The 72,089-nt window shown below is 38.6% G+C and overlaps 3 protein-coding genes across 4 annotated transcripts in view; 2 read left to right on the forward strand and 1 right to left on the reverse strand.

The window, feature by feature from the left end:
• Nucleotides 1-2,286, forward strand: part of Ucn3 (urocortin 3) — an 8,068-nt gene extending 5,782 nt beyond the window's left edge. The window contains exon 2 of the mRNA XM_015495294.2: nt 1,364-2,286. Coding sequence (XP_015350780.1) covers nt 1,370-1,873 — 504 coding nt within the window. The 5' untranslated portion in view covers nt 1,364-1,369 and the 3' untranslated portion in view covers nt 1,874-2,286. The remainder of the gene's footprint in view (nt 1-1,363) is intronic.
• A 7,968-nt stretch (nt 2,287-10,254) lies between these two features.
• Tubal3 (tubulin alpha like 3) lies at nt 10,255-21,114 on the reverse strand. The gene is made up of 4 exons (XM_048812620.1): nt 21,072-21,114; nt 17,308-17,551; nt 12,790-12,942; nt 10,255-11,652 (listed from the first exon to the last, which is right to left on the reverse strand). The coding sequence occupies exons 1-4, from the start codon at nt 21,072-21,074 to the stop codon at nt 10,712-10,714; spliced, it is 1,341 nt and encodes a 446-aa protein (XP_048668577.1). The 5' UTR covers nt 21,075-21,114; the 3' UTR covers nt 10,255-10,711.
• Nucleotides 21,115-26,297: 5,183 nt separating this feature from the next.
• Net1 (neuroepithelial cell transforming 1) lies at nt 26,298-57,370 on the forward strand. Of its 2 annotated transcripts, XM_015495159.2 has the most exons (12): nt 26,298-26,572; nt 32,753-32,819; nt 36,113-36,172; nt 50,269-50,376; nt 50,776-50,943; nt 51,656-51,718; nt 52,041-52,137; nt 52,267-52,343; nt 53,067-53,324; nt 53,756-53,926; nt 55,032-55,218; nt 55,481-57,370. In XM_015495159.2, exons 1-12 carry the CDS (start codon nt 26,445-26,447, stop codon nt 55,882-55,884), a joined length of 1,788 nt encoding a protein of 595 aa, XP_015350645.1. In that variant the 5' UTR covers nt 26,298-26,444; the 3' UTR covers nt 55,885-57,370. The 2 variants fall into 2 exon arrangements, with proteins under 2 accessions (XP_015350645.1, XP_015350646.1); XM_015495160.2 differs by lacking the exons at nt 26,298-26,572; nt 32,753-32,819; nt 36,113-36,172 and adding an exon at nt 44,989-45,263.
• Nucleotides 57,371-72,089: the final 14,719 nt, after the last annotated feature.

Genomic DNA, 72,089 nt, shown 5'->3' on the forward strand with positions numbered 1-72,089 from the left:
TCTGATGACCTGGTACAGCCCTGTGCTGTTATCGTAAACAAGACTGGAAAGAGGAGCGTGGATAGCTTAACACAGGGCCTCTTCCTGGGTGAAAAGGAAAGCTGAAGTCCTATCTGATGTGGTGGGGGTGGGCCAACAGCAATGTATGGTGATTTAAAGCCCAAACAGTGTGAACTCTGGAGGGGTATTGATCTGGAGGGGTATTCACCAGCCCTGGGCTTCTTATTAAAATCAATAAGTAAATAGATGCAAATGGTCACTGTAAGCAATGATCTTCCCGTGCCTCTCAGCACCTCCTTCTCACTCTGGACAACAAGTTCCTTGAATAAGCACCTGAAGAAGGTGTGCGGCCTCACCCAGAAGGACACATCCTCAGACAGAAGCTGCTCTGATTGACTCTGGACCATCACCCTCACTCAGTCGGAATAATAACCAGGCACACGGGTATCTATTCAGACAGAGGCCTTGGAATTGGAGAACTTAGGAGCCCTTTGGGAGGCATGTGGTCTCACATAGATACAAAACTGACTTTGCTTCCTGAAAACTATAATAAACCCAACCAAGTTCACAAAGATTATGGTTCTGAAGAAACTAGGAGAGTGTAGGAGGGGACCCATCTTGAAGATCTGCCTCAGAAACAGTAACTAGATGCTCAGCCTAGACATGAAGCAGTAAGAATGTACTCCATCGGCCTTGCCAATGAGGAGGGAACTAAAAGTGTCCTTGCCAGGTGTACACCTGTAATGCACACCTGTAGCCCCAGCTCTGTGGGAAGCTGAGGCAGGAGTTCAAAGCCAGCCTCAGCAACTTAGCAAGTCCCTAAGCAACTTAGTGAAATCACCCTGTCTCTAAATAAAATATTAAAAAAAGTTGGGGGACAGGGATGTGGCTCAGTGGTTAGGCACCCCTAGGTTCAGTCACCAGTACCCAAAAAAAAAAAAAATCTCTTCACCATATTCACCATACCAATCAACCCAGTTAGGCTACTAAGTGCTCATTAACATATTTCTTATTCCCTTTCAGGGCCACTGATTATCCACAAATCTGAGTTAAACAAAATACCTAGATACTAGTAAAGTGATGGTTTTCAAATTTTAGGGATCATCAGAACCATCTGCAGGGGTTGTTAAAACAGGTCACTATGCCCAAGAGGTTTTGATTTGCTAGTTTGGGGGAAAGACCTGACAATTGTTTGCATTTCTAACAAATGAGACCAGGCAATGCTGCTCTTACCAGTCTAAGGACCATGCTTTGGGGATCTTTGAGTAGAACACTGACAACACACCACTGGATGTTGCTCGTTGTCTTTCTGAGGTCTCAGCTCTTCTCACGCCCCTCCCCACATCCCTCTTTTCTACTGCAGGGAGAGATGTTGGTGCCAGCTCACTTCCTGCTTCTCCTGCTGCTGCTCCTGGGGGACCCGGGGGCCAGCCTCTCCTATAAGTTCTACAGAGCCAGGCCCGTCTTCAACTGCCTCAGTACAGCGCGAGCTGAGGTCAAGCAGAGCCAGTGGGAGGACATGGCCCCGCTGAGCAAGAGGAGCTTCCACTACCTGCCCAGTCAAGACCCGTCTTCAGGAGAAGAGAAGGAGGAGGAGGAGGAAAAGCAGAACAAGGACAAAAGGACTTTCCCAGGCTCTGGGGGTGGGGGTGGAGCTGGAAACACCCGATACAAATACCTGTCCCAAACCCAGCACAAGGGGAAGCTGTACCAGGACAAGACCAAGAGCGACCGGCGCACCAAGTTCACCCTGTCCCTGGATGTTCCCACCAACATCATGAACATCCTCTTCGACATCGCCAAGGCCAAAAACTTGCGGGCCAAGGCAGCTGCCAATGCCCACCTGATGGCGCAGATTGGGCGGAAAAAGTAGCAGAAGAGGCTGGACAGGACGGCAGCACACCAGGCACAGAGGTGGGGGACAGGGACACTGGAGGCTTGTATTTCACAGGCTGCTTCATTGCTGAGCCCCTCTGATCCTTCCTGCTGCCAACCCAGTCTCCCTTCTCCTCTGTACATAAGCACAGAAGTGCAGTATTGTCTAACCTTCTCAGATGTCGGAGGTTAAAGTCTCCCCTGTACTCTGTCTCCTTTCTCCTTCCCCATGGCAAGAGGCACAGCTCTCCCACTCCTCTCCAAGCTCCTCCCTGTTGACCCCAGGCCTGAGGAGAGAGCATCCCAGGCTCCTCTCCCGCCCCCACATCAACCCTGCCACAGCAGAGACCAGGAGATGCACTGTCCACCTTCCTTACTTTCTCACCCCATTAAAACCAGTGGCTTCTTGAACTCCTGGCTTGTTTTCAGTTCCTCTTCCTCCAAAGACTGAGCTTGGAACAAAAAAGGCTAGCGAGGGAGGGTCCTGCTGAGTCAGTCCTTCATTGCTCCCAGGACAGGCGGTTGTGGTTCTGAGAGGCCATAAAAGAAGTAAAGGAAAGTTTGAGAGTCAATCAGCTTTTGTCATTTTATCCAGAGCCATCTCCTTGGCCAGATCCTATTCAAGGGACACAGCCTGGGATTTCCATTACACCCCCGGGGCTGAAAGAGGGAGGGAGTTTGTAACATCCCAAACTCCTGCTAGGGTGCAGGCCACTGCTTCTTTACTGAATTCTCATTGAACCCACAGTACCCACCCAGTGCTGTGCTGGGTACTAGGGCCAATACTGATGTCTGAGCCACAGCTTTGCCATCCACAAATCAACCAAATACCACAAAGATCACCAGGGAATATGCAAACAATGAATTGCAAACTGGTAACAATTAATGTGAACAGATATATATATATATGGAATTCAGAAGAGAACAGTTGATACGAGCAAAACTCCAATAAAAATGGTTATTAGCAAGTGTGCTAACCCACCCACCCCCACCCGGCGGCAGCAAAGCCTAGGGGCCAGATTCCCAGAGGAGAGACTATGGTCCCTCTCACTTCTGCACAGTGACAAATCATTAAGAAATAAAATGATAAACAGGCAGCACACATCAGCAACTAATATCACCACCACCACCAGAGGCAAAGTCAAAAGAGAAATAAACAATAAACTTGCAAAAATGTTTGCCACTAGTGTAAAAGAAAAATGGGTTTTTGAACAAATATATAATTACTAAAAAACAAGAACAAACCCAAAAGAAAAATAAAAAAAAGACACAAATAGGTCACACAAGCACACATACATACACACAAATAATAATGACTTTCAAATATATGAAAAGATGCTCAATTTCATTCTTAATAACTACACTGATAAACAATTTCTTGGGTTGAGGGTGTAGCTCAGTGGTAGAGTGCTTACCCAGCATGCACAAGGTCCTAGGTTTGATCCCCAGCAACACACACACAAAAAAAATAGCAAGACAATTTCTCACCTGCAGTGCTAGCAAAAGTCCCTAAGTTTGACAATATTCCCCATTGGTGAAATTAATGGCCACCTCCTCTCCTGCTGGCTGGTAGGGGTAAAACCATAGAGACACAATTTGGCAGTACTTATCAAAACCACAAATTTGTCTTTCCTATAACCCAATAATCATGTTTCTGTCAGGCATTGCTAAAATCTTTAAATTTCATTTTTTAAAAAAAGTTAAAATTGAAATTTAAAATACCCCATCTCTTAACAGGACCAACATAACTATTGTGTCCAACCATGGAAAAAAACACACACAGTAGAGCAGAAAGAATCATGTTCTGAGACTCAGAACACCTATTCTTTGAGTCTCTGTTCATCTACACTTTAAGTGTCTATGAACAAGTCCTATAACTTCCCTGAATATCTGTGTGCCAAGAACACTGATAGGTATTTTATGAGCATTATCTCACTTAATTCTCTCAAGTTTATTTCAATGTAGCCATAATATTTTTCCACTTTAAAGGTAGAGATTGAAGCCCAGAGAATTTAGGAAATGTAACCAAGGTAACCCAGCTATTAAATGGCAGTCAGATCTGCCCAGCCACAAACCCTTTCTCATTCCTCCATGAAAAACTGACCCTTAATTTGTACAAAAAGCATTGAGAATAACAATCACCCCACCTCCCAGTGCTATCAGCAGACCCAAGTGAACTAGATAGTAGAACCAGCTGGAAGAGCACCACACAGACACTAGGATTCAAGACTATGAACCCAGCAGGTGAGGCTGGTATTTGATTGGCTTTCAGCATCTTACAGATGACTTAGTGTGCAGATGGTTGATGAACAAGAAAAGTGGGCCAAAACTGAAACCTACCAAGTAGTCAGGAAAGCTCAAGAATTCCTGTTGGACAGCGCCCATTCCACAGTTCTGCCCACCACACTGGGCTCTAATTGAGAGCAAGTGACACCTCTCAGCATGTGTTCATAAAAATATCATATATACCTAATTAAAATAAAAAATAATTTTTTAAAAAAATATCAACAATGCTGGAAGGTGGGATGGCCACATCCAAAGACCACCGCTACTTTTATCTGCTACCCCTGACTTCACTGTGTAACACTTTGGGGAGGGGCAGGGAGAGAGAGCAATCTTCATAGTTCTAAAAGGATTTAAAAAAAAAAAAAAACTCTGGTCATCCCCTCCCTTCTCCTCAGTCAGGGAAGGACAGATACACCAACAGGAACAGCCTCTCCAGTAGCAAGAACTCAACACTTCAGTGTAATGGCAAGTTGCTGGGACCAGGGAGCATTTTACTATAGCAAGTCCTGAAACCCAGCAAGTGATAGAATAAGCTCTTGGTACACAGAATTTAACATTGTGATTGGGACTTTCACGAACTCTTGGTGTATAATAACCTGCCATTTTTCTAAGTCACAATTTTGAATTACTCCTCAAAGCAGATGTGCATGAACAATTTAATTATCTACTTACTGATCAAGCCTAGCCAATTACCCAATGTCTGTGTCCCCAAATCAACGGCATTGCTTTCTACTAATGAACACATACACCCTGTGTCACTAAAGGTCTGAAGGGGGTTACTTAGGGTCTTTTTCAGTTAAACATGACTGAATTCTGCAAAAGAAATTATTGACCAATGTGGCAACACACAAAGGCCCCAGATTTTTTGTGTGGGGATTTATTCTGTTTTAGAAATAGAGAACCACACACTACGTCCTGCAACTTTCCAATATGAAATATTGGAAAATGTGTAAGAGAGGACACCCATCAAGGACAGCCAATGGAATTGGGTGTGTTCATACACTTCATGTTTATTTCTTCCATTCCCACCTCCACTAGCATCAATTCCACAAGGTAGGGATGGGTTTTGCTTTGTTCATTGTTGTATCTGGAGTGTCTAGAATAGCAATGAGCATGTGGCAGGTGCTCATTGAATAGTTGGTAAATTAGATACAGATGTATTGATGTCCTTGTGATAGGGAAGCTCTTCGTATTTGGCATTTAAAGTGCAGTATTTTAATATTTAAGAGGTTTTGACAATAGAATCATATTCAGTCTTGTGATTTCAATTTTAAAATAAATAAATTTCATAAATAAATTTACACTTTGATCTTAAAAATATATGGCTAGTTTACAGACAGTTTTGGAATACTTAAATGTACTCATTCACCATATTTATATTTTAAACTATTAGATTTAGAAAGGATTACTTAGGATATTTGGGAAAGTTTGTCAAACTCCTTAAAAGAGAATATATTAAATTTATATTCAATCTTAAATAGTTAAGAGTACTTAACCTAAGATTGTAAAAGGGTCCAAACATTTGTGTATATTCCCTTTGAAAGTTATTATACAAGTTTACTAGACATAAATAGTAAGATTCACGAGTGGACTTTAAAAGCTTAAGGAGTAATTAGGTTTTTCATCTTAAGCTGAGTAAGTTAGTAATTTTGAAAAACAAAAGTTGTCAGTCTCTTTCTGGAGGTATATGAATGCACGTGTACACACGCATACACAGAACACACACACACAGCCCCCCCACCCAAGGGCCCACCGCTGTGCCTGCTGAGCAGAGTTACTTAAGTGTCTCACTAGTGCCCTCCGGTGGCTAAATCCAGAAACAACATGTAAGTTAAACAAAGTTTGAAGTAAAATTTCATGTTTTAAAAAACCTAATGAAATTTGGTGTCAACCTACCTTATATATAATCAGAGATATGACAAATTATTGTATAATAGTGTATTAAGAATTGTAATGCAAAATAAATAAATAGGAAAAAAACTAATGAAACTGTGAATCACTGGATAGATAGGGTATACAAGTGGAAATAAACCATCAGTGAGTACTTACTACAATATTTTCAATATACTGAGAGAATCCAGAGTGTATCTCAACCATCCAGAAGTTCTGGGTACGAATGCATGGATTCTCTAGACAGCTCTGGTTGTTAAGAGGACACAAGAAAGAAGAGTCCCAAGAGGCTTCATGGAGCAGGTGACATTTGAACTGCACCTTGAAGTAGGAATTACATCACATGTCATAGGGGGAAAAGGAGCAAGAGCAGAGGCGAGAGAGAATAATGTGTGCTGGAAAAATGGGCTTCAGCAACAGAGAATCATTAAAGCTTTGGGTATGGGAGCAAAATGATCCAAGTTGTGCTTTGGAATTTTCAGCCATGGAATAGTGTGTGGGATGAGTTAGGAAGACAAACGGAAAGGCAGAAAAGCATTTAGATACTAGTGCTAGTTGTGGCGAGAGGATTTGATGACCTGTATAAAAAGGGAAGTGAATGGATCCTGAAAACATTACAGAAGTCAAATCCGTGGGACTTAATTCTATGTAGAAATGAGGGGGTCAGTCAAAAATGACAGTGTTGTTTAGAACCTGCTTTGGGAAAAAAATGTTGGCATAAACAAATGAGATCAAGAACACCATAAGGAACAAGGATCTCTTTTGATGAAAATAATGTTTTTCCAGGAAGAAATGGAATTTTAAGTCTGGGTAAAGCATCGGGGAGAACAGGCCCAGCGAGTAGGTAGAATTTTCAGGATATGACTTAAGAGAAAAAGAACACCTTGAACTATAACAGTTGCTCAGTTGTGATAAGTGGCTGTATGATAAATAAGGGCAGAATATGACCAAAAATTTCTCCACAAAGGGAAGACAATGTAGAAGAAGAGTCTGGGGAGATGTTAAATGCAGAAAACACACTAAGCAATGTCACAGGAGTCAAAGGAAAGACTTCACCAAAATGACCAAAATCTAAGGTCAAGAAATCTTAAGGCCAAAAAGATCATTATTTTGACACAAATGGTCTGATCATTGATCTTCAAGATGATCATTTCAGTAGGAAGGCTTGGGGTGGGGGAGAAACCCAGTTACAAAGGATGGCCCACAAGCAGAAGATGAAGTAAGGATGGAAAACATATATTCTTTTAGAAATTTGACAGAGTGGATAGATAAAACAGTACATTAAGGGACAGCAGAATCCAGAAAAAAGACTATGTTGACTTTTGTTGTTGTTGTTGTTGTATGTGGACACAATACCTTCATTTTATTTATTTATATGTGGTGCTGAGGATCGAATCCTGTGCCTCACACATGCTAGGTGAGCATGCTACCACGGAGTTACCACCCCAGCCCCTATGTTGACTTTCTGAATGGAGGAACTTAGATAAATAAGGAAAAAAAATAAATCAATGGGCAAAAAGAGAAGGGGTGTACAAAAGAGATGAAAGATCAAGGTTTCCTGCAAGATAGGAGTGGAAAACATAAGTAATGATCTCAGAAAATAAAACATTTACATGGGACAATGTAAAAAGATTTAACCTGTATAATCACATGAAAATAGGAGGAAAAACTCAGTTAGAAACAAAATTTAAAGAATTATTGGTCAAATTTTTCCAAAGCTGATAGAAGACATCAAGCCATAAATTCTAAAAGTTCTAAAAAGTTCAGGTAGGATGAATACAACAAAAATCACACCTAAGCACATCTCACCATTAAACACCAAAGCAGGGCATGACTTTCAAAGAGGCAACAAGATTGACAACTGACTTCTCAATGGAAATGATAGAAGCAGAAGATGATGAAATGACATATTTTAAAGTACTGACACAAAATAACTGTCAACCTAGAAGTCTATACCTACCAGAGAAAGTATCCTTACAAGATGGTTAACATGAGATGTTTAGAGATAAATAAGGACTAAAATGATTTTCTGACAGCAGATCCACATTAAAAGAACATTGGAGGGTGTTTTTGTTTTCTGGTTTCTGGGTGGCTTGGTGGTTTTGTCTTTGTTTAATGTCAGAAGGAAAATTATCCCAGATGGAAGTATAGTCATGCAAAAAGGAATGAAGAGCATCAGAGAGCCTGACTGTGAGGACAAATCTAAGCAAACACACTCCCTGTTTAAACAATAGTAATAATATCTTGTGGGGTTCAAAATATATGTAGTATTAAAATATGAGGTAACAATACACAAAGGACAGGAGGAGAGAAAAGAAGTTCCAGAGAGCAGAAGAAGTGCTATTGCATGACAGATGCTAATGTTAAGTTTGAAGGTAGTCATCTCTGGGTATCCACAAAAAGAATGTTTAGAAAGAATATTTAACGAGCTAATAAAGAAGAACCATGAAAGATAGAAAGTTGATAAATACATGAACGTAATACTTATGTAAGGCATGTAGAGTCAACCGACATTATAAATTGACCAATTCTTAGACTCACAGACTCTTGGAACTGGAAAGGCTCTGGAAATCACCTTGTCCACAATGAGGGTTTTCATGTATGGAGAAGTTAAGCATCTATTTCAAGGTCACATAATTGCAACAGTGCCATGATTTGTATCCACCCTTCCTAATATTTCTTCCCTATTGTTCATTAAGCAATAAAATTAATGCAAAGATCTAAAGAAAAGTATTTGAGACTTAAGGACCACTCTTTAAGAAACATTATCTTAAAACTCACAAGTATGTGAAAAGTCCATTGTATTTATTTAAGTCATCAAATAGCTTTATTTACTACTAAGAGAAATAATATTTTAAATGCAAACATAAGAGACATAGGTAAATTGAAAAGTGGATCCCCCCCAACCCAGTAATGCAGACACTACAATACGTTCTTGCAATTGAAGAAGGTTTTCTTCCACACTTCAGACAGTCCACTATCGATCGGTGTTAAATGTTGATAAAAATTACCAAATTGTTTCTTAGGTTTAGAGGAAAAAAAAATTTTAGTATTCTTCCAAAATATTTGATCACTGCAAATTAGAGACACGAGAATGAGAGTCATGCTCCTTTCTCTGCTACATACCTGAAATCCTGGCACATCTCAGAATTAACAGGGCCTATGTTCCAAATGGAACTCTGGCATGAGGTTGACTTAATGTCAGATCTAAAAAAGCCCTTGAAAGAAGGACTTAGAAGTAGAGTCTCAGAGGGATCCAGCCAGTGCTTAGAAATTTGAGAACTGATCAAAAATCCAGCTCACTTGTGCAGGCATTCAAGGGTATTTAGATATCACTTGCACCTGTGGTCACTGGCCTCCGAGAGGACAAAGATTTCAGTTGAAAAATATACAATATGGTATATTGTCAAAGTGGCATTCTTGAGGGCCATTTCTTAGAATGATGATTTTAGAACAAGATAGAATCCCCCCGGGCAACTGTTACAAATGGAGGGCCTTACTTTACACTCAATTTTGTTGCGAACCTAAAACTCTTCTAAAAATTAAAGTCCCTTTTACAAATAATGGAGGGTCATTTCCTGGGTCCAAGTGGTATGAGCAAAAAAGAGGGTGGCATCCTTCTGGTTTGGGAAGTCTCACAAAACAACTGTGTTCCTGTAGCTGTGGCTTGAGCACTTACTACCTTCAGATGCCTACTTGGGCCAAAGTATATACCAGGTTGAGGTCAAGAGTGAACAACTGGAGGGCTAAGACTGCAAGCTAAACAGAACAGATAGATGAGGCTCCTGATAATCTGCCACAATCACTCCAAGAACAGTACCTAAGCCCAAGGACGCACCTTTGTAATATCTAATTCACCTTCATTTCCAATAGTAGTCAGACTAAACATCATGGTTTGTAAAAATCTCCCTGGCAGTTTCAGTGCATTCATAGCTATTGAGTCTATGGAACACTTTTGTTGTTTGAAATGAGACTGTTCAGTACCAAAGAACTGATTTCACAGTGTTTTTTATAATGTCAGATCCCTGGATTACACCCCTCCCAGCCCCAGGGTTCTCCTTCAGCACCCTCTCCAGTGAAGCTCAGAATTTGCATTTCAACTAAACCAAATTTTATAAAGACCCAAGAGAATTCTGGTTTGTTTGAATGAAAAGCAAATGGAAACCTTAAAGCCCATGTTGGAAGGAAGGAAAAGAAACAGACTGAAAATATGTGTTATTTAATCAACAGACAAAATAGAGATACAGGGGAAATAACATTCACAATCAATATGAGTGTTTTTCCGCTTTAGGCACAGAAAAGGAAAAGCATAAACTTTAGGGTTTAATACTCTCTTAGTTAAAGGAAGCAAGAAGAAAGACCGGTTTCCATTCTAACATAAAAGCTAAAATTAAAAAAAAAAAAAAGCACCTAGACATGACCCAGTTCAAAAGACTCCCCAGAAGGCTCCCAGTCAGCAGAGATGAATTATACCATAGATAAGGAAATATACGTGCATTATCAATAAAGACCCATTTAATTTAGTGTGGAATTTAGGTTCTTGCCTGACTTGATTTCATTTTTCTTCTAGTATGGGAAACTCTAGCCACTAAGTATATAATGGCTTGAACAGAAAGCATGACATTTTAACTTCACATTGTTTCCACCAGTCCTGTTTACATCAGAAACTCAGCCCCACCTCCTCATAATCCTTTTCCAGAGCTGCCAGATCTTCCCTGGCTTCTGAGAACTCCCCTTGTTCCATGCCTTCTGTGATGTACCAGTGTAGAAAAGCCTTCTTGGCATACATGAGGTCAAACTTGTGGTCGAGCCGGTCCCAGGCCTCTGCAATTGCTGTGGTGTTGCTCAACATGCAGACAGCTCTCTGGACCTGGGCCATGTCCCCTCCGGGCATCACCACAGGTGGCTGATGGTTGATGCCCACCTTGAAACCAGTTGGACACCAATCTACAAATTGAACAGAGGTCCTCAACTTCATGGCTGCAATTGCTGCATTCACATCTTTAGGGATCACATCTCCTCGGTATAGTAAGCAGCAGGCCATGTACTTCCCAAGCTGAGGATCACACTTGACCATCTGGTTGGACAACTCAAAGCAAGCAGCAGTGATGTTGGGCACTGACAGATGCTCGTGGTAGGCTTTGTCAGCAGAGATGATGGGGGCAAAGGTTGTCATGGGGAAATGTATTCTTGGATAGGGTACTAGGTTGGTCTGGAATTCAATAAGGTCTATATTCAAGGGTCCTTCAAACCGAAGGGAAGCCGTAATGGAAGATACCACCTGACTTATCAGCCTATTGATACTTGCATAGGAGGGGCGTTCAACACCAAGTTTATGATGGCAGATGTCATAGATGGCCTCATTATCCACCATGAAGGTACAGTCTGAGTGCTCCATGGTAGAATGGGCGGTAAGGATGGAGTTGTAAGGCTCCACTACAGCAGTGGAGATTCTAGGGGCTGGGTAGACAGAGAATTCCAGTTTAGTCTTCTTGCCATACTCTACGGAGAGCTGCTCCATTAGGAGAGATGTAAATCCCGATCCAGTACCTCCTCCAAGGCTTCGGAAAATCAAGAATCCCTGAAGTCCACTGCACTGTTCTGCCTAGGAAAAGTGCATGCAATGTGAGAATGCAGCCAAATCAATGCACAACCGGAAGGCACAACAAGTTCCCCAAAACAAAGTCAACAAGTTTCAGAGAGGACTGGTTTACGTTTTAACTCCACAACAAGCATAGTTACTTTGGAGTATACCTAAGTGGTACTTCTGGAGTAGGGGAAGCTCTTTTGAGTTTTACTACAGGATGAGCATCCCAAGTTCAAAATCCCAAACTTTTTGAGTGTTAACATGAAGCTACAAGAGGAAAATTCCATACCTGATCTCATGGTGACAGGTTATAGCCAAAACATAGGGACACTGAAAATATTGTATAAAATTACCTTTAGCCTATGTATATAAGGAATAGATTAAACATAAATAAACTTTGTGTTTAGACTTGGGTCCCATCCCTGGAATGTCTCATTATACATATGCAAAACACTCTAAAATCTGAAAAAAAAAAAATATCCAAAATACTTCTAGTCCCAAGCATTTCAGATAAGGGATAATCAACCTATATAAGCAAAGCATAGATATTCTACCCTCTTTCATTAGCCTCTATGAGTGAGTGTATTGGTAGATGATGAAAAGCAAGGCCTTTATCGGTAACAAAGAAAGTGATGAGCAAAATATTCTAGTGAAATAATGTTGCCCCCATAGTAGGTGAAGTACCTATCTCTTCTAAACCTTCCATCTACACTGCTGATGTAGCAGACATCACATTACCTAATGATTATGCCAAACCACCTACTCCAGACTTGGGTCCTTATGGAACAATGAGCTGTCAGTAACCAATCTCCAGGTGTAGGATCTGTGTCCTATAAATTTCATAAGCAGTGGTGACTTGGAAAATTATGCACTTCAGAGTGCTTCAAAAGTCTCTGATAGCAAGATAAACCCTGCATTAGAAGCAAGTGTAGATGGGACCACCTAGTAAGTAAAAGCCTTCTGTCACCCTTCTTATGTAACAAGGTATAATCAAAACCAACACTGGGACCCTTTTCCAGGTCTGAGCACCCACAAAGACACCCAGATGAAAGGCTCGGGTGGCCATGGTGGTGCCTGTAGATAATGTTGGTGCATCCTACTGCAGACCACCAGTGCCCAGGTATGGCCTGATCAGAGGAGAGAGGGGTCACTTGCCAGCTTTCTGATCCTCTCCAGCACAAGACTGATGATCTCGGAGCCCACAGAGTAGTGACCTCGTGCATAGTTGTTGGCAGCATCCTCCTTTCCGCTAACAAGCTGCTCTGGGTGGAAGAGTGAACGTAACTTTCCTGTACGGATCCCATCTGCAGGCGGAAAGGTAGTCAGTGCAGTTCAACTGTCAGCCCTTTGCTGATCCTCACAGGGCTCCATACTGTCCCCACCCTTTCCCCCAGTGTTGTGGTAAAAGAACAAACATACTTCAGAACTAGCGTTTCTTAATCTAGACAAAGGTAGAATCTTTTACATATAAGTTGAAAGTATATTTTCCACCATATACCCTGTATTATTTTCTTAAGGCTGCCATAACAAATTTGTCTTAAAACAACAAAAATTTATTTTCTAACAGTTCAGGAAGCCAAAAGTTTAAAATCAAGTTGTGGTTGGTTCCTTTGGGAGCCTCTAGGGAGAATCCGTTCTCTCTCTCTCTCTCTCTTTCTCTCTCCCTCTCTCTCTCTCTCAACTTCTAGTGACTTTTAACAATCCTTGGGTGGTAGCTGCCTCTGTCATACATGTCCTCTTCCTCTCTTTTTTCCTGTGGAAGACACAATTCTTTGACTTTAGGGCCTAACCCAATCCAACATGACCTCATCTTAACTAACTACATCTGCAAAGACTCCATTTACGAATATGGTCACATTCTGGGGTTCCAGGTAAATATTAGTTTAGAGGGGACACTATTCAACCCATTCAATACTCCATAATGCTTTAGAATTTTGAGACAAGTATTCCTCTCTAAAAATCGCCAACTATGTGCTGAAATAGAATGAAAAGTATACCAATCTAAATTATAATCAGTATTATTTATAAGAGATTTTAACAACAAAATCACGACAAACTCAAATGACCCTGTGACTCAAATGCAGGAAGGATGAATGCACAAAACAGTTTGTGAAAACCAAAAATATTCAGCTATCTTTCATTTTCCTCCATGAGTTTATCTGCGTCTTCAATCTACTAACAATAGAAAATTCTACAAAGAAAGAATATATTCTTGGATCAAGTCCTAGGTTGGTCTGGAATTCAGTGAGGCCGACATTGAAAGACATTTCTGTTTCAGTCAGCTTTTTCACCATTGTGACCAAAAGAGATGAAAAGAGAAATTTTAAAGAAAGAAAAGTTTATGTGGGGCTCATGGTTTCATAGGTCTTAGGACATGGATGGCCAACTTCATTGCTCTGAGTCAGGGGTGAGGCAGACATCAGGGTATAAGGGTGTGGTGGAAGAAAGCAGCTTCATGGCACCAGGAAGCAGAGAGACCTCTCACTCACCAGGGACAAAACATAAACCCCAAAGGCATGGCCCCTAGAGCCACACTCTATCTGCCTACAGCCACTACCCAGTTAATCCATTCAAGTGCATTAATGCACTGAATAGGCTAAGGCTCTCATAACCCAATCATTTGGCTTCTAAACCTTCTTGCATTGTCTCACATATGAAATTTTGAGGGACAACTCAACTCTAAAAAGTTAGAATAACTTCCTACCCTTGCAACAATCTTATAATTTTCTTCAATCCATGCTATTTGTGTCATTATGTTGCACATAGCAGGTGCCAAGTACATTAATGAATAAATCTTGTGATTAATCTTTAAATTATGGTTCTAAATCTGCCTTTCTCCCAAATCTAAACTATTCACTGGCCTCTATTTCCTATCAAATACAAATCAAACATCTTATTCATGGAGATTCCATGGTTTGCCTTCTAAGATTCCAATTGTAACATTTTTTCACCAATAGATTATGATACTTCTCTGCCATAAAAGAAATATTCCAGTTTAAGCCTCCTATAACTCCTGTACATTAACGCCCTCCTCAGGTTCAAGCCAAAACAATATTCCCAAGCATCTGAATGTGTCTGTGGTCATGATTTCTTTTACTCTCACCCATGAATTATTGAAATTCCCCTGCCCATTCTTCAGAACTCAAGTGCAAGATCACTTTGTCCATGAAGTCTTTTCTAATCTCTTCCAAAAAGATAGGCTTTATGTCCTCATTTCCTTCTCTTTAAGGCTTTCCTTGTGCACACACATATAATATGCCCCTCCTCGTCTCCTTGCTTTATTTTTCTCCAGACCACTTATCATCATCATCGGAAAAACTGTTTACTGGGTGTTTTTCTTGGTCTGTACCTCACTTGAATGTTGTCTCCATAGAGACTGAGATACATGCACACACACACACACACACACACATATCCAATGTCAGGAACACTGCCTAGAATGTCTGAGGCACTCTTATTTGTTGAATAAAACAAGGAAAACCAATGCTTTTCCCCTAAATCCTGCAGCACTTTTCTTCTATCTCTGTCTGAACTGGCTCAGGACCCTGAAAATCATCCTCCCTGTGAGCTATGTCCTAGAGGACTAGGGAATTTCTTCCAATTGTTGCTGCTACCTTCCTGTCTTTTGACTTTCTCAGCTTCTGATCCTGGGCCTTAATCCTTCTATTTGCCTGGCATTTTTGATTAACAAAAGCTAAAATACCTGCTGTGATGTCCATGATAACTGGATTTAGCCTCTTCAAATCCACATTGCTCCTTCAACTACACTGACCAAAGTCCACTGAAAAACACATAATCCACTTTGCCTAGGTTCCTGGAACACTAGATTCCAGCTAAGGCTCACAGTTGCAAACTCCCCTTGGTCTTGCATAAAAATTTATGTATTATCTTTAGGCATTTATAACTTGAATCACACTGTAACATAATTGTTTATCTTAGCCTCCATACCAGTCTCATCTGGTGATTTTTTGTTTTTTGGTTTTTGTTTTGGGGGGGTGTTATGGGGCATTATGGGGTTTCTTTGTTTTATTTGGGGTTTTTTGTTGGTAGTGGTGTTTGGTGTCTTGTTTTGTTTTGTTTATTGATTGGTTGGTATGGGAAATTTAACCCAAGGGTGCTTAACCCTGAACCACATTCCCAGCCCTTTTTATTTTTTGGTTTTGAGACAGGGTCTCACTAAGTTGCTTAGAGCCTCACTAAGTTGCTGAGGCTGACTTTGAATTTGTGATCCTCCTGCCTCAGCCTCCCAAGTCACTGGGATTACAGGCATGCACCACCATGACCAACTCATTTGTTCTTAAAGCCATCAGTAATTTCTTATTTTTTACTCTTTCACAGAATCTACAGAGTAATACTGAATTTATATATGGGTCTCTTGGCCTCAGCATTTCTAACCCACTCCTCTTAATAAAACATTCTGTTTTTTAATTTACAGTGACATCAATCAACCTGCCCCCATCAGTTTGTCACTTTTTTTGTCTCTGTTCTTACAAGGAAATCAACTCCAATCTAGTGTGAATGGCCTCTATTTTTATATTACAGGCAGATTATATTCTACAAAAATATTTCCCATTGTACATGTGCTTCTAGAATCTCACCAATCTTGCATGTAGGTAGGGTTCATTCATATGCTCCCCCCCCCCACCCTTGTGGATTTTTGTTAACTACCTCAACCCATGCAGAATAGATAAAGTGACACTGTATGACTTCCTGGGCTACGTGATAAAAGTGCCATGGTCTTCTCTCTTATTCTCATGTGATGCTTGCACTCAGAACCCAGCCACCATGCTGTGAGGAAGCCAAAGCAGCCCACAGAAAGCCTACATCTCAAAGAGTAACCAAGGCCCTACCTGCATGCTTGGCCTACATCTCAGCCTACAACCAGCACCAACTTGCCAACCATGTAAGTGAGCCTCTTTCAAAGTAGATCCCCTTTTTCCAAGCTCCCATCTGAACCTCCCTGGCTGGTACCCTGTGGAACAAAGAGGAGCTGTCTTCTCTGAGCCCCACCAAGTTGCAGATTCATGAACAACATAGTGATTATAACCCTAAACCACCGAGTTTGAGGGTATTTATTATACAGGAACAGATAACTGACACACAATCTCAAACCCAAATCTACCCTGCTCTCTAGTTGTTTTCCATGTCAGTATAAACTCTTCTCTCTCCAATATTTCTCTAGCCCCATTTCTCTAGCCCTCAAGAGTGTTTTCCCAAGATACAACAAAGTCTATCATTACTAATCATAAATTGGTATTGATTTCCCCCCCATAATTTGAATATTTATTTGGTTCCTTGCTGCTTTGAAATTATCTTCAAATATTCTACTCTTGATAAGCAAAATAATGACAAACTTTTAAATTCTTTGCCAGTAGCTGCAGGCAGCAGGCTCACAAATCCAGGAAAAATTCAGTGTTCTATTACAATACATGAGCAGACAAATTAACAAGGTTTTAATTAGTTTCATCACATACATAAAAAGACCTAGTCTCCTCTTTGGGTATGTTTGTCATGTTCATCACCCTAAATGGCTATCAAATGAGGCTCTAAATTTGGAAAAGGTTTATATGATTCTGTTCAGATGGCTTAGTACAATCTCATGCTCTGCCCATTTGATTTGTTTGATTGTGGACCTGGTGAAGTACACTAGAACATAAACCTTATGTTACCTATAACAGTTGGTTCCAAGTCCATGAACAGTGTTCTGGGCACATGCTTCCCAGCCCTCGTCTCATGAAAGAAGGTATCAAAAGATGCATTCATGTGCTTCATTTTAGAATTTTCCAACTGATTCTGTTGACTGTCAAGAACGATGCCATCTGGCTGGATTCCATGTTCCAGGCAATAGAGTTCCCAACAAGCATCCCCAATCTGGGCGCCAGCTTGACCAATGTGAATGGAAAGGCACTCCCTCTGAAATAAGCCACAGTGAGTTAGAACTGGACAAGCACTCAGACCATGAGCACCGCACCGTTGCTCAGCACTTCTAACTACAGATGAATCAAGCTAAAGCCCACAGATAAATATCTTCTGATGATAATCAAAAGTGTCCTATGGAAACCAAAGACCAGAGTTCATAAGCTAAACTTCAGAGACAACTGAACCATTGGCTTAAATGCTATTAGAAAGTTTATTTCAACAATATAAATTAAGCACCTATTGTACATTGAGTTAAAACTCAGTTAAGAATACATATAATCTATGAGTATGTGTATGTACACATGTGAGCGTGCATGGGGAAATGGGTATGTGTATGTGTATGCATAGTATGTGAGTGTTGGTGTCATACCAACTCACCCAGAAAAAAATTTAGCTAGTTATTGTAAAGGAATAAAACCAAAATCAATTTTCAACCTAATCAGGTATTATAAATCATCACAGACAAATAAAAGAGGTTATCTTTTCAGACCTTGAAATTTTATATTTATTGTGCATATTTGCTCTATATAAGAAATAATAGTCTAAGCTAAAATTAGTAGAAACTTTGCCAAGGACAAAATATAATAGCTTTATCAATCCCAAAATGTAAAACTTCTATACCATAACAAATTGATATATATAAATATGTATTGTATAAAGGGCTATGTATAAATTAATTGCATATACCCTGATTTTTTTAAACTCTTAAGACATATGCTAGACAAATAGGCAAGTGGCATAAACAAATGAATTACAAAAGAGAGGCCCTGAAAAACAAAGATTTTGGCATTCATAATATTATAATTTATAATGGTGAAAACCAAGAACCAATCTGCTCAACCATCTACTCAATCTACTTGCGTTCATCTATTGTCAGATATTTATTTAAAGAATTTTACTTCAATCAAAGAGCATATCATATAATTCTTAAATATTTACCAAAAAAAATAATATGTGGAAAATGCTTAAGATAAAAAATCAAGTACAAAGCATCTGAGACACATTATTATATTTATGGGGTATGATGCTCTATCCATTTTTTAAAAGGCACAGAAAATGAATGCATCAAGATATTAATCCTAGTTACATCTGGATAGTAAGTAATTTTTTTCTTATCTAAACCTACTATTTTCTTCTCACCAGCTTCCATCCCATTTTTTAAATCAAACAACTTTTTTAGTAATTTAAGCAGGCAAAATTATTTACTTTTTTGAGATGAAAAGAAAAGGTTAAATCCCAGAAATCTAAAGTCACAGCAATTGCTGATTTTAATATTGCTACATTTTGATTGCCAGTGGTCCTAGAACAAGTCCTTGTCAGAGAGATAAGGAGGAGCCTCTCTTCCAAATCATCAGGCCCTTCAAGCTGTCTGCTGACCTGGTCAGCCGAGGGGCAACCCTGAGCTGCTCCATAACTGCACTGTCTCAAAGTCAGATTCCACTATAAAAAGACCTTGGACCTCCCCATCAATAACTGGCCATGGTCAACACAGACCTCTTCTCAATAGGAGAGAGCAAGTTCTGACCAGCCACACCCCTGCAATCTGACTTGGACTCTGTTCATGCTCAGCAGCCTCAAAACCTTGTACTTTGTGTCTTGGATTCAGGAGGCATAATGCAGCCTTCTTCAGGAGAAGTCCAAGCTACGTGTTTAGGAGAACTTCCTTCTTGTTTCTTCTCTGTGTAACTGTCAGTCTCATGATAAAGGCTGAGAACTTAACTTTGAAAACACCTTCCTTAGAACTTGTATTCCTACTTCTATTTGGTAGATAAAAATCAAAACAACACATTCCATTGCAAACATTCTTCAAATGCCTTTATCTGCAAAGAGTTTTCATTCCTCTCCCCACCTGACAGACTATAAATGCTATGACTACATTAGCTACTGTAATCAGATCAAAGCTTTATTTCCCCAAATTTAAGTTAAAATTGAGAAAGGGGAAGAGAGTGTTCATTGTTTACACATCATTAGAGTCTCTTAATCAGTAAAGTTTACATGTACATTTCTCTCACTAACTCTTCCGCAGCTGTCCATCATCCTGTCCTGTACTCCACCCAAATGAGGTCGTAGCTCACAGGATTCACAGTAAAAATAATCATTAACAAAAAAAATTCATCACTGCTCTTCATGTGGTTCAAACAGAGTAATACTGTCCTTTTGTAACTCAGCAGGAATCACTTGGTTCAACAAGCCCCTTGCTTGGCTTTAGAGGGAGCTGGGTTTATAAGAGACCTGGGTCCAGGGGTGTAGAAGACCATGTTCACCTTAGTCTTCTCTTATCCTCTCCCTCCTACTAAAATACTAGTCACAGTATGAAACACTGTAAGACTGCAAAATGTCCACAAAATCTCAACACTGACAGGTCACAGCACACAAATGAATGCTGCTACCCAGCTTATTTGAATTACTAGGAAAGCATAATTTTTAATTAAACATTTAAGATTGAGATCACTGTTGATTCATATGCAGTTTTAAAAAAAAAATGACACAAAAAAATTTCATGTACCTCTTAGTCATTTGCCCTCTGAGGAAATATCTTGCAAAACCATAGTAAAACATCACCCCAGAATAATAGCATTTATAGTTAAGATACAGAACATTCCATTACTAGACATATTCCTCTTGTTGGAAGGCATAATTCTTGAGAGAAAAAAATTAACAAATTGTAAAATGCTGGAGAGAGAGTACAACAGATTATTAGAGATGAAATCAGTTTTAAAGATTGCTTTGATTAAGGACAAAAAATTCTAAGATACTTAAAATTACATCCATAGAAGAGATTACAGATGAAGTGGGCCTTAGAAGATGGTTCCCAAATAGGAAAGACAGGGAAATGCATCTGACATAGCTTTCCTATGTACATATATGAATACACCATAGTCAGTCTCAACATCGTGCACATCCACGGGACTGGGATCCTGATTAGAGTAAGATGTACTCCATGTTTGTATAAATATATCAAAATGACTCTACTGTCATGTAAAACTAAAAAGGACAAAAATTTTTTAAAAGATGGTCTCAAAACAGAATTATTGTAAACACAATATTCATTATTATACTCAAAGAAATGGAGAGCAAAGAAAGTGTGCACTTTACCCTGCCACGCATTTATGATCCTAGCAATAGTAGCCTGGGTCTGAAGTCCCCAGAGACTCCAAAGCATAAATGGAAATTAAGCAATTGATTTCTACAGAAAAATAAGCATAGTGGTTCAAAAACAAATGTAAAAACTAAAGGAGAGTTTCTTGCTTCAGTGCTTTAATACAGCAGTGAAGGATTGCAAACCAACCTACCTTCACATTGAGAGAAGCAAAGCTACAGATGAACAGATTAGAACCTATTCAAATCTGCTCCCAACGTCGAATGGGTACTGAAAGAAACAAATGTCTATTTTAAAAGTTCTTCTCTTGTAGTAAGACTTTACTGAGAAATTTGGGTGGAGGAAAAGATGAGTAAAATTTGCCTCAGCACCAAATCAGCACTGTCAACAATGTGCAGGTACCAAGCCACTTACCATGCTGATCTGCACTTGCCCCTACTGCCCAGTGGTAATGATTGAGGAGCAATCATTTCTATCTACACTTTAATCACAGGACCCGGAAATGACTCCACCTGAGGGCTGCAAACTTTCTTCACTTAAAGCAGTACCGTCTCTTTTTAGTTCTACACTTCTCTGGTCTAAAATTGACTGTGATGGGTTTAAACGACCTGTGATAAAGTTTGTGCCAATTGCAGGTGAGTTAATGACAGCTTATCACAATCTGCTTTCATCACACACCTATGCTGAAAATAACAAGCATCTTTAAAAATTCTCCTCTTGGGTTATGAATTCATTAACCATTGATAGGGGAAAAGAAAGAGTATAAGCAAATTTGCTGTGATAGCAAATCAACTTTTCTTATTACTTGAGTGCTTTTTGAATAGCTTCTCTTCAACAAGAGTCAAAAGATCCTAAATATATAGAGCAAACCAAAAAATGTCTACCTCCCACTCATGCATGTCCACCATCATGTGATGTTTTATTAATTGCATTAAGTTCAGAAACATTTTAAGTGATTTCTCTCTTAATATATTTGTTACAACTTCCTTTATATTCTGCCATATGGTCCATTTTTGAAAATGTTTCATGAATGCCTGAAAAGAATGTGTTTTAGACAGGTAAGATCAATAAATAGATCTATTAAGTCCAACTGATTTATTGTGTAGTTCAAATTTTCAGTATCAATTATTTTAAAAGATATGTCAAAATTTATGCTATGATTATGGATTCATCTACCATTTCTTTTTCTGTCAAATTTTGCTTGATGTATTTTGAGACTATGTCATCAAGAGCATATAAATTTTAAATTAATATTTTCTGTGGAACTGAAACATTATTTTGAATCACCATTGGTACTAATAATTTTTGCTTTAAAATCTCTGTGATAAAATATTAATATCACTATTTAAGTATAGTTTTTGAATAGTATTCAAACACTTTCTTTTTGTACTCAATAATATATGTGTGCCTCTTGCAATTATTTGAATGGCATTTAGAGAAAACATTGAGGTTTTTTTTTTTTTTTTTTTTTTTTTTTTGGTGCTTGGGGTTGAACCCAGGGCCTTATGCATGTGAGGCAAGCACTCTACCAACTGAGCTATATCCCCAGCCCAAAGTCTTCCTAAGAAAGAAGAAATTTCTGCTGTGTGTTACAACTTCTGTTTCAGCACCAACTCAAAAATTTTCCAGCCTGCCTGCCTGCCTTTGGGATCTCAGACTCTATAGACCTAAGCATCCATAAGCATGGAAACCAATTCCTTGAAATAAATTATATACACACACACACACACACACACACACACACACACACACACATATATATATACCTACATACATACACACACAAACACACACACACGCACGCACTACTGGTTCAACAACACTTGGTAGCTGTCCTTAGGTCTTGAAAAAATGAAAAAATTTCCATGTGATAAAAATGTGGCGTTTATAATTAGGATTCCCTTTCTTTTCAAAGTTTCTTCCTGAAATATTACTCAGTGAATGGGTCAGTCAATCCACTTGCCAATTCGCTGGCTAAGAAAGAAAACCTTGTCAGCAAGGAATTTTTTTGTTTTCAAAATTATTTTGATCGATATTCTGAGGTTTCTGAAGTTCTCTTTGAAAATACTCTTTTGGCAACCCTGGAAGCCACCAAAATCACTGTCTACTATTATTCCCTCCCATCAAGCCAAACCCTTTCCTTTTCCTCCTCCATCCTTCCTTCCCACTAGGAACACAATTCAGCCTTTTAAATCTTCTGTGATCTCTTAATAAGATCATATAATCATAAAAAAAATTCAGTGTACTTCTGATCAATAGTGCCTTCTCTGGTCACACATTTATATTGTTAACTTTTATTCACCTTCTCTCAACCAACAGCTAATATCCCATCTCTGGAATTTTAGTTTTCCTCATTGAAATATCTGAAAGCCGACCAATACAGTAATTACATGATAGGTAGGTAGATAGATAGATAGATAGATAGATAGATAGATAGAAGAAATAGCCACACGTGATAGATTTTAAAAGATAACAAACCTGATTTCAAATATACTGCCTTATTGTGCCTATACATCATACACTTCTGTTTCTCAGAGATAACTGAAATTTTTCCTTGAAGATAATTACCATAAAGGTGACCTTCCCATTGGTAGCATAAGAAAAATAATAGGTCCGGTGTCTTTAAAGCATTCTTCTAATTCTGATGTTTCTGCAAATATGAATCTGAAGATTTGATGAAAGAACTGAAGTATCTAAAATGCAGAGTGGTAAATCAGATTGTTGGGATGGCAGAAGAAAAGGGAAGTAATGGGCATTTCCAGTATTTTCCCTTTGAAGCCCAAGTTATATACAGCTGGCACAAACTAGTATAAGCTTACTGGTTGTTAGAAAAAAATAATAAATCACTTTTGTACTAGTTGTAACTACTTTTCTGGGTCCCCTAAGTTTGCCCCACCTGTCCCAGTCCCACCCCACCCCTTGGGGCCTCCCCTGCCCCACAATCCAGAAACTAAAGAGTGCCTGGCTCAATATCTGGCTCAGTGTTATCCTAAAAGTCCAGCCTCCAGGGCCCTCAACAGCTTCTCCTAGGAATCCCAGGTGGTAAGGAATGCCCACTCAATCTTAGGCAGTCCAGGAGGTACCACTGAGCACATCAGCCAAGTCCTCTGCCTAGGCACACGAACTCCCACCATTGTGTATCTCCCCAGCATGGCAGGCTCTGGCAGCCCAATGACGAACACCAGATCCTGACCTCCCAGACCCATAGCCATCTAACTCTGCTGGCAGTATCTCAGGATACTGTCACATGGTTTTGTACAGGAGCTGTAACTTTCACTACAGGCATCGAATTCTACCTCCATTTTATGGATGAATTTTTAATACCCACTCAATTCCCACCCTTCACTTGTAACAACTTGAATTTTGTTCATGGCATTGAAGCTAAGGCAGCATAGGTCTGACTATGCCGATGATTCTTCTAAAGGCATATTAACTCACTGCAGTACTATAAGTATAATTATCATGACCCTTGCCCCCCATAAACATTTTACAAGGACACTGATAGGCAGGGAAGTTGTTTAAACCTTGAGTAGGTAAGCCAGGATTTGAATCACTACTTCCTGAGAACCACATATTTAACTATTGGACTACAATGTCTTCCATTTGGCAGAAGCAATTAAGTTTGACATAACTAAAAATTAATCTAATAAACATTTTTATAACAATAATAAAGATACTAAATTTATTTTTTATTTTTAAAATTATTACATCATATGTATTTATACACATGCGCATATACACACATTCATTCTCTTGAGTGTAATTGCTATGAATTTATCAAAAGAGTATTCAAAACAAAAAGAAAAAATTATTGATGACCTAAAGAGAAATTTCCTGATTATTAAGACTACTAGTTCCTTAATAGGAAAGTCTTTGTTCATAAATTTATTTCATTTCTGTATGTAATTTCAAGCTCCATTTAACTAGTAATAATAGTGGCAAACAAAACATTACACCAAAATCAACAAATAATTAGAAAATTATTGGATTGGATTTGATAAATGCTTTGCACTATAAAATATATATCACTTGATCAGCAGTATTGTAAAACTAGTGTTTAATTTATCTAAGGAATAGATTTTATCATTATTTATTACATATTAATTTATATTAGTGTGCTAGTTGTTTAATCTATTTAAAATTAATCTGCCTAACAATTTCAATCAAATGCATATGGCTAAAAATTTTGGAAATCCTCCAAGAGAATATTTCTAAATCTATGATCATTAATCGACACTTAAAGAAATCTTTAAGTGTCGATTAATGATCATCTTTAAGTGTCGATTAATGATCATAGATTTAGAAATATTCAACAACTAGCACAGTGATTGTTACAGGTTCCAAAAGGATGGGCCACCTCTCAATACACCACCAAAACCAGTTTTAGGACCTGCAGAACTGAAAACAAACTCTGACTTCCAAGGATCTCACCTGTTCCTGTGGGTAAATATGTGGTTTCGTCCAAATATCTGCATCCTATAAAGCTCTATCTGGGATTACAGTCTGTATTATTATGTTGTAACTGTACTAAAACAGTACTTCCTTCTTTAATTTTGAGGGAAGAGTAGGTGGGGTAAAGGTGTTTATTAGTGAAGGATATCCTACTCCCTAACTTCTTATCCTTTTCAAACTAAAGCATTTTACCCTTGGGTTGTAAAGGTAATACAAGTTCAGTATCTCACTCTTTTCAAAAAAGTACTCAACATAAGAAAGTAAAATTTAAAATGTTTTAAATGCCCAAAAGTCTGATACCTACAGACATCTTCATACACTATGTAATATTTTGCAATTCATGACTCTGAATATACTGAATACACCTTTATGTTCCATGTTTTTTACTGAAAATTACAATGTATTATTCTATTACACGTCCCAATTTTTTTTATTGGCTGAAAATATTATTTCCAGTAGATGAGCCAGAATTGGCAATTTTCCTATCATTGTTTGGTTTAGTTGTCTTTAATTTTTCTACTATAACAACAATGCCATTAATATATCTTCATGTACAGATAATTTTATTTCTTAGGATAAATTCCAAGAAATGGATTTATAATGCCAAATAAGAGAAAATTTTTAAAGACTTTAACACATGCAGTACAATATTTAAAATCAAAGAACACGTTCATTTGTTTCACAATTGTCTTCTTGAGAAGGTCCTTTATTTTATTTACTAGTTCCTTTAGCTGCCTTCTTAGACGCAGAGAAGTCACTGTCTCCTAGCATAGGGCTCATAACTAGATTTCACTGGTTTCCTAGAAACAGCCCGGGTTTCCAAAGACAGTTCCATGATCTTTGGCAATTGGGGATATATCTCACAAGAATAATTTAGTATAGTCAATAACCAAGCTTCAGTATAGGTCATTACTTATAACCTCTATCCTCCCTAAACGCTAAAGAAGATCTAGTGACCTGAAATGCTTCCAGTCCATTTGCCTTGGACTGCAGTAAAAGTCCTAATAAACAGTGAAAGAAGTACTAGGGGATTGAGAAATACAGTCGGAATGAAAACCAAACTTTCCCAATTCCCCTCCAGTCTTTCTTCCCTCCCTTTCCCTGGGCGCCTTCAGGTCTGGCAGAGGAGGGGGCGGGACTCCACGTCCCCTAGCAACCACCGCCTGCTCTTGATTGGGTGATCGCTGCGCAGCCGCCATTTTCAAATCCCCGGATGATGGTGGTGGTGGCGGCTTTCTAACAGGCACTTGCTGCCTCATAGAAGCGGCGGGCACTGTGCCCGTCCCTGTCGGTCTCCCGGGCACCCGGCCACCGCCCCACCCACTCTTCCACGACATGGAGCTAGAGCCGGCGGCTCAGAAGCAGCCTCGGCCGCGAAGGCGAAGCCGCTGGGCCTCAGTACTCAACGGGGATGGCGCCGCGGGTCCTTCGGCCGACACCCCCCGGCCAGAGCTGGACGGGAGGTGAGTGCGGGATCCCGGGGAGGATGTGGGCCTAGGCCGGGGATGGAGAGCGCGGGGACCGGGGTAAGGACGGGCAGGGCACCGGTTCCGGGGGGCCGAGTGCGGTGGGCAGCCCGAGCGACTGAGGGCTCGGCCTGGAGCTGACGTCCGTGAGGCCCCGACTGCGGCTGCCCAGCCCTGCGAGGAGGGGCGGGCTTGTTGACACTCTCCTCCTGGCCCTTCCCAGAGGCAGAGGAATAGCCACACTGGTTCTGTGCTCCACAGCCGATTGGTCATGGGCTGCAGATGCTCCGACCAAAACTCTCACGGAGTTTGAACCTAAAAGCGAGTTTTTCAATAAAATGTTTTTCGGAAGCCAGAATCCTTCTTTGCATGTCGGAGTCTGGAAAGGGTAGACCCTAGACTGGGGTTTCAGAAAGCTGTATCTGGAAGAGGAGTCATGTAAAAAATAATGAAGACGTTGCTTTCCATTGCAATGCGGTTGGTTCCAATTACAAAATGAATGACCTTGTTTGAGTTGCTTACTATCTCTTAATGTCTCTGCACAGTGCATTATATTAGTACCCAAGGGCCTTGTGAAATTTAGTGAATGTAAAGTGCTTAGAATGTGCCTGTACACAAAAAGCTGTCAAATAAATGTTAACTTACTTGTCCTGTTGACTGTCATCTGTCTGGTTTTTATCTGTAAAAATAGTAATTCCTGTCTACTCCATCTTTTCAGAAGTCCCTGTTGTTCACTGAACATTATTTTAGATAAACTACAGTCCTTTATATAACTTACATTCCCGTCAGGATATGTCAATCCCTTGGATATGTCAATCCCTTTTTGAGAAATAGGGAGGGAAAAAAAAAAAAAAAACCTAGTTTCAGCAACAAGATGTTGATAAGCCCATTGTAAGTTACTCTGCAAAAAGCTAGAGTTCTTCACTCAAGCTGATATTTATTTATTTGTTTGTTTGTTTATTGGTTTCAGATGTTGAACCCCTGGGGAGTAGTTAACCACCAAGCTACATCCCCCATCCTTTTTATTTTTTAAGACAGGGTCTCTTAAGTTCTTAGGCTGGCTTTGAACTTATGATCGATCCTCCTGCCTCAAGCTGGTTTTTACTTGAAGTTTAGGATGAACTTTATCTGAATATATCTTTCTGAAACCTTCTCTATACCAATTATAGCCTATCATTAAGAAGTAGTGAAAGAGCAGAGAAAAAGAAGCTACCATCTCTTGAGACTAAGAAATAGAAGAACCAGGAAAAACTAGTTCAGGGAAAGTAAAATTTAAAAAATATATATCTACTGGAGGCAGTGTTAAATTCATTCATTCAGTATTACTACTGAATACCTACCTGGTATTGGACATTGTTGTAGATAATGGGAATTCTACTGGGAAAAAAAAAAAAGATGAAATCCTTTCTTTTGTGCAAGTTGGTTGGGGGACAAAATAGTAATCAAATATATAAAATATCAGGTGGTCACATAAAGTGAATCAGGCATGGTAGGAAGACTAGAGTTAGGAAGAGGGTAGTTTGTTATTTCTAAAAGATCACAAGGAAAATCTCTGATGATAATAACAAAATTGGAGCAAAGACTGAAGGAAAGACCTAGGCCATGTAGTATTTGGGGGAAGAGTATTCTAGACAGAAGAATAGCAAGTGCCGAGATTTTGAAGTAGAATTCTATTGGGTGTGTTCAAGTAACTTCAAAGAAAACAAGGTGTTTTAGTTGGCTTTTTCGCTGCTGCAACTAAAAGACTGGACTAGAACAATTGCAGAGAAAGAAAAGTTTCTTTGAGGGCTCACGGTTTCAGAGGTCTCAGTCCATAGACAGCCGGTTCCATTCCTCAGGGCTTGAGGTAGGCTGAATATCTTGGCAGAAGTGTGGTGGAGGAAAGTAGTTCATATAATGATCTGAAAGCAGAGATAGACTCCTCTGGCCAAACACAATATATACCTCAAAAGCATGCTCTTAGGGAACCATCCTCTCCAGCTACACCCTACCCCTCTTCAGTCTCCACCCAGTTAATTCATCATTGGATTAATTTACAGATTGGATTAAGGCTCTCAGCCCAATTATTTCTCCTCTAAACCTTGCATTGTCTCACACCTAAGCTTTTGGGGGACATCTGACATCCAAACTATAACACAGGGTGACTAGAATTGAGTGAAACAAAGTGAGGAATGATAGATGAGGTCAGAAAGATGACTGGGGCTAGATCATGGAGTAACTGGTGGACCATTGCTAAATTTGATTTAGTCAATTGGGAAATAAGCAGAAACAATGTGATATATATTTTTAAAGACTCACTCTATTATGTAGCAAAGATGGAATTACAAAAGACCAATTAGGAGGTTATTGCAGTTGATACAACATGTGAGCATGAGAGGTGGTGAAATGTGTTTATATTTGGGGCATAGTCAAGGAACAACAAAGTTTTTTTGATTAAAAGCTGGAACAAGGCATTTTAATAAAAAAGTCTTCTGAAATAAATTATAATTCATGTCACTTAATAATATGAAGATATAATATGATAAATGATAAAAGATTATGTGGATGACAGGCTCTCTTTCCTACATAAGTGCACAGATTAGACTTTTAAAAACGCTGCTCTAGAAAAGTGCTATTATATAACTACATAGAGAGCCATCTGTGAGGAGTGGGTTGAGAAGCAGCAATTAATGATCTCAAAAGATTATTTTTAATCTAATACAAATATATGTTACAAAGTAGCATTCACAGTGGCACTTAAAATATTTAATAAGCGTTTCCTTTTGGGTATAGGACAAGTATTAAGAAAAATTACAAATCAAAGCTATTAATACTTTTTATCACACAGAAATAACTATACTGACCTCAGAAAGGTATTTTTGTTTTGTTTTGTTTTTTTTTTGGGGGGGGGGGGTTGGCATAGGGGATTTAACCAGAGGGGCGTTTAACTACTGACCCACATGTCCACCTCTGTTTATATTTTATTTTGAGACAGGTTACTAAATTGCTGAGGCTGGCTTTGAACTTGTTGTCCTTCTGCCTCAGCCTCCTGAGCTGCTGGGATTACAGGTATACACCACCATGTCCGGCTCGGAAAGAGTTTGATGTCTAAAAGTTGGAAAGAAAAATAGCTCTTAAGAATTCTTAAGACATTAACGAACGGAAAAACATTTCCAAGTCAATGGTAGATTCTTTCCAGTATTATCTGTAATCAGCTTTACAGTAATGCTATTTTCCCCCATTTTAATAATAAGCGTCTATTTATTTTGAATTCCTATGGAAAAAAGAAACCTAAAAAACAAATTATGTCCAGAAAGCATGTGTGACAGTGCCAGACTTCCAAAAATCTTGGAAAGACACACATTTTTTTTATAGAAGGCAGACTCAAAATCTAGTATCTATTTTAAATTCTTATGGGAAAATTTTTTCAATTTCATAAGACTTTAAGATTACAAGTGGCCTTTTTATAGGCCCCACAGGACATTCCACTTAAAAAGTGGGGGAGAGGGTTTAAAAGATTGAAATGTAAGCTAGAAGTGATAGTCCTTCATCTTTTCGAAAATTTCTATCCATATATACAAATATTTTTGTCCATATATTGAATATATTTTTAAATATACCCAATAATAAAATTGAAGTCAAAAAATAATACATTAAGGGCTGGGGATGTGGCTCAAGCGGTAGCGCGCTCACTTGGCATGCGTGTGGCCCGGGTTTGATCCTCAGCACCACATACAAACAAAGATGTTGTGTCCACCGAAAACTAAAAAATAAATAAATAATGATAATAATAATAATACATTAAGGAACTAGCGTGGTTCATTACATATTGAAGTCATAAAATAATACATTAAGGAACTATTGTGGTTTATTACATTTTTTTTATTTAATGCCACTGTGATTTCCCTTGACTCCAACATGCTTTCTTTAATATTATTTGATGGGTTTCTGAACAATGTAAATTATTTTTTCATTAACTAGTTTTAATACAAATGAAGCATAATTAGAAATGGTAAGGCTGCTGTTTGAAAAGAGAATCATTCTATTAATTCTTCTTAAGCCAAATTATATCTTCAGAGATTTTGATGTGTCATTGCCTTCTTCTACCATGGCAGATATGAGTTGAAGCAGAATTATAAATAGAAGAAAGGTATTAAACAATGTATCAAACAACATGATTGCCAACAGGAAGAAAAAACACATTCTTAAAAACAGAATTATTTTCAAGATGTTTCATTGTAAAATGTAGAATGGAATGATGGAATGAAGTTTAAAACAAACAGTTAAAAAAGCAATAGCTAGTTATCATTTATTGTCTACTATGTAACAAGCACTGTATATGTAAATATATATATATATATATATATATATATATATATATATATATATATAAACACACACACATATATATATATATATCCTTATGAAAACATCACAACTCTTCCAATTAAACTACAAAACTATAAAGATACTGATTTATCATAAAGTACACACTTTATTGAACTTAGAAAACTACAGAAACCCTTGAATTGATTTAAACTTGCAAATTTAAACTTGTAAATTTCTGCAGGAATGACAGCCATCTGTGGTATTTTTAAATTTATTATGAACAAAGATCATGAAAGTCAAAGAAAAAGACCAGATTCACAAATGGACTATGGCCTACAATCCAAGAAGCTAAATAATAACTTCTATAATACTTAGCCTAAAATAGCCAGGACTTCATTAATAACTGTCATGTTCCTAACTTTGGTCCCATTTCCTACTTAGGACCAATCAAAGTAAGCGAGATAGGCACCTTATCCAATCACAATACACACACACACACACACACATTCTTTTAGTTAGCTCGCCTACAACTTCCCTTCAATGACAGTCTTCATTCAGTTCATTTTTGAACCTCCCCTGTTTTTTCATTATAAGGCTTCATGCTCCTCTGTTAAAATGCAAATGATGATAGCTGACTCCATTGCCATAGTAAACTCATAATACTCTTTACTTTTCTCATATGGTTGCTCTTCAGTTATTTCAACATGGTGGTGGGATGGGGACATATCTCTGCTTTATTTTTCTTTACATTTGAATTAATTTAACAATAAATATGGTTTATAAACTGCCTTTATCTCCTATGCTAGCTATGTTTGCTTTTCTACATATTTTATAAACAAAGAAGTTTATATTTTTATAGAGAGAGAGGTTTGTATTTTAGAAAGGTAAAGACAGCTTTTGACATAGGAATATCTTGATTTATTTCTTTAGAGTGATTGGAAAACAAAATCCTTAAGGAACAAAATTCTAACCAAAGTTTAATCTTACTTGAGGCCTTTATCTCAAATGTATTATTCAGAGCTTTATATATAGTTTAAAATTGTAATTTTTTAAATCAGCAGGGATTTTCAATACCAATGTAAATAACATGGATTTAAATTGGGGGTGAGGGGCAGGTGGTACTGGGATAGAACCCAGTGTTGCTCTACCAGTGAGCTACCCAACCCCCCCTTTTTTTTTTTATTTTGAGACAGGGTCTGTCCAAGTTGTCTATACTGGCTTGGAATTTGCAATTCTCATGACTCAAGACTCCTGAGTTGCTAGGATTATAGGTGTGCACCATCATACCCAGCTAGGTTTTACTTGTTAAGAATATTCTTCTGTTTTTATTTGTTTAAATATTAGGCATGAATGAATTTCATATTTTTTAATCTAAGAAAGTTCAACTTGCCGGTTTTTATTTAACCTATTAATGCAATATATTATATTAATAAATTCTATATTATTGATCTCTGTGTTTCTAAAATAAACTCTGCTTGGTTTGGTGAACTATTTTTTTATTCACTTTTTTTGGGGGGATTGAACCCAGGAGTGCTTAACTTCTGAGCAACAACCTCACCCTTTTTTATATTTCATTTAGAGACAAGGTCTTACAGTGACTTGCTTATCTGCTGAGGCTTTTCACGATCCTCCTGCCTTGGCCTCCCGAGTTGCTGGGATTACAGGTGTGCACTACTGCGCCCAGCTTGTTCACTAATTTTATATAAGGTATTTTACTCTAAAGATTTTGAACATGACCAGGATCTGTGCCCTTTTTTGTTTTGTACTCTGTCCCTCTTATTTCCAAGATTGAATGACTAATCAAGCAATTTTAAATGGTTTTAAAACTATGTAGTCTGTTTATTTATTGTTTGAATTTTCTCTTCATAGATATTCCCTTCGGAGAGGTAGCTCCTTTACATTTTTAACACCTGGCCCCCACTGGGACTTCACTTTGGTAAGTACATAATGGGATTTTTATTTCAAGGCATTAGAATTAGTTCTTGGGTTGTCTTTCAGTCTCTTGTATAGCTCACTTGTCTTTACTTCTGAATATCTTGAATAGAATTTCTACAGCCATCTTTTGCAGCCCAATTTAGTCCTTTTCTTTTCTGTTAATAAGCTGGAAGAATTTTTTTATTTCAAGTCAATAAAATATTTTGCAAAGCACTCATATATATATATCAATCTTTACTCTATACAATCCTTTCTCACTTCCTACCAATGTTAAATTTAAGATCATGTTATGAAATATTGATTAAAAAATATAAGATGTTTGATTATACATATATAAAATTACATATATACATATTTAATGTAAACAAGTCATTCGAAATAAATATACATATATAAGATAAATCATTGTTTGCTATTGATCATCTCAGGATGGAGAAACTGATGCATTATTTTTAAGGCAAGATTTTACAAAGGCATTTATTTTTGTGTGATGTGACACTAGAAAACTGATTACAGTATAATACATATATAAATAAATTATACAAATAGATCATATAATTCTTATGCTTTCATATTTGGGGAAGATAGCAAAAAATGGTTCTTTTTGTAGTTTGCCAGATGTAACTTATGTATCTTTTGATAATGTTCTAATGAATTAGGCAATACAGAATTAATTTGCATTCTTTTCTGTTTAATATATATTTCTGTTGGGTATTCTTGTTGAAGATTTCTGTGCTTTTATTACCATTACATGTGTCATTTAGCCACTAAAGCATTCATAGCAAGACTCTCCTAATGTTTAGTGCAATTCTATATTTTCCTTTGAAACGTTTCCCATCTTGGCCCTTTTTCCTTATAGGTTGATAAGCCTAACCTCAAACAGAAATTCAGTAAATAAGAGTCTCCATACATTTGATTGTGCAAACCTATTAGCAAAAATATATTGAGCATGTACTCCTAGTGCATATTTTAATTTATGTAATAATATTATGAGCTATCTTAAAGCACAGTATTCACTTAGGGTAAGGTTAATGATAGTGGGCACCAATCAGTATGACTGTCTACAGAGAATACCATGTACATAGCATCTACTAAAATAATAAAAATTGAAACAAGAATCTATATATACTAGCAATAAAAAAATCAAATGTAACTTTTAAAGACCTATATGAATATAGGAAGAATTTTTTTAAAAAACTAGCATTAAATCCATGGAAGAATGTATGAGAACTTTATGGAGAAAATTGGAAAACATTAAAAAAGAATATAAAAGACCTAATTAAATAAAAGAAATTACTATTTTCATGCAAGAACTCTATCATAAAAATGACAACTTTCTGCAAATTACTCCATATTTGGTGCAGTTTTAATAGAAATCCTATTGGAGTTTGATAGATCTCATTCTACAATTCATGGGGAAGAGTAGAGGACCCAAAAACAAAAAGCAGTATACAAGATAGGAAGTGTATGACTTAACTGTATTGTATTAGTTATTAAAACACAGGGTGATATGGGCACAGGAATGATAAACAGACCAACAAACAAAATAAAGAACCCAGATACTTACCCACATGATGCTAGAACTTACTGTATCACAGGCATAATAAAGGAGTCGTAGGCGCTCAACAAATTCTGTCAGGGTGGGAGTAACTGACTGTCCTACCTCATGCTACATATATATAAAAGTAAATTCCAGATGGCTCAATGAAGTGAGATTTCAAGATATTTTTAAGAAATTACAGTGGAATGTTTCAAAGTCTGTTAAAGGTTCTTCGTGCATGTACTCATACGTATGCAATTTCACGTGACATTTACATGTTTTCTCTTATTGTAATCTTTTTGCTAGGCAATTACCTTTCCCTTCTTTCTCCCTGTCCTTCCCCATGTAAGTCCTTCCTTCCATCCCCAGCCTCTACTCTAACCCATAACAGTAACACCATTTGTATACTTCTATATTTTGCTCATATTATAATTAACTAATACACACATGGGCCTACAGATGGATACACATATGCAGGATATCTGGCTAGTTGGCTTTTCAACATTGTGATCATACTATTCATACTTTTCTGTATCATCTGGATATGATCTTTTGTTTTTCATGTTGTCACCTTATATTCAATTTTTTTTCCAGTTCTGATTTATATTGTTCTTTCGTTTCTCGTTTCATTTTCTTAATTTCTTTTAGTTCAATTTGAAATAGCGTATTGCAGTTTTGTCTGCCCCTTCAAGCATTTCCCTCTGCTGTGCCTTCATTCCTTAAAAGGATGGTAGTCTGCCCCTTTTTCTCTTTTTTCTTAGAATGATTCTGTACAGGATTTAACTTTGAGAATTTTTGTTCATCTTAATGTGAATTTTGTTTTTCTCCACTTTTACAAGGAGGCTGGGTTTAGGTAACTTTTCTAACTTCACAGGGCTCCCTATTTTTATGTTGGCTTGCTTTCTGAGACCTCCTGGTTCCATTATTTCCCCCTTTCCCTTCTGTACTTTGTCTTTCCTTTTTCCTTTTCTCTGATGACTCTGTGCTACTCAACTCTGATTAGACTCTTAGTAGTTTCTCTTCTGTGTGGAGCCAAGAACTCTTAAGGGAGTCCTGGTTGATCCATTTTTGATATTTCACAAGAGCTAAACTGGTCGCAAGTACTCTAAAAAGTTATTTTGAGATGAAGTGTTACTTAAGGGTAGTATTCTATATTGACCATAAACCATAAAATAATAGGTACACAGTTTTTCTACTGCTTAGCACCAGTAGAGCTGAATGATACTGGAAAGTAAATCCAGGGATATCAGTTTCAGCTTTCACTTGCTAAATCCTGCTTCAGGCAACACATCTTTTAGTTATTTTACTTTGGGCCAGGAAGAAAAAAGGACTTTTTTTCCCTAGTGAAAATTTCCCTCCTTTGCCCCCAGGATAAACAGTAAGTATTCCTTTTAAAAAAATAAAATAAAAAAAAAAAGTGTTGCCTTTCTCTTATAAAATCTATTTTACTTTTTCCTCGAAGTACAGACAGACCAATAACAATATGAGTACTATTCTGAGACCTTTACATAAATACACTTTTTTATATGGTGGAATCACTTCACAGCAAGAGATAACTTATTGGGGGGGTGGGGCTATTTTGATAGTATATGTGCCAGGGACAATTTATAAATGTTCCTCATCAAAATACTTTCCCTTTGCATATATACAAAAGCTTAACATTTTTAAGTTATTTTTCTGTTCGTTGCAGTTTGTTTATGGGCTAACATGTACCACTTGTACATAAGGATGAAATCTTTTTATTTTCCTTATAGAAAAGAAAACGAAGAGAGAAAGATGATGATGTTGTGAGCCTTAGCAGCCTTGATCTGAAGGTAAGCCTTGATGCCCTATTAAAGAAAAGCACTTTAAAATTTGTGAATATCCTTTTATTTCTATGCTATAAGAATGAATATCAGGTTTTTAGGGGGAAAGATGGTTTGTGGAATTTTTAAGTGCAAAACTGAATAATATTGGTTCACAGAGACCCTCTTTTTTGCTATTCTACTTCTTGGTTAAAAATAAGGGGGAACCACTCTCAAAACTGTTAGATTGGGGCTAGTGTGTAGCAGCCAAGTCTGGTGAAGAGGAAGCACTATGGTGCTCTAGCCTTTAAGGAATAGCAAAAATCCCTTAATATGATCAGATACAGTTCATACTTGACGATCTGTGATTAATTATATCTAAGTGTTTTTTAATTTGTAGATTCCCTGTTGCTTTTTGTTTTCTTATAATTTTTTGTTGTTGTTGTTATTGAAGAAACTGTCATTTTTTTCCTTTAGTACTTTCCACATCCCCATGATATCATTTACCATGTTATGATATTCCCTACATTTCTGATAAGTTGACCAGCAAGTAAATGGAAACTATAAAATGTGAAACCAGGGCTGGGGATGTGGCTCAAGTGGTAACGCGCTTGCCTAGCATGCGCGGAGCGCTGGTTTCAATCCTCAGCACCACTTGATTAAAAAAAATAAAATAAAACAAAGATGTTGTGTCAACCAAAACCTGAAAAATAAAATAAATATTAAAAAAATTCTCTCTCTCTCTTAAAAAAAAAAAAATGTGAAACCACTGGGCACAGAGGCATATGCCTGTAATGCCAGGAGTTTGAGAGTTTGAAGCAGGAGAACCACAAGTTCAAGGCCAGCCTTAGCAACTTAGTGCAACCCTGTCTTAAAAATAAAATTAAAAGGGTGAGGGATGTAGCTCAGTGATAGAGTACCTGGGTTCAATCTCCAGTACTACCAAAAAAGTGAAACTGCAAATAAGGGAGGACTAACATTGAATTATCTTTCAGGAAAGTGTGAAAAAAGACTGGAGACAGTATCTCTACTGTCTGCTTTTAGCTTTCATTGAATCAGAATTTAGCTTTTTCTCTCCATGATGGCAAAGAGAAGGAAATAGATGGAGACATTTTCATAATTATTAGACAATGAGTGCATATTGACAGATAACAGTGCTATTTCTACACTTTATAACCTTACTGAATTCTGGCTCTCTGAAAATATTACCAGAACAACTTGTTGGTAAGAAAAAGTTGAATTTATTCTACACTGTAATAAGAGAGAGCACTAATTAACCTCAACAATCTCAGTAATGTTTTAGAAGGGGGGAAAGTAAATCTGGTTTTAAAATGAAGCTTTTATTAGGGAAGAGGACTTGATTAATTTAAGTAAGGATCATGATAAAATATTGTGGTAAAGGATTTTAGATATCTGGAATATTTTGTTTCACTAAAAAGTTGTATATTGTTTATATGCCAAACGTGATGTTTACAGTGTTTGAACAAAATTTTTTAAAAATTTCTTTATATCAAAATTTACTTGATATAAAGAAATTTGCTATGTTTAAATTATTAAAATTGCTAATGAATCTGTTTTCCCTATTACCTCTTGTTCATGCTTTGTAAAATGACTTAAGATGTTAAAAACATTTAGTCATTTGGATCCAGATGATAAAGAGTGATGACAGATTTTCCTAGTGTATTGAAGGTAAAGATATTTTTCTTTGCTCTTGTGTTTTTTTCTAGGTTAGTCTTTTTTTGTCTAAGCTGTTTTTTCTTTTCTTTCTAATTCTTTCCTTAATTCTTATCATCTAATTCTGATTTATGTTGTGTCGTGGTTAATTTTAAAACATTGTTATAGTTTTTTTTATGTTTGGGCGCATATTTTTCTATCATGTTTCTATTGTTGGGATGTTTGTTTTTCTTATAAAGACTTTTATAAGATTTGACTACAATTCTTTACTACTGCTCATTCTGTGTGGAAAAAGGAAGAGTGAGTGAGTTCAGGAGATCGTTTTTTTAGCTTCTTGACTCCAAAGCTCTTCTGCTCTTCTGTTTTTTTGAGAAATAAATACATATGTTTAAATACATGTATTCCTACTTCCTGAGTTTCCTCCCCAACTTTTATTTCTTCTTCCTTTGCTTCCATCTCCTCTGTCCCACTCGGTTTGAGCTCTACTCTCTAAATTATCTCCATAGTATAAAAATATATAAAATAAAATAAAGATGTTGTGTCAACCAAAACCTGAAAAACCCAAAGTCAGTATGTATAGCACTACATGACAATCCAAATTTTTGTCCTGTGAGTGAGCTTTAAGAGTTCCTAAGGTTGGAGTGTGCCAGCCATGAACCCCTTACCATCACCCTTGCATATGTAAAACACTTCATAGTTTCAGCTGCTTTTCCCAAAATGGCTTATCTCACTTTGCTTCGAGTACCTGTTGATAGGTATTCTGTACTGAGATCTGGCAGAGGCCTCATATTTCTCTGCTTTCTTCACTTATACAGGTCTTGCAGTTGTTTATCCACATGAACTTGTAATTTTGGATTGTCACATAGTGCTATACATACTGACTTTGGGTTTTGGTTTTGCAGTCTTTGTTCCATGTGCTTTCATGGGCACATTCAGTGAAACCGTAAAACTGCCACTTCCACAGCCTTTTTCCAAAGTTAAGCCTTACATTATACATATTGTGGTAAAAGGCAACGTCCAGTTTCTTCTAATTGTAGCAGAGTTTACTGATACTGAATTTACTGGTATTATTTTAATTACTATAATCTTTAGGAAAAATAATATGAATACTTGTCAGCTAGCCCAAAGTTTGGGGCAGTTGTCATGTGTCCAGAAAATAAAGCTACTACTATGATCAACCTTACCAATAGGAACTGAAAAGAACACATAGGCCAGATTAAAGCCATATACCAAATGCTAGAGAATTTGTTGTCTGTAGAGAGAGAAGATGGGAGGGGAGGGAGGGGGGATGGTAGAGGATAGGAAAGGTAGCAGAATACAACAGTTACTAATAGGGCATTATGTAAAAATGTGGATGTGTAACCGATGTGATTCTACAATCTGTATTTGGGGTAAAATTGGGAGTTCATAACCAACTTGAATCTAATGTATGAAATATGATATGTCAAGAGCTTTATAATGTTTTGATCAACCAATAAAAAAAATTAAAAAAAAAGATGATCATATAAATTCAAGACAGATGAAACCTTCCTATCTTTCAGGTCTAAGCTTTCCAGAATTAATGATATAAAATCCCATAGCTTCTCAGCCCTATGTGACTCATTTTCTATGGTAGCTCTTCCTTTTGTGTTCTCTAGCTGACTTTGATAAAGATAAAATTTTGTTTTCTGAATAACTTTCTAAATGACATTGAGATTGCTAAATGACTCTCTTATACAAATGTAAATAGAAATGCATGTTTTTCCCACAGATATTCAAATATAACACAATGTTCCTCCTTTAATAAACTCTCTTTAGATCCTAAAAAAAAAAAAAAAAGATTATATATTTTTATATAATAGCTGAGAATAGAACTTTAAGTTTGCAGTGGTCCACTGTCATTCACCACAGTTCATCTCATTGTAAGAGGCACTCAGATAAACAGAATGAGCATATAGTGGAGACCAACACTCCTACTTTCTGTACCTTGGTTAATGGCTAATCTCTACATTTTCTCCTGGTATGCAATACTGCTTCTGATTTATTTTGGCCCAGGTGGGGGTGATGAAATTTCAAGTACTCTTACTTGGCTGTTCCCACCTAATAACTAAGGACAAACATGAAGGATCTACCAGCTGCTTTTTCAGGGTTTTTTAAGCAATTAATTAATAAATGCCAGCCCAACTCTAAGTGCTTAAAATTACCACTGCCCCTTCTCTTGTTCATTTGCTACCATGAGTACCTAAGCCATTGCCTTTACTGCTTCATCTGTACCTCATCCTGATCCATACCATGTTACCGTTTTACTAATGAGAAATCCTATTCCAGAGTCCTGTCCTGTGTCTCACCACTAGACCAGTTTCATTGTCAGTGTCTTAGCCTAAATTCTTTCCAGAAATCAGGGCCTGAAATGAGGGCTCATTTGACAGGTGATGTATCTTGAGGTGTGATGGGGAAGTAAAACAGAGGAGGTTCATGCAATGTCTACAATTAATCTGGACACCACTGTGGGCAACTAGAATTGGTCTTACTGGGGGCTCTATCAGGGGACTGAAGAGAGGACCTTCTTTCTCCACTAGTCATTGGTGGCCCTTGGGGTATCCATCACTTACCCTGTAAGGCTACATATACATAGATTTTACACAGAGCCTCCAATAAGCAGGTGCAAGGCAAGGGATGCACAGTGCAGCTAAGACCAGGAGCTGCAAGGTCACCTTTAAGGAAGCTGGTTGTTTCAGCAGTGAGTGAAGTGAGAATGGGCTGAAAAAAGAGGAAAATGGGTTCAAGACACAGTAGTGTTTTGTATTTAATGTGGAGTCTTAATTAAAGTCAGGGAAAATGAGAGGGATCCCACCCAACATCCTACTACATGAGCATAAGTGATCAAATATTATACTGGAAATTATTTCTTAACCTGTATGTATACTTGAGATAAAAAGTCATCACTAAAATCCTGTGTACATTATTTTATTTACTGTTTCTATTATCACCGCAAAAAGAACCATTGCTTTGATAAATACTTCCTAGCCTGCCAAACTATTTTGTTTATATACCTCTTTCTAATAGTATTTAATTGATCCAAATTTATGATATTTTCCTAAAGCAAATTCCTAATAAAACGTAAATAGGACACTCAAATTTTTATCCAAGTGATATTAAAAACCCAAATCCACATATAATTTCATTACTAGTTTCTTTCATACTCATTTAGTCCAAATGTTATAACTTCCTTTTGTGTTTGTGTATGTTGTTTTTAACTTATTGCTAGATATTTTAGAGCTCTGGTTTCTTAAAAGTTCCATTTTCTAATCATTGCTTCCTTTTTTAAGTAAGATTTTTAATTCTGATTTTAACCAATTTTTAGTGAGATATATAGTAGTATTTGTAATCTTTAAATCTATAATTTTAAAATGGAACATGATTTTCTTATTTTAGAAAAGCCCTTATAATATTTCTTGTGAACTGTGAAATTTTAATATACTTATATATGATTGTTAAATATATGTTTAATTTAGTAATACGAAACATGAAAACTAGATAAGAACTGAAGATACAAATTTTGCTGTCATTCATATTTTTATACAAAGATTGTTGATGGTAGTCATCTTTACAATGTCTTTGCGAACATAATTACAAAATTGAAAAACAAAAAGAAAACAGGTTAAAAATTTCATTGCAGTTCACAATATCTCCTGTAGAGGGCAGAAGAGAACTTAGATGTTTTTCTCTGCCCATAATATGGCTTTTCTAGCTTAGTATTCAAATGCTCATTATTATTGCAGATATAAGTAAGTAAAAATAGTACCTAGACCAAAATGATAAGGACTATCCTTTTTCTTTTTTTTTTTTTTTTCTCAGTACTGGGGATTGAACTCAGGGTCTCACACATGCTAGGCAAGCTCTCTACCACGGAGTTACATCTTCAGCTCAGATTTTTCTTAAATTCTAATTTATTTCTACATATCAAAACATATTTCACATTAAAAGAGGGAGAAAATAGGTAGCCTAGCAGTCATATTTTAATAGAGAAAGTCAAAATAATTTTCTCTTTATCTTATTCATATTTTAGGAGAAGAAAGCATTTTTAAAAGCTCCATACAAGCAAAACAGAGCCTACAACTAAACATGTCTTTAGGAACCAGTATTTTAAAAAATTAAAAAAGCTTGATCCCTTTTACAAAACTACATTATTATTTTTAGATAACTCAGTTTGGTTTTTAGGTTTATAAATTCTAGATTTTCTACACAAAGACAATTAACCAGTCTGCCTCTATTATACCATTTGTAGAAAGTAAAAAACTGTTGCTATTAACAACATAATTAAAGTATCATGATTCTTTGAAATAGGATCTCTCCTAAACTGTTTAAACACCTGGAATTGTATTATCTTTTTGCCTACCCTGCACCTTGATTTTATGGAATCCAAAGACTCACATTCTCTCAGAATACTAATTGAACATCTACATGTAATTAGACTACTAACCTACACATTTTAAATGAAACTAAAATTTCATTGTTGATGAGCCAGGAATTTTTTTTTAATTTGTTATCACTAGAACCTTTTTGTTTCATGTATGCCTTCTGTTTGTACATAGAAAGACTTCTACCTTTACCTCTTGGGTCCCCAGCTAAAAGAGGAAAATGAAAGATATCCCTTCTCCCTCATTAACTTGGAATAACTTCAAATAGAACTAAATTGAAAAACATAATTTTGAGAAAGATATCAGGTAAGAGACCCACAAGAACTCCCTAATAACCTCTTTCCTAACTCTCTCTGCACATTATCCTTTATTCCCTTATGAGACCAAGTGACCATAAAGTATTGGCCTCACTGACACCATTTTTAACTGAGAAAGCTAACTAAACCAAACTGTAAGGTTCTAGCCTAGGCTATTCCTATAGCTCTTGAGAACCTGGGGAGATTAGTTCTCTACCTGTAACATTAGGGAACTAGAGTTCACATTGTCTAGGTGCTTCCACTGTAATACTGTATAGAAATATCTTCTACAAACAGTTCTTCACTCGTAACACCAACCACATCACACCTAGTTCCAAAATATGTGACCAAATAATAGAGAATAGATGGTAAAATATAACCAATCTCTTTTTTAAAAAAAATCACTTAAAAATTAAAAAATTCAAAGCAGAAAGATAAAGCATTAGCATCATCTTATATACAAAATACAACGGTGGTAGCTACAGAAGGGCAATGATGGTCCTTCCTGCAAAAAAATAGCACTATTTCACATACCCTAGTAAATTACATTTTATAGATTATTTACTATTAGCAGTACTTATGCCCATTATTTTTCTCTGTTCACTCTTCAACACCTATTTATTCACCTATCTTTATTCCACTGTACTAGCACTACTGAGAACCTCATTAAACTTGTAATCACTAAGTCCATGGATCTTTTCTTACCTTCCTTAACATCTTTGCTATAATTTATACTTTTTATGCCCTTGGCTTCTTTCTTTCCTTCCAAATATTCCTTTTGCAAAATTTTCTTTCCCTTGGCAGTCCTGCAGAGTTGGGTCCTTGGAGCAGTGTTCTTTTTGTTCAGATTTTCCCTCTGAGGCATCTCATTCATTCCCAAGGCTTTAGTTCTGATCTCTGTGTAGCTGACTCTCCAGTTTAAATTCACCCCAGCCTTTTTTCCAAGGCCTTGTCCATCATCTACCAACTGAATAGTTTCATTTATATGTTCTTCACTGCCTCAGGTTTGGTATGTTTAAAGTGAAATAATTTTCCTTTGAAACTTGTTCCTCTTTATTTCTTTATTTGCGTTTATAGTCCTGTGCTTAAAATCTTAGGAATCTTTGACTTCTTGAATATATTCTTTTCCTTTCCCGAAGCCCCTACCTTAGGCAAAGTTCTTGACCCCTCCTTGTGATTTTGCATTATTTTTTCAGTTATTTTTTCAGTTTCAACCACCTTAAATACCAGTCACATATCTTATTACAACATGGTTCTCGTTGTCTCTCTCACTTGCTTAGTAAAGTCATCTGCTCTTATGTCTTTACCCACAGCCTGTTACCTTATAGTGTGAGTTTACTCCCTCATCCCACTTGCATTTTTCTCTTGCTTAAACCGGTGAACAAATAACATGGCATTCAAGGCCCTACTGAAATAACATCTTACAGCCTGAGGCACTTACTAAGTACACCATTTATTTGCAGTTTGCAAAAGCCATCTTGTATCAGTATCACTTCATGGGGCCTGCCTTATAGGATAGCCTATTAGCACTTTAGGAGCAGAATGAAACCTACTTGTTTTTGTTTTAATCACCCAAGCATCTAAAATGGTGCCTTTTATACAGTAAATTTCTTTTATCTTAAGACTAGAAATTTAGAAAACTGTCAGTAGTGTATCACTTCAGGGAGATCACTTTACCTTCATTATCCTTATTTCCTCACTTGTGTATCACAAGACTTTTTAAGCAGGTCTTTTGACTGACTCTATTAGAACTATATCAAGATCAGTTCTTTTAATTTAGAGAGGGACCCTATTATACATTTTTAGAACAAAAATCATCTTTTTTTAAATTTTACAAAACATTTGGTACACAGATTTTAAGTTTTTTAAATATTACAGGAAAAATATCTGCTGTAATACTGATCCTAAAAGTTATATTTTACCCATAATCCAGTAGGAGATTTTCTTCAGCAATGGAGTAAATATAGTTTGTCTACTGTATTATCCTGCTAGTGGGGGGGGGGGTAAGAACCATCTTATAAAAGACGCTCATAATGTTAAAATTGCTAATATGCTTACACTTATGTATAATAAAATCAAGCTCTCTGGATAATTTAGGCTTTTCTTAAATATATTGCTACTTAACCCTAAATTCCTGTTTCCTTACTATAGTTGATTCTATTCCTAGGCAATAGAATGTTATAGGGAAAATAAAAAGGAGCCCTTGTGAAAGAGTAGGTAATTTAGATAGCATTTCATTTTCCTTTGAGAATACATTTTAAATCAAGGAGAGACGTTCTGCCCATCGTTAACCCCGCATCTTTCCCACTTGCCCTCCCACAAGTCCCATACCTTTTGATAGAGCTTTCTCTTGCACAGTGCAAGCTGAGAAGCCTAGGTGTACCCAGCAGGCGGCTAACTCAAGTCACGTGGCACTGGGCCCCGCCCCTGGAGCCTGGCTGGCTGCAGCTCCACCCCCAGAGCCCTGAGGTCTGAGTGCTTGCTGCCTGCGGTTCGCAGACGCGGCCAGCCCCACCACTAGCAGGAGGCATGGGCACATGGCTGCCAGTGGAGGCTGAGCACTCTGAAGAAAAGCCTGTGCTCCCCCAAGGTGCTTCTTTACGGGGCTGACTTGCATGTGGATTCATTCAAGAGATTTGAAGGGATACTCGGTAAAGCATGGTGGCGCATGATGATATTGGAGGTCTCTTACCTATTAAAAGGACTATCCGAGTCCTAGATGTTAATAACCAGTCCTTCAGAGAACAAGAGGTAAGAATTTAAGAGAACTGGCCAGAGGAATGTTTTCTAACTCCACAGAACATTTGGGAATTTTTAACAATTTATGAACTATGATTTTAAATTTTTGGTCTTATTAAATCTTAAAATGTATGACTTTGATATGCAAGTTTGAATTACATTTAGGAGCTGTGGTCTAAATTGAAATAATAGGCTTATATATAACTGCTTGGGTATACACAAGACTTTAAATATATGTACTTCTCTGGTTTCATTTGTCACATTTCTTTCTGATGATTAATGTGGTTGCGTTTTGAGGTTTTTTTGTTTTTTTAACTTGAATTTATATTACCAAGTCTTAGGAACTCCTTTAGTGGAGTAAGAAAAATAAGAATCTCTTCCTCACAAATTAATGCTAGTGAACAAAATGCCAGTGAAATGTTGTCTGAACTGATATGGGTGTTTGTTTTTCTTTCCACCTCTAATAAGCGCATTGTGTGCCACTTTTTTCTCAGAAAGAAAAAAATGTGTTAAAATATTTAAGCCACAGTAACATTATCTAAGTTCTTTATCCTTGCTTAAATATTTCTCCTTGCTTTAATTTTCAGATGTCATTTTGGCTTTTTAAAGTCTTTATGAACATTTAACAAAGTTATTTTTTGACATTTTATATAATCTTGGTATTTAACACTATATGGTATTCTGTATGTATTATGTACTGGGAAGTACTTGTACTATGTACTGCAAAGTATGAACTGTTGGTATATACCACATTGTTACTTATGTAATAGAAATGTATGTAATAGAAATATTCCTGTATTCAGCTAATTGTATAGCTCTGGATTGTGGTAATGGGTCTGCAGATGTATACATATGTCAAAACATAACATTTTTACATATGTGCAGTTTATTGTATACCTCTGTGAAGCCATTTTTCATACATATCTACACACCTTTTGGCAGTTAAAATAGCTACCATCTTTAAGAGAGAGGTATGCATTTATTTGGTGTGGATTGCCTTGGATATTTATTTGTTTGGTTTTGGTTTTGGTTTGTATGCTTCAATGTTCTTTAAATATATAAGTGTTTTCTTTGAGTAAAACAACTCATACATACATGGTCATCAATGTTAATTCTAAAACTGATCATCTTTTGGCCCATCAAGAACTAGGCTTTTTTATTTAGTATTGGATATGAGCCATGTTTCTGGCATACCTTTATTTGAAGATTAAAAACACCGGGAATGTGTTGTTTTAGAACAGCTTAATAATTTGAGTATTTCTGTTTCCAAGTCTAAAGGGGAAAAAAACCCATGTGATGATAACTTATTTTTATGTTTTTTGAAAATAAGTTTTTTTTACTCTTCTGATTTTAAAGTTCTCCTTAGGTAGGAAAGAACGGTGAATCTAATAACCCAGGACGAATAAACCCAGACACAAACTGACTTTTTTGTCTTGATTCAATTGACCATAGAAAAGTCAATGTCCTAAAATATACTCTCTAAGTGGCATGGTTAGAAAAACCCTTCTTGGCAAAAAAGCTAAATTCAGACTTTAAATGTATGTACTTCTGTGGTGTTGCATTTATCTGTAAAATATATCCTGATAAAAAGCTAAATTAAAAAAAAAAAACTAAATTAATCTTAACAATTTTCTGTTTATAGACATCCAGAAAATATTTTAGGGCACAAAAAGCTGACTATAAGTGAATTATGAAAAGTAAGTATAAGCCCAGTGTAAAGGCAGATTTCCTGTGATAATACATGGGACTGTCTATCTAAACTGGATAGTCTGATTAAAAATTAACCAAAATAAACAACATAAACTTATTGTGAGAGCACTGGGTTTTTTTCCCCTTCCAAGTGAACTTTATCCTTGGTAAAAAATTGTCTACAGTAGAAAGTCTTTGAGCAGGGAAACCTTATTGGTATTCTTTGTTTATACCCATGATTTTCAGATTATCTTTTGAGGAAGGAGAGTTATTGAAATGTCTTTTGAGGAGAGTTATTGTTTCAATATCCTCATCTGTTCTAAGCTTCTTGTATTCACCATAACATGCCTCCAGCACTTTGAAATAAATACACCGCCACCACCAAAATTATCTGAGCCTTCTTTTGGTGGTGGGAAGTTATGCATATTCCTATTCAGTTTTTTTTTTCATTGCCTCCAAATACCTTATCTATTTCCTATAAGTATTAAGAAGTGAATATAGGTGTAATACCAGTTCTCTAAAAACCTTGTCTTAGAAATATGTTTTGTGACAGTGACACATATTTGGGTTTTTAATAATAAAATTCAGATCATTGAAATGGTTCAGAGGAACTGTAAAGAAAAACTTTTTTTTTTTTTCAATTAGAACTACTACTTAAGTTTCTAAGTCACATGGGCCAAATCCTAACCCGTGTTCCAAAAGGGACAGGTTTTTTTGTCCCTGCTTTTTAGGTAACCCATTGAATGCCTAATCAATATTACTTTTCCCAAAAAAATTTTCTGCATTTTTTTTTCAAATAGCATATAAATTCTGAAATTGGCAGTAGGCCATTTTCAGTATTGCACTGTTAAATTTCATAATCACACTTTTAAAGTTATTTTATTCCTTAAAATTTAACTTTTTTGAAATACATGTATGCTAAAAGGCCTGTGTTGTATCTGACAAACTTTCTTCCTATATGTTCTTTGACTAAAGCAGGAAGGTTTTTATTGGATCCCAAAAAACATGTACAAAAAGTGCAGAGATGTCCTTCTCCTCTCCCTTCCCCCACTCATATTTTATGACTTAGCATCATCCTTTCTTGGCAAGCACTTTAGGCTTGATAAACTCTGAAGAGTAACATGTCCTTTGTGGAGAAACGAGATTATAGTTGTTTTTAAAGAACCATGCAACTTAACCACCAAATATTGCTTGGCATGATATCCCACCACCCTAAGGAGACTGAATAAACAAAGTCCATGTTAGTGTCGAAACATGCTTTGATATATTTATATCTAAATCTAAATTCTGTAGTTTTTTTAATATTACCTAATTTTTAATTGCCAGGAAATTAATAGTTGTACGATAACTAATTCTATAAAGATAAAAAATTTTAACATGAATTTGATTTCATGTAATAAAATAATATCAAAAATTCTTTCTCCCCAAGCTAAACTAGCTTCTCCTTTCAAATTCACCAGGAAGAACACCTTTTCAAAAACTTTTAAATTGGACTTACATGTTTTATGATTTACTGGGAAGTCAAATGTGTTACACTTTAAACAAGGAAGAGCAGCTAACTTCTGTTTCCAAAAAGCAGAACAGAACTTTCTGACAACTGCTTTGTTTCTAGTTAATGTTGGCATGTCTTACTTTGTGAGGTAATCCTATCTTCATTCAAATAGAAGACTCTTTGTACTGTCTTTACTAAATGGAAAGGAATGCCTTGCACTGGCCTGTGCACACGTGTGTGTCACTCAGTCTGCACAGATGTGTATGGTAAAAACATTCACATGTCTTCCGCTGCATAGCCTGTGCCATCTTACTGCATATCTTGAAGGTTTCTTTTTCAGTTCATGTAACATTTACACACCAGCTGTTTCATAATCAGAATCTTACTTTGCAGTGTATTATTTGGAAATTGGGGAGTGGTCTAACATCTCTGACTTGCTCACTTGCTTGCTCTCTCCCAAAGTCAAGGTTCTGAATTCTCTTTAATTATCTACAGAGTCTCTTCAACAGTTTACATTCCTTTCTGATTAATATATATTATATGTGTATTATACATTTAGGAGCTTCCATAAGTATAACTGCTGCTTTGGATATTTCAATCATTAAGTTCCTTTACAGTTTTTAATTTTTTTTATTTGGTTTCCTCATCCCTTTTTATGAGACTTTAGTTATGTCAAAGAATTTTTAGAAAAAAAAATGTTCTACAATTTTTAAGTGACAATTTGTATTTTTAAACAGTGATCTTAATAATTTTTAATGATATATCTTTCTGAATTCTCATCAAAATCATGTTGTCGAGAGCACCAAATACAAAAAAATTATATCCCATCAACATTATAAAAAATAGACATGCCTGTTTTGTGACGTACCATTTTTATCTGAATAACTATGTGAGTCACCTAATGATATGCCTCCATTTTGCTAGCAGTAGACTCAGAATAATAACTATTTCTTCTGAATTTGTATTTTCCTTTAAGTTAATAAATTAATCATGTGAGAGAGGACTTAATTTTTTATAAACCCTTATGTTTAAGTAGTAAGTGGAAATACCTTAAGAATGTTAGCAGTAACTAAAATTTGGTGTGTACCAAGCACTGTTTTGATCCCTGTTTATTCATTTAGTCTTCATAACAACAACATTTAAGAAGTTATAATTATTAGCCCAGTTTTACAGATGAGAGAACTAAGGCCCAGGGAATGCCTGAGCAAGTACCAGAGCCATAATTTGAGCCAAACATTCTGACTCCTAGAGTCTGGGAGCCTTTGTAATCAGCCCCCTGTCATGGCTTAAATATTTTTTTGATTCACTCCAATACCAGACTTGTTTATATAAAATATTTTTTAATTAAAGTCATTAAGAATGGAATTATATAATGTCCAGGATTTGCTTTAAAATATTCAGATAGGGGCAGAAATGAGACAAATAGTTATACCAGAAATTGTTGAAGTTGAATGACTCATTATGCTTTTCTCCACTTCTGTGTGTGTTTGAAATTTTTTATAAGGCCTTTTTAAGTTATTTTCCTCATTAAACTAAAAAGTTTTATAGGATTTTTCTTTGTTTTAATCTTAGTTTTTCTTCTGAGTGTAAATTTGTTACATTGTTAAACTAATATTCAGATATTTGACTGGCCTTTCTTACAATATTCATTTTTTAGCAAGTTATTCAGTAGTAGTCTGTTTTAAAGGTGAAGAACAATATTCATTTTGAGTTCTGTGTTTCTCCATCTTAAAACGTACAAATATTGTTCTGTGAGAGGGCTTAACTTTGTCCAGGCTTGTATGAAATCATTGCACCTAAACACACATTTAGTGTAGTCTGGTTTTCTTTTTACAGGAGCCAAGCAATAAAAGAGTTCGACCTCTTGCTCGGGTCACGTCCTTGGCAAACTTAATCTCTCCTGTAAGAAATGGAGCAGTCAGACGTTTTGGTCAAACAATACAGGTAAAAAATTAATATATAAATAGATACAGGGAAGGGTAAAGGATACAGCAGGAGACGTTCTATAGGAGCCTAAAATTTTTATTTTTCTTTGAGCTATACAAACATGTTTGCACTGTTCAAACATATGAGTTTTCTTTTTGGAATCTGCTGGTAAGTAATAGTATTAGCAGAACAGTGTTTATATAACCTGTATTGAACTAAGATGCATCAAAAGATAGTCTTAATTTTTATTCCCCAAAAGTAATTTGAGCTGACAAGTATTTATATAAATTATAGATTGAAACTTTGGCAAATGATTGATTTATGCATTGAGGAAACTCAGAACTTTTTCTTCTTTCTTCACTTAAAGAACGATAAGTAGCCTCCAAATCTATGTTTTCTTTTATTTGCCTCTTTCAGTCATTTACCCTTCGTGGTGACCACAGATCCCCAGCCTCTGCCCAGAAGTCATCTAGCAGATCAACAGTCCCAACGCCAGCCAAGAGAAGAAGCAGTGTGCTATGGTCAGAGATGTTAGACATCAGCATGAAGGAGTCTTTGACAACCAGAGAAATCAAACGTCAGGAGGTATGCTGGCTTTCAGCACCAAGAGCAACTTTATTGGCTTATACTAAGAAAAAAGACATGCTTTTTAAATGTTTTGCCAGAAGAATAGCATAGTAATGAGTATGACAAAATTAACTTGCATTTTTTGTATTTGAGTAAAAATGTATAACTCATATTGAACAGCCTTTGTGATGGGTGGTCGTCATCAACTTGAACAACTCTAATGGTAAAATTATAAAATGTATGTCAACCTTTTATTTGAGATTCCATTCCGAATTATAGTTTTCAGACTTAAGTCACTTTAAAAAGAGCTGTTCAAAGCATTAGTTAAATATAAATATCAATTATATGTAATTTTCCTTTCTCAAAGAAAGCAATGACCTTTGAGAGGGGAAAGGGGAAAAAAAAAAAAACAAGGGAGAGAATTAAACAACAGCAGATGGGGTAGAGAGGGAAGATGAGAGGGAAGGGGAGGGGGGATAGTAGGGGATAGGAAAGGTAGCAGAATACAACAGTCATTAATATGGTATTATGTAAAAATGTGGATGTGTAACCGATGTGATTCTGCAACTTGTATTTGGGGTAAAAAATGGGAGTTCATAACCCACTTGACTCAAATGTATGGAAGATGATATGTCATGAGCTTTGTAATGTTTTGAACAACCAATAAAAAAAAAAAAAAAAAAAAAAAAAAGAAAGCAATGACCTCTGATGTTTGCTGGGTGTTTTCTAGGCAATATATGAAATGTCCCGGGGTGAACAGGATTTAATTGAGGATCTCAAGCTTGCAAGAAAGGTTAGTAGATCATTTTTTTATCAGGAACCCAAGTTTTTAAAAATTACATTTCAAAAAATTCTGAAGAATAGGTTTATTAACCTTTAAAAATAGTAAAGGAGAAAATATCTACTGATAAATATAGTTTTGGGATGAGATTTAGACATCTCTCTTCAAATGAGTATTAGAGAGCCTTTGGGGGGATTGATATATACTTTAATTTCTTCTATGTGTGGCAAACAGAGTCCACACTAGCTTTTATGTATTCATATACTTTCAGGTGCATCACTCATCACATTTGCTTTGCTTGATCTTTGTATGACACATTTCTCCCTCTGATTAGGCCTACCATGACCCCATGTTAAAGTTGTCTATCATGTCAGAAGAAGAACTCACACACATATTTGGTGATTTGGATGCTTATATACCTCTGCATGAAGGTTAGATATACTACTTAATTTTCATAAGTATCTAAACAGCAGTAACACAAGTAATTTTAAATCTAAACAAGTAATGTAGTTCTCACCTATTTTAAAATCTTTGTTCCTTTTGCTTTTTTTGCACTTCAGATTTGTTGGCAAGACTAGGAGAAGCCACCAAGCCTGATGGAACAGTGGAACAGATCGGGCACATTCTTGTGAACTGGGTACGCATAGAGATGTTGATCCCCCTCAACTTTTTGTAGATTTGCCCTACAACAGTTTTTGATGGATATCAAAACAATTTGATTGCATAACTAGATTCTACAAACAGAAAAGGCACTAAAACTAAGTAATTGTATGATAAAAAAGGTTACCTTTTTTTTTAATAAATAAATAAAACTTCATTAATGGTATAGTTTAATCATGTTACAAATATATTTACAGATATGTTCCTGCTTGGACAGAATTTCCACATTATATGCCGTTGATTACCTGTTGCATTCCTTCACTTAAAAATTCAAGTGCCTGCTAAATGCTAGATACTATTCAAGGAAGGGACACTGGGGATTCCATAGTGAAAGACCTGCATTTATACCCTTGTATAAATAGTTGAGCCCATAAACAGTCTCAGAGTCAGTGAAGAATGTGATTAAAGATGCTCAGGTGTCCTAGAACTCCCAACAACTGACATCAAAGTGAGATTGGGGGAGTAGAAGTCATATGAGTGAGTCTTTAATTGAATTTAGCCAACTTAAGGAACTCATCCAAGAGTGTTGTGATGTTGGTCCAGAATACTTTTCTGCTCCCATTATCATCTCTAGAAAATGTCGACAGCTTGTTAAAACTCAAGCATAGCTATACTGTCATTCTGCATTTCATGTTCACAGGCTTATGGATGCACTCGGTCATAGCAGGAATGCATCTTACTTGTTTTTATTATTCTTCAGTTACCAGGCTTGAATGCCTACAAAGGCTATTGCAGTAACCAGCTGGCAGCCAAAGCTCTTCTTGATCAAAAGAAACAAGATCCAAGAGTCCAAGACTTTCTCCAGCGATGTCTTGAGTCTCCCTTCAGTCGAAAACTAGATCTTTGGAGCTTCCTAGATATCCCTCGAAGTCGCCTAGTCAAATACCCTTTACTGTTAAAAGAAATTCTTAGACACACTCCAAAAGACCACCCTGATGTTCAGCTTCTGGAGGAAGCAGTAAGTAGTCCATTAAATGAATCCTTTATTTTTCATTCATATACTGGGATGCCTTAGGAAAGTATAGAATGTACTCTGAAATCATACATGTATTGAATCAGCATAGCAAAGGGTTTTATTGTTTTTAAGTACCAAATAATAAATGTAATGTGCACTAAGTAATAAGGAGATGCACGTCTGTCATAATTGTATTTTACATTTATATTTTAGTCTAGGGACTGGGTTTTAATCTAGTTTTTTCCGCTAGCTGTTAACTTCAGACAAATCACCCAGTTTGAGACTGTTTTTCTTCATTTGTATAATGAAAGGACTGACTGAATTAATTGATTCAAGCCTTTAATTCTGTCATTTCATGTGACATTATTACTCCATAAGGAAGCAGGATAAGTTAATATACAAAAGTTACTCATCCATTTCTTAATTATTTGTAGGTAGTGATAATACAAGGAGTTCTCTCCGATATCAACTTGAAGAAAGGTGAATCTGAGTGCCAGTATTACATTGACAAGCTAGAATATCTGGATGAGAAACAGAAGGACCCTAGAATTGAAGCAAGTAAAGTGCTTCTGTGCCACGGGGAGCTGAAGAATAAAAATGGACATGTAAGTACATCTCAGTACTAACAGGAAGTAAGCCATTATTTTCCTTTTCACACCCAGCTTAACTTTTTGCATGTAAATTATGAAGCAAGTTTGTGAAAGTAAATTCATAGCATAATGAAAGAAGGTAACTGATTTTTATTCTGTTATCAGTTTTGATAAAGCAAGCATTTGTTTTCTACAGTAATAGAATAACTGACTTAAATGTCTCAGAGAAGAATTAGTAATATTCATTTTCCAGTTTTGAAGTATAAATCAATTTGTTTAGCTAAGAGTTCTTTCCTAAGTTCTGTAATGTTTAATAAAAAGAATCCTTTAAGAGTATAGTTATGGAAGTAGTTTTTAGCACTACTCAACAAATTTCTACAACAGATTGAATGGAAGCAAATTTATTTTTGAAATATTATTTACAAAAGTACCTACTAGGGGCTGGGGATGTGGCTCAAGCGGTAGCGTGCTCGCCTGGCATGCGTGCGGCCCAGGTTCGATCCTCAGCACCACATACAAAGAAAGATGTTGTGTCTGCCGAAAACTGAAAAATAAATATTAAAAAAAAAATTTAAAAAAAAAAAAAAAGTACCTACTAGAACTAAGTTTAGTCGTGAAATAATATTTTCATTTTATTATATGCTGTTTAAAAGCACAGTGTGTAAGTTGAGGCCTACTTAGAAAAGTTGAAAGCTGACATCTCCAATTTCCATCACAAGGCATAATTGTTTTACAAAGGTTTAAATTTCTGTGGACAAAATGGAACCATTAACATTCATCTGGCTTGCATTTTTTAATTCCTACTATTTTAGAAAACTGAAATGAAATAGTGGCGATTCAAGTCATGAGACTGCTAATAGGTCTTTGTGATGCATAGTTTACTCAACTGTTGCCTGATAGCACACAACAATAAAAAAAAAAATTATCAAGTCTGGATTGAGTTTTCCAAATAAAACATGCATAGTCATGAAATCACTATTTTATAAAGTCAGAGAAAGATCTTAGTTAAATAAATTTGATGAAATTAGTAATGTCAAATCAAGTTTTTAACAGTATATTTCAGTCACTTAAAATCAATGAAGTTTCATATTTAAAAAACACTTGTTTCTCATTTCTCTAGAAACTTTACATATTCCTGTTTCAAGACATCTTGGTTCTGACCCGGCCTGTTACACGAAATGAGCGCCACTCCTACCAGGTTTACCGGCAGCCCATCCCAGTCCAGGAGCTGGTGCTAGAAGACCTGCAGGATGGGGATGTGCGCATGGGAGGCTCCTTTCGAGGGGCTTTTGGCAACTCAGATAAAGGTAGAATACAAGTTTTGAAATTTAAGCTCAGAATCTAAATAAATCTAGTTTTAACCTTTTTAAGAATTCTAAAATGAAATGATTCTCTTATCCTGTGCTCATTACACACATTGAGCTATCAGGTGCTTCGTGACTGTGATGGCTCACTTTAACAGTGTACAAGTTACAGATGTCCTAGTGCCTGTGTTAGGACAATATGACCACTTTCTTTAAACAGTTTCTTAAATCTCATTTCCATTTTTTTCAATTTTTATTTTTACAGCTAAAAATATCTTTAGAGTCCGCTTCCAAGACCCCTCTCCAGGCCAGTCTCACACTCTGCAAGCCAATGATGTATTCCATAAGCAGCAGTGGTTCAATTGTATCCGAACCGCCATTGCCCCTTTCCAGCAGGCCGTCAGTCCACCAGAGCTTCAGGGTTTGCCAGAGCTCCACGAAGAGTGTGAAGAGAACAACCCTTCTGCTGGGAACCTCAGAGCCCAGAGAAGGGCGTCCACAGTTTCCAGCATGATGCAGGTAGAAGGTGACGAAAACGCCTCAGAATTTAGCTCCAGCTTGCAGGCGGCAGACACCAAGAGTGCAAAAACACACCGGACACAGGCTGGCTTCCGAAGAGCCAGGGACAAAGCCCAGCTCTGCGGCAAACGGAAGGAGACTTTGGTGTAAAGGAAGCTCTGTGTATTAACTGGTGGAAAGATTGTTTATTTATAAATGTGTACAGTTTTGTTTTCCTTGTAATGGAAGCGTGGGCTCATCATAGGGTTACTTTGTACCAGTTGTAACATTTTCATGGTTTGGGGTTCTTTTTATGTCTTGTTTTTGTTTTTGTTTTAATGGCAGCTAAAGATATGCAGATTACTGTTAAATTGCAGACTTTTTAAAAAAAGGATATTTCTCAGATTATTTAGATTGTGCAAGCCTGGTATTTTTAATCAAATAAAATATTTACGAACTGAGTTTTATCCTAATTCTGAATTTATCATAACTTTCCAATAACAACAATTATGATATTTACAGTGCCAGCCAAAACAGAATTTTCAAAGACTGGAATTCTACCAGTTTCTTTATTAAGGCTTGCTTGCAAAATTTGAAATTTTGACATTGGCACCTAGATTTTATGTTTGAAGTATCTCAAAATTTATGTTGAAACAGCTTCCTGGAAAACAAACCACAAAACTTAACAAGTTTTCCATTTTATCAACTGGAATACCATATATTAGCTTGTTTTTCACTGCACATTCCTCATTTTTCATTCATTTATCCTGCCAGTTATTTAATGTTTTTTTATTGTAAAGTAGTTTTTAGCATTTGCTTTTATTTTTTTACTTTAATGCCTTTTCAGATTGGCATATCTTTATTTTTCTTCCTGATTAAAAATGTGTGTGTATGTGTGTGCGTGATATAAATATATATATATTTTTGTGGGTTTTTTTTTTTTTTTTAATTGTATTAACTTTGCCAAGTGAAACCAAGCCATACTGTTTTTGAGCCAATTAAGAAATTGAAATTTTTACAGTGTAGCATTTCAGGGTGGTGAAGGCGCATGAAATGACTCCATATAATCTAGACTACTGAAAGAAAAACCACTTCAAGGAATTCATTGAAAGTTTTAGTGTTGTCTGTAAAGCAAGAGGGAAGGCAATTGACTGGTACTAAGTAAAAGAAAACAGAGGGGAAAAGAGAGTAGTATTGTCTTAAAGTAAAAATGTCTGGTTGTGCCAGAGGATGAAAAGAGATAGAAAAGCTCTTTTTGAGGGTATGTAGTAAGTTGTAGAAGGCTCGAGGGGATGTGGACTTTATTTGCCTTGGTTTATGATACCTGCAAAGTTTGAAAAGAAACAATGAAATGTGTTGAAAATTTGGCCATGTTAGGTCAATTTTGGTGGATTTAGTCATAAAGTGGAAAAAAGACTCCTGGATCTTAACTGCAAAATGTTTCTGTTATAATGAGACAGGGAGAAAAGACTAAAAGTTCTGTGTCATTGCAGGTTTATAATGGTGATCAGTTCAAGTCAATATTGACTATTATGTGAAATATATTTGCCAGTAGAAGTGAAAATTGGAAAAAAAATGTAAATAGATCAATCAAATGATTTCTCTGTATAAACGAATTATACAATTAAAAAAAAAAAGCACACACATAATCACTGAAGATTTCTTGCCTGGTGGATGTTTTGGGGCACTTGCTAGAACATGTTTGTATGGCAAAGTAAATAGATGATTGGCAAGTCTCAGAAAAATTTATAAAAATATCACAAATAAGTCTTTGAAATTAATTGATGAGTAAGAGAAAGGTTCACTTAGGTCAGTTCTGTGAATCTTGTGTAATCTTTTAAGATTACACTGCAATCATACTAAGACAACTGCACACCTGATCACTTTATGGATAGAATAGTAAAGCCAACAGCAAAGCGTTATGATCTGCAACACTGGGAATCAAGAGTTCTGCTCCTTTCTTGGAGATGTTACATAGAATATCATTCTTTAATTACCTTAATCAACTTCCAAAGTTATAGAAGCAAAGGGTAGTTCATACATCATAAATAGAAAGATTCTATATCTGAAACTATATCTTCCTTTGGTTCCCGCAAGGGAGAAAATAGAAAACAGTAAATACATGAAATGAATGTTCCTCAGAAATGACATTTATGTTTGAGAGCATTGGATGATCTAGCCCAGTAGTTCTTACAAATTTTTTTCCCCCATACCAGGGATTGAATTCAGGGGCACTGGACCACTAAGCCACATCCCCAATCCTATTTAGTATTTTATTTAGAGACAGGGTCTCACTGAGTTGGTTAGCACCTTGCTGTTGCTGAGGCTGGCTTTAAACTGTAGATCCTCCTGCCTCAGCCCCCAAGCTGCTGGGATTACAGGCTTGTGCCATCGTGCCCAGCTAGCCCGGTAGTTCTTAAACATGTTTGAGCATCAGAATCACCAGGGATACTTTCAAAAGGTAACTTGAGGCTCCCTCGTCCCCCCCCCCGCCCATAACCTCACACGCATTTACACCATTTCACTAAGTCTTAAGGGTTTTGTGTGTGTGTGCTCCCAGTTTGTTTTAACCTGTTCAGACTTGCATCTGAAGAGAATCTAATCTACTTACCTTCTTTCAGTATGCTCACAATTTGCAGCAAAGGATGGTTCTCTACCCAGAAGATCTTGTTAAACTCAGTGCTCCATCTCGGAATGTATGCACACAAAGTAATGAGGAGAAACCAAGTCATCCAAGTAGCAATCAGTGGGATGACAGTGTCACTAAATCACCCTGCAATCTATTAATTCACAGCTCCTCCACTGACCCCATAAGTGTTCAGCTACTTGTGTGCTAGTTAGATCTACTTTGTGTTTAATGCTTTTCTGAGTATGCAGATTCAGCAGGATACAGTTTTTTTCCAGTATATGTGACTAACTATAATGTTAATAGTTTTGCAGGATTCAGATAATGCCTAGTTAAGGCTCACATCTGTAAATTTTGATGATTGACATAAAGACCTAAGATGGCCATCTACTTTCATCATCATCTTCATTTTTACACATCTCATTTGAAATGCTTGCCTGTCCCTAGAGATGAAATTGGTTGGTAATAAGCATGTCCTAAGGATTCAAAGCAGGTAACTAAACCTACAGACCAGCTTTTTCAAATTGGCCTGAAAGAACACCTACAAAGAGTTAATGCCCCTTTGTCCATGGAACCTCTAGTCCCTCTGAAAGGAACATCCCGGTAAATTAATCTCCCTAGATCTAGACTTTTGGGTCCAGAGTAGTTTATTTTTTCTGCACATCAGCAATCCTCAGACCCAACCACAAGACAGACCTCATAGATTGATGGTTACTAAACCCAGTTGTACTCAAACTCTCTTATTGCGTATTTTGAGACTCTAATAAAAACTATAGACCCTTTTTCCAAGAAAATGTGTCTATGCATCCATACGACTTAGGGGTTCAGGAAGATCCCAAATCACTGTGGTCAAGTTCAGATCTGCTCAAATCTGCCCTGACAAGGACTCTTAGAACACCTGCTGGAGAACAAGAATTTGCTTTTTCCCTGTAGGTTCTAAAAACATTGATACTACCCTTGCTATGCAAATAATAGATGAAAACTTTCATCTTCCATACTTCCAGTTGGTCTTCAAAGCCACACTTGTAACAAATTTAACTGTTCTGGATATAATTATCTTCAGGATGATGCAAAAATACAAGTGTGCTTTTTGTATAATACTTTCAGTGTGCTATCAGTCCTAGGTTCACAATGCTTTGCCTTTCTGAGCCTTGTTCTCTCCAGAAACTGCTCTGCTTTCCCAGAAGATGGGCTAATTGTGAGGAGGTAAGCGTAGACTTGAATGAAACCAAGTTCCTTTCCTGAGCACGAGGTGACTGTCCAGTATCTCAGTACACAGGTGTCTCATGATGAATAATGTATTATTTTAAAAGTATTGAGGCAGAACATCAGGATAAAACTATAATGGATTAATTAAAACACATCAAATATACTTAAATCTGTAGCTTCATAATGACTCTTTAATCTTATGATCCCCTTTGGAATATCTCAGGGAACCAATTTACTGCTTTGCAACCTGGTAAATAAAAGAATCAAGCATTTACCCTAAACTTTCCTCTACAAACTAACGCTCAGGCTAACATAGTAGCTGAGAAAGGTCAGATTCTCCCCATAGCAGAAGCCCAGCTGATGGGGAATGTGGAATATCGCCACATGTAACCTTCATGAACCATGGACCAAGAGGTCCTAGTGTGGCTAATGAAGGACACAACACAGGAAGGCAGGCACTGCTGCCTCCTGAGAAGTGCACACCACCTAAGCAGTCATGACAAGTTCAGGCCTGAGCCGTTAAGACAATAGTTGCTTCAATAAAACAAACAGTAAAAAGGAAAAAAGATGGAGGAGATTGCAGAATCTGACTTAGATCTCAAACAACTGCATCATATTGACCTGATTTGGATCGAAACCAAATAAAGTTTTTCAGTAAAACCATCAGGGAGTTACCCAGAATCAAGTGTATATTTGGAGTAGTTACTTTATGTTTAACAATGGTAGCTCAATGGTAGACCATCTCCTTAGCATGCATGAGGCCCTGCACTCAATTCCCAGCAGCAAAAAGAAATATAATAAATGATGTCTGGGATGTCCTTCAAAATATGGGGCAGGAAAATGGTTGAGAATAAAAAGGAAATGAGATTGGCCGTGAACTGTTCTTTGCCTATGTCTTTGTACATGTTTGGAAATTCTTCTCTAAAATACGAAGTTAAAGAGAACATGAAATTTCAGCTATCACTTATGCTTCCAGCTCCTCGACCTCTTCATTCCCTCAGAATCTCCAACCTTTACTTTCCAAAATAAAGGCAGAATGTTCAGTGATGTGGCTGCATTTGCCATCTCACAGAAACACGTCTTTTTCCTGAACTTCATACTTGCGCTCTCTCCATTACAACTGGGCCATAGCATTAGTCTAACCTGATTCTGACTTAGTCAATATGGCCGTGGTCCTCCTCTCCCTGTCTTTCTCTCAGTATTGTGTGTTGCTTTTGCCTGTACTTCTTTTTTCTCCTCCACACAAACATGTATGTGCTCCAAGGATTGAAGCAGCAATACAGTGGTTCCTCGTGGCTTCCCTATTTATGGTCGGCCATGATCCAGATATAGCAAATGAAAAATTCCAGAAATAATTCATATGTCTTAAAATTGCTCACTGTTCTGAATAGCTTGATGACATCTTTCTGTCTATAATCACCCCTGTGTCCCACACACCCATGCTGTATATGCTGACTGCCTGTTAGCCACTTAGTCGTCATCTTGGTTATCCTATTGACTGTGACAGTATCAACAGGACTTGTGTTCAAATAACCCTTATTTTCTTTATTCATGGCCCCAGAACACAAGGATAGTAATTGATATAAAGGAGGCCCCATTAACTCTAGCAACACTGATGGACATATAGGAAAAAATAGGATTCAGTACTATCCACTGGGAATCTCGAAACCTTCCCTGTGGACAAAGGGAAACTACTATGTAAAGTTTCCAGGTCTTCCAGGGAAGCAACTGCATTCAGCCTGAGAATTCCTATCAACGGCCAGTTTACTAACTATATTACATCTTTAAAGGAGATAGTGTTGCAATATCTGATAATGTTTGTGCTGTTATTTAGATCTGAAAGTAAGACAAAATTAGCTAGATTCAGAGAGTTCTGATAATCTCCCATAGAATTCAGATTTCTCAACAGCTGCTCCTGGGGGCAGGTGGAAGGGTTTTTAATTTCCCTCTTTTACTGAACTGACAAGCAGGGACAGATCTATCAAGTTACACCTGGAAACCCACATAGATCATTTAGTCTGATCCTCTCTTTACCAGCTAGTTGAGGAATCTGAAATCTACAAACAGCAAGCGACTTACCCAACACCACATAGCTGGTTTGTGGCAAAGCTGAGATTAAACACATCTCTGATGTTTGTTCCTCTGCAGACACTGCCTCTTTGCTACCAGCACACTCTAAAGCTTGGCTCAGTTTATCTGCCTGATATTCGACTTATGCAGACAGACCTTGGAAGTGAAAACAGGGCCCTCAGCATCCATGGGTTCTGCATTCAACTGCAGATTGAAAAATATACTGGGGGCAAAAATGTGTTTATACTGAAAATTACAGACTTTATTTCCTTGTAATTATTCCTTAAACAATACAATACAACAACCATTTGCATAGTGTTTCTATTGCATTAGGTATTATGATTCATCTAGGCATGATTTAAGCACATGGGAGGATTGCTTAGGTTATATGCCAAAATTTATATCAGGGGATTTTGATATCCACAGGGGGCTCTGGGACAATCCCCCTTCAGTTACCAAACTTCTATTCCTTACCCTTTTTTTCTCTTCAAACACTGGGCTTCCCTGGGTTTCAGAGACATGACACTTTCACATTTGGCTAGTACCTGAAGTCATTCACTATCGGGGTCAACCTACGTGATAATAATGTGGCTCCCTAGTCCCATAACACACAAACCACTGATACAGGCCCAAATCTGCTTCTTGAGATTCAGGCCCAAAGATTCTGCTGCCTGGTGCCCTTTATCTCCACATCGTGCCACGAGCAAGCTTGACGCTCTACTCAGCCTTCCCTCCTTCCACCCTGATATGTGGAGTCTCCTGTTGCAGGGGCTCTCTGCGCTGTAGTCCATCCTCTCCAAATACAAGACTCTTCACCCAAAGGTGCTCCAAAGGCCTGGCTCAGGCACAGACCGGCTCCTCATCAAGCAGACTTTGCATCCAGGATTCTTCCCCAGATGCCACAACTCAGGGATAGGCCTCCTAAGCCTGGGTGCTTTCCTCTCCCTCTGCCCTTCCCACCACCGTCTTGAGCTTATGCTACTGCACTTCCAGGCTCTGCCAGCCAGACTCCCAACTCCTTCCTACCTGACCACCCAACTTCTAAGAAATGCCAACTGAATGCACTGCACCACCCATCCCCAGTGGCCTCCACCCTCCCACGGCAACTGATCAGACTCAGTCTCCCAGCTGCATATGCCTCCTTTTTTCTTAGAACCCTTTTTTTGCAGTTGCCAGCGCATTCTCCTTGTTCTCCTTCGAGTCATACCCATAAAAACCTCCCCATAATCTCTCCTGTTGGCTCTTCTGAATGTGTCCCCTAAAAATCATAAGTTGAAACTTAATGGCCAAAGTGACATTAAGAGGTAAGGCCTTTTGAAGTCGGTTTGGGTCCTTGAGCTTGAAGAAGTGGGTTCATTCCCTTTGTCCCTTCTGCATATGACAACACAGTGTTCACCCACTTCCCGAGGGTGCTGCTACCAGATGCCACCTCGGAAGCAGAGCAGCCCTCCCCAGACATGAAATCTACTGGGGCATCTTCACCTTGGTCTTCCCAGCCTTCTGCACTGTAAGCAATAAATTTTTGTTCTCTACAAATCACCTAGTCTCTCTCCAGTATTTTGTTAGAGCAGCACAAACCGACTGACAGTAGGTGAATAGATAAATAAACCATGGGACAAACAATGAAATGTTACCCAGCACTCAAAAGAAATGATCTCTCAGGTTGTGAAAAGACACAGAGGAATGTTGAGTGCATGTTACTCAGTGACAGGAGCCAATTTGAAAATTTACCCACTGTACGATCCCAATTAGGTAACATACCAGAAAAGGCCAAAACTATGGGGACAACAAGAAAATCAGTGGTTGTCAGAGCTTGGGAGAGAGGCAGGGGACAGACAGAACACAGGGAATTTACAGGGCAATGAGACCATTCTGTATGATTCATGCGTATTGGTGGATACATGTGATTACATATTTGCAGAAACCCCTGGAATGTCCAAGAGGGAACCTCACATTACACTGTGGACTTTGGCCAATGATGCATTCATGTGAATTCATCAGCTTTACCAAATGCACCACTCCAATGCAGGATGTGGATAGTTGGGGAGACGATGCCTGTGTGGGTACAGTGGTGTATGAGACTCTCTGCATTTAATGCTCCATTTAACTGTGAATGTAAAACTGTTCTTTTTTTAAAAAAGTATATTTTTTGAAAGAAAGAGGAAAATTTCCCAAACCCAGAAAACATGGGCCATTAGTATACTTCCTTCAAGTCATAGCCATAAAAACGGGAATAACACTGTACAAATTCTACAAACACTGAATGTAAATGCTCAGTGAGTGAGCTGAGCCTGTCCATCTGATGTCTGGGCCAGCACCCCTCACTCTCAGGCCACAGTGGCTTGGGGGAATTTCCCAGCCAGAGCACTGGGAGCCTCTGGGCCTGAGCCCAGGCCCACCCAGCTTCCCAGAGAACAGCCTGAACCTCCAAGCAACCTTCCACTGGGTGTGAATGTAACCGCAGGCTCCTCCTTCACCAGCAGGGCAAAGCCACCGTGCAGGGGAGGAGAGGGCAGTTTCCAAATCACAGTCTCCACTGCAACACCCCACCTGGGGAAGAGGGGCTGCATGACCTCTCAGTCCTTCCCCAGCCAAGACTGAGGCTGTAACTGGCCTCTGTCTCTAGCTGAGCTGGGACGGACCCATGCCCATGCCTCTGCATCCCCTTCTCTTCCTGGCCTTGAGGTGGGAGAGGCAAGGCTCCCTGTCGAGGCAGAGGCAGGGCCTCTTCTCTGTCCACCACAAATGGGCCCAGAGTCACTGCCTGCCCTCCTCCCCAGAAGGCTGAGCAATGAGGTCATGAGGGATGAGGCTGAGACTTCGTGTTTGGGGCTGTTGTGATTCTCTTCCCCCGCAGGTCCCTCTCTCCACAGTTCAAACTACAACTGTCAGTTGAAGGAGGCTGGAGAGGTTGGCATCAGTCCTCCCTCCACGCCCGGAAACTGCTGCAGGGCTGGAAAAAGACATCTGTTATCTGATGTCGCCTGCCTTTGCCAACCTCGGAGCATAACAGACCTTGCCCATCCCACCCCGCCCCCTGCAGGCTCAGGCATGCGCAGTTCTCTCCATCTTGGGTGGTTTCCAGGTGTGAGCTCAGCCTTCAGCTCCCCACCCCACAGTCCAGAGAAACGCATGGCTTCTGCCGTGGCTGGGGGAATGAACACGTGGAAGGAGGGAAACTAGCCTTGAGGGACTCAGGGAGGGAGGAGCAGGGATGGGGAGCCGGCCAGGCCTCCCCGGATAAGGGGAAGCAGATGTGTAGACTGTAGTCTGTGCTCTGGTGTCTCAAAGCTAAGAGCCAAGAGCCTCTCTGTGCATGGGACAGGAGGGCAGGAGTCAGCAGAAAGTCTCTGCCCCCAAGGAATAGATAGTCTAAGGCAAACTCAAAGCAGACCACAGGGTGAACCTTGAGCAGGCTCACAGACTACATGTTTCAATAAGTTGACAGCCTGTTATTCTTCATTGCATCAGAGGGGTGTTTGCATTTTACAGGTGGCAGATGTGGCTGAAAATCAAATACAGCCTTTCAATTCTCTGGTATGGTAGACCTGGGAGGGCCAGGTGTCTTTGGGGGACCTCCACTGATCCCAGCAGGTAAAGCACTCTTCCAAGACAAAATAAAATGGCACATCAGTCTGTAAATACACACTCAAGAACAACCCCCCAGATAGCAAGTGGGAACGGGTCCCTGGAGCTCCGAAACCATGTTTGCCTCCAGCAAAGGAGCATGAGACAATCTTTTCCATGAATGGAAACTATTTCTGTCCTCTGCTGTCCTAACAGCCAGGTCCTCCACAGCAGAACATCAGCAGAGCTACCCAATGAGTTTCTTGGTTGCAGGAACACACAAAGCAGCGATGAGCAATGTGCTGTTGGTTTTAGATGATCCTAAAATTAGGGCACGTGGAAAAATGGCATCCTAACTCTGGCAGTGCTCAGGACAGCAATCGCTCTGTGCCTTTGCTCACTGTGCCCCTGTGTGGAAAGCCCTCCCTCCCTCCTCCACCCTTGCCTGGCGACCCCTACCGAGTCTCACCTTCCTTGAGTCCCTCATAGAACCCATCACTCCCTCCACTGGCCCTCACTCACTCCACCCAAGGCCCTGCTGCTGCCCCTGTGGTAGTTAACACTGTCCAGGTTGAGTGTCGCCTTCTCTACTAGTCTACAAGTTTATTGGTCTTTGCGTCCCCCAAACCTACCATTTTGCCTGACACAGAGAATGTGTTCAAACTTGTTTGCTAAATGAACCAGGAAAGCTCTGCACAATTTTAGTTCTCCATCAACAATTATTCATGATACCAGGAACAAGTTAGCCAGACACTCAGAGCTTTTTGGACCTGAGAGCGCTGTATGGGAGCCAGCCTTCAAGATGGCCTCCAGGATCCCACCTCCTGGGACTCACACCCTTCCCACAGTGTCTCAGGATGGTATGTTAGAAAAAGACCAATAAAATAAGATGGAAGTGACTGCGTGTACTTTCTAAGGCCAGATCATGACAGGTGTTACCATACTCTGGAGGAAGCCATCATGTCACAAGGACACTCAAACTGCCCGTGAAGAGGTCCAGGGGTTCAGGAACTCAGGCCTCCTGCAGAGGGCCAGCACCCACTTGCCCACCATGTGAGGGGTTCCCGTTGAGCCTTCAAATGATACAGCCACTCTCCCCCCGCCTGGCTTCCGGACAGCACCTCAGGGAGGACGCTGAGACAGAACCACTTGGCTGTTTCCCCACAGAGATTGTGAGATGACCCATGTTTACTGATGTTTTAAACCACTAGGATTTTACGTAATTATGCAGCCACAGATAACAGATCTAAGTCCTCAAGGTTGGGCCATGCTGTAGCTCTGTAACCAGGTCAGCAAGGGCTCATCAGTACCCCAGCTCTTGGAACAAACAGAGAGAACAAACAAGAAGTAAATTTCAGGAAGACTTCAAGACCTTGTCTCCCCAGGGCCCAAAACTGAGGACCAGGCCACAGAAACATTCACCAGGCCTTGCTGTGGTCTGAAGCCAGAGGCCTGTGCCCTCTGTCCAAGAATCCTATGTCCCAGTGGACACAAGCAAATAACCTGACCTGGAATGTTCCAGAATTACTCAATCTATCTTCATTTCACAGGAGAGACACAGACCCAGAGGGGAGTCCACTTGTTGACGAGGCCAGAACCCAGTTCCTCTGGCTCTTTGCTGCACTACCCCATGCAAACGAATAGAGAAGCTTCCCTCGGTTTCCCCCCTCCCTGCCTCCTCCTCTCCCTCTATTTCTTCCTCTTGCTGTCTACTTCCTTCTTCCCCCTACCTCTCTCCCACACTTGAAGGGCTTGTGTTTTTGTTCTTGTTTGCAGTAATAGGGGTTGAACCCAGGGATGTCCTACCACTGAGCTACATCCCCAGTCCTTTTTATTTTTTCAAAACTTTTTTTTTTTGAAACAGGGTCTCACTAACTTGCTATCCTCCTGCCTCAGCCTCTGGGTCACTGGGATTACAGGCACACACCTAAAGTTTTCTGATCATCCTAACTCTCCATCCATAGCAACAAGACAAGATTTGCTCAGCATGTACGCAGTCGGATCTCTCTCAGAGAGGCATCCTTGACATTTTTCCGCTGGTCCCATGAGGTCCCAATCACCAGGGCCCAGGGAGAAACTCCTTCCTGCCTTAGCTGTGTGTTCACTTTAGAAGTTTAGAAGTGACCTTCCCTGGAAGTGGCTCAATAGCATCATCTCAGGCTAAGGGAATGGTTGATGCTTCCCTTGGCTTGGGAGGCCTGGAGCTGAGTGGGTGGCTATGGTGACAAGGACCCAAGAAACTAACCCCCAATTCCACAGAGGGTCCTGCATCACAACATCTCCCCCACAAGACACCCTCCTCTTCTTGCAGTCAAGGAGCATTGGAGCCAAGTCAGGGACACAGTGACTGGTGGGAACCTGTGATTATCCTGCAGTATTCCAAATTTTAATTCCATGTATTCTCCAAAATACCACCTTGCTCCCATTCATTAACTTGTGTTCATAAGTATAATAAAGTTTTCATTTATTACTGCATCACAAGAAAATTCTTACAAAGAGATATTTTCAATGAATTTCAAGGTCAGGGTTGGAATGGTCTGACCTAAACTCACAGGCTAGGTAATCTTAAAATCTACTTTGAGAAGCTTGGAGGGTGTTTAGCAGACATCCCCGAGAGATTGACAGTGACCCTCAGCACCTGCATGGCCTTGCCACGGGACTGTGGTGGGAACAGATGGGGCTTACATGTCCAGATGCTGTAGACAGAGATAACAAAAGAGGGCTTCAGATAATAGCCACAAAACAGAAGTCACAGTGCCCCATGGTCACTGAGAATGGCTGCAATTAAGCACACCTCCTCCCACGGGTAGCTCATCCGTGCCTCACCACAGGGTGAGAAGCTAAGGTCTTGAGCTTACCTAACTTTGTTTAGCAATTTTCCTGGGAAAGGCCAGGGATGCCAGCTTCATCTAAATTCATGTTATCAATCTGACATTATGAATATGTTTACACTAATCCCTAACTACTTCTTTCCAGCTACTCTGCACATGATTTGAGTTTTAAAAAATGTTGCACCGTTAAAATGTTTGGAATCTATTGAAATGGTGAATTGTATAACCAACCACCACTAAGGGAATTTTTCCAGGAACTTAAAGCTCAGTTAAGACCCTGAAAAGGGATTATACCTGAGAGTATTGTAGTCCAGAACCTTCCGCACACTGACCGCTCTGGTGCCTCCAAGAAGCCACCCTCGGCCTCATCCAGGCCCCCAGGCTAACAGACTCACCCACCCTCTGCTCAGCCCTGTTCCTATCCCCATCCCCTTGGCCAGAAGATACTCTGTCCTCAGAGACGTTAATCTAGAAGTGGGCTTGGGAAATGCTGACCCCAGCCATATCTCATGTCCGCTGAAGATCCCAAGTCATCAGCATGGTCATTGCTCCTTCCCATGCCGGTCCTTCAGGGTGCCCCTGAGAGTCCTTGTACCTCACTGAGATCCCAGTCTCAGAGTTTCAGACGGTGAAGCCAGCCTCACAGCCTAAGTGGCTCTGTAATCCACAAATGATCTGGTTGTCCCCAACAGACCTCTGCACTCAGACATGCTTCCCCAGGCCTGGGCAGGACCTCAACCATCCAGTTTTTGGTGCCATTTATGGTTCTTGCTCCCCACAGAGAGGTCTTCACCAGCCCTGAGCTCTATACTCCTGTATGCAAAGGAAGCCCCCAGGGGAATTAGGTGTAGTGAGAAGGGCTGACCCCTGGGAAAATCCCTCACTCTTGTGCACCCACTCAAGAACCTTCATTCTAGAGAGACTTCCAGAGGCACTTAGTCCAAGCTCCTGGCTCCAGGGCTTGTGCAGGTTTACCAGATGACCTGTCTGCTGCTGAGATTTCCCAGACATTTATCTAAGATCCTGCTGGGCTCAAGGTGATCTCCAGTGTCTTCCTTTCCTGGACCTCTCCCTCTTTCCTTCCTTCAGACCACAGAGCTCCAACCCCTGCAAGTCTCCCTGCTTCTCTGCCTCCCCTTGGGTGGACTACAAATTTATATAGGTCATGGACAAAATAGTGGCCCTAATACTTTTTATGATAAGCAAAAACAGAAGTTGTGAGATCTCAGGGAATTTTCGGAAAGCTTTGTTGAAATGAAACACAAGATTTGTAACTGTACCTTCAGAAAGTCCCTTCTGTGGCTGGGGCCAGACTCGCCTCTGGTGTGGGTCATAATTTCTCCCCCAACCCTGAGCAAGGACCAGAGGCACCTGCTGGTGCCCCATCTCGGGCTGAGTCCTCACCCACAGGAGTGTCCAGGATGGGGCCATCTACCAACCAGGCCTGGGAGATGGGAGGCTCCACCATCTTGGCTCTCTCCAGTTCCCCGCCACCTGTCTCTACCATGTTCTTCTCTCTTGAAAGACGCTGGTCAAACCCATCCCTCTGTGACCTCGGTCTACTCCTCAGTAATATGAGAGGTTTGTGTTACATCCTACATCCGTGTCTTTAAAAGTTCACTCATCTGAATACCACATCACAGTGTTTCATTCCAAATGTATCATCTACTTGATCTCTTTAATCTGAACTTCCCCACCTAGGTGTGTTTTAAACGGACACTTTATATCATTGCTGGGAGTGAAATTGCTCTGAGTGTAAAGCTGCTTTCCCTTGCTGAGAACAGAGGGAAACAATGAACCCATTACAAACAAAATCATGTGCCTAAGCTCGGCCTGGATATTTCTGCCTCTCAGAGGAAGGCCACCTTCTCCACTCTTCTCTTTGCCTGTCTTAAAATCATTTCTGATGCCACAAGTCATACAAGTTTGGGCAAACCTATGGATTTGAAGCTCTCTGTGGTCTTTTTCAGGGCTATCATTTTAGTTATTTTTCTTTGTTTCCTTCCCCCTCTCTTTCCCAGTTGCTCTATCCACTTCCCTGCCATAATTATAACACATACAAAAACAACTCTCTGGTCTAAAAGTGCATTCTTAAAAAGAACTTTTTTTTTTTTTTCCATAGTCAGCCCAAAGAACAAGGGGCCAGCATTGTGTTCGAGGAGAGATAAAGGACTGTTTCACAATCCCCTCCCCCTGGGTCCACAGATACCATGGTGGTTCCTGACAGGAAATCCCCTTTGCCTCATGGAAAACCCACAGAAGGAAGCCGCACAGCCCCAGTGAAGCTGGTCAGCCTCCACCCAGGACTGCACACGAGAAACAGGCCCACCATCTCTGGCCAGGTCCTGAAGCCCCTGGAGGCAAGCGCCACACACACTCACAGGGACAAGGAGCCCATGCGGAGACACACACACACATACAACCACGACCACCTCCCCCTGTGGCATTTTTACTGTGCTCACCAGGCCCGAGGTGGTTTTGACTCTTACAACCCTCGACGCGTAGCCTTAGAGGAAGAGGTCTCCTTTTCCCAAGCAAGGAACCACTCAAGAGGGTTTGCTCAAGAGGGAACCCGGGTGAGCTTTCTTAATTCAAACAAAAACACCTTGACCCTTCTTCTCATAGTTTGTCATGTTATAGTTTGTCTTTGAGTTTATTCAAAGGTGGTGCCAAGATCAAGGTCAAGATCAAGGCCACGCCCCCCACCCCCCCTGGGATGGAGCCTCTGCTCCCTTTGCCTTCCCTCTTCACTGCTCTGCATGAGGCTCCACCCAGTGTATCTAGCCTGGTGCCTTCATGAACTCACCCAGCTCAGCCCTCCAAGGCCACTCAGGAAGCTGATCTGGGCACCCAGAGTGAGAAAGGGAAGAGAAAATCCACAGGAAGAGGAGAGTCTGGGTGTGTTAAAGATCCCTGCTCATCCCACCCCTCTGTGGCCACAGTGGGCCCAGGACTTTCTCTGTGATGGTGGGCTGGGCTCCAGTCTGTCCTGTCTCCCCTCTCCAAAGAGCCGTGCCTGCCGCCCTTGCCTTCTCCAACAGCCCCAGAGTACAACTGAGTCCAGGTAAAGAGCTGGACACTACCCTGAGTCCTGCCCCATCTTCCTGTGCCTCGGGTGGGCCCCTCAGGAGTCCAGGCCCTGAAAGACTCTGGGACTGACTGGAGCCCCTGGAGCTCTGGTTCATTTCTTGACCTCAGGGACCGAATGGGAACCAGGAGGCCCAACCTCAAGACTTACCTTACTTAAAAACAGTAAGTGGAGCCAGGCTCGGGATGAAGCCCACGGTTAGACACAACCCTGGCTCTTGTTTGCCAAGCCTCACCGTCCAGTCCCCTCTGTGGCCTGGGAAATCTCTGTCCTCGCAGCAGGAGGGATCCTTAAGAAGCTCTCCTCCAACTGCTCCCAACTATGTCTCTACCAAAGATCCCTTTTATTTCCCAAAAGTCTTTTACCAAACCAGCCACAATGATGTGTGAGGATTTGTTTTCTTTATTTGTATTCATCAAGAACTGGAGAGGACACTGAGGACCTCACTGTGACGACGATGCCCACAGGCTCCTGTGTGTCCCCTTCCAGACTCTCATTTATAAGTAATTAGTGTTTCATTTTTACCCTCTTGCCCTGCTTCCCCACGGCTGTAACAAAGGACCTCACACAGAGTGACTTAAAGCAACAGGCATTTGTTTCCAGGGTTCTGGAGGCCAGAGGTCTGAATCCACCATCCCTCCCCACCTTAGCTTAGGTGGTCAGCAGGCCTGTGGCCGCATTAGTCCAGTCCCTGCCTGCATCTTCACATAGCCTTCTCCCCTCTGCCTCTGGGTCTGTCCCTCTTCTCCTGTCTTTTCTTCCAAGAACAAGTCATTGGATTTAGGGCCCAGGGTGATCTCCTCTCAAGATCCTTAGCTTGATTACATCTCAGAAGACCCTCGTTCTAAACAAAATCACACTCATGGGTATTAGGAAGACTCTTCTGGGGACACCATTCAACCCAGTGTACCATGGACTGTAAGTTCCACACGGACAGAGACAGCACGTCTTGCTCATTCTTATATCTTCCGTTCAACCAAAAATA

Source organism: Marmota marmota, unplaced genomic scaffold (genome assembly GCF_001458135.2).
Source record: "Marmota marmota marmota unplaced genomic scaffold, marMar, whole genome shotgun sequence".
NCBI classification, from domain to species: Eukaryota; Metazoa; Chordata; class Mammalia; order Rodentia; family Sciuridae; genus Marmota; species Marmota marmota.

What these genes read in the sequence shown, in the direction of transcription:
- Net1 (XM_015495159.2), top strand. Translation starts at nt 26,445, where the DNA reads ATGGAGCTAGAGCCGGCGGCTCAGAAGCAGCCTCGGCCGCGAAGGCGA. An exon ending in CCCACTGGGACTTCACTTTG is followed by an intron (nt 32,820 to 36,112) that starts GTAAGTACATAA and finishes TTTTCCTTATAG; the next exon opens with AAAAGAAAACGAAGAGAGAA. An exon ending in TTAGCAGCCTTGATCTGAAG is followed by an intron (nt 36,173 to 50,268) that starts GTAAGCCTTGAT and finishes TTCTTTTTACAG; the next exon opens with GAGCCAAGCAATAAAAGAGT.
- Tubal3 (XM_048812620.1), bottom strand. An exon ending in CTTGGAACCAACTGTTATAG is followed by an intron (nt 12,943 to 17,307) that starts GTAACATAAGGT and finishes TTCCGCCTGCAG; the next exon opens with ATGGGATCCGTACAGGAAAG. An exon ending in GAGGATCAGAAAGCTGGCAA is followed by an intron (nt 11,653 to 12,789) that starts GTGACCCCTCTC and finishes TTTCCTAGGCAG; the next exon opens with AACAGTGCAGTGGACTTCAG.